General features: G+C 48.6%; 1 protein-coding gene and 1 pseudogene across 4 annotated transcripts; one reads left to right on the top strand and one right to left on the bottom strand.

Annotated features, from left to right (window-relative positions):
• Positions 1-21,203: 21,203 nt before the first annotated feature.
• LOC311602039 (germ cell-less protein-like 2) lies at positions 21,204-22,754 on the bottom strand (annotated as a pseudogene). The gene has a single exon. The product of its transcript is annotated as a germ cell-less protein-like 2 (transcript).
• A 9,220-nt stretch (positions 22,755-31,974) lies between these two features.
• LOC311601618 (germ cell-less protein-like 2) lies at positions 31,975-65,878 on the top strand. Of its 3 annotated transcripts, none has more exons than XM_084789172.1 (3): positions 31,975-32,144; positions 41,621-41,702; positions 63,974-65,878. In XM_084789172.1, exons 2-3 carry the CDS (start codon positions 41,691-41,693, stop codon positions 65,573-65,575), a joined length of 1,614 nt encoding a protein of 537 aa, XP_084645298.1. In that variant the 5' UTR covers positions 31,975-32,144; positions 41,621-41,690; the 3' UTR covers positions 65,576-65,878. The 3 variants fall into 3 exon arrangements, with proteins under 3 accessions (XP_084645298.1, XP_084645299.1, XP_084645297.1); XM_084789171.1 differs by lacking the exon at positions 31,975-32,144 and adding an exon at positions 41,055-41,136; XM_084789173.1 differs by lacking the exon at positions 41,621-41,702.
• Positions 65,879-70,650: the final 4,772 nt, after the last annotated feature.

Genomic DNA, 70,650 nt, shown 5'->3' with positions numbered 1-70,650 from the left:
AACTAAAATGTTACCTTGTTCATGGTGTCTCTTCACAGCAATAGAAACCTTTACTAAGACATTTCTCTAGGCGCCCCTCCTTCATGAGCACAATTTTCATCATCTCAAAACTTTTAATTCCATAAACATACAAACATCATCTTGCATTGTCTCATATCCAATGAGAAGCATGGGGAAGAAAAGAGCTGGCCAATCTTTTTTTTATATATTTATTTATTTATTTATTTATCTATCTATTTATTTATTTATATAGTATACAGTGTTCTGCCTGCACATACTCCTGTAGGCCAGAAGAGGGCACAAGATCTCATTATAGATAGTTGTGAACTACCATGCGGTTGCTGGGAATTGAACTCGGGACCTTTGGAAGAGCAGACAGTGCTCTTAACCTCTGAGCCATCTCTCCAGCCCCTGAGCTGGCCAATTTTAATGACCCTGGATGGAAAAATGATAGGAGCGTATATACCAAAGTATATAAAACTATGAGCCTATGATATTGCCTGATATTCAGACAGTATCTGAGAAACCAGAATGCCATCTAAGTAGTGCTTTTCCAGAAAGTAAAATAATGGCTTGCCCATCTTTCCTAAACTTAGTGAAGAAATTTAAAAGGCCTGTGACTTCTGACTTCTTTTTCTTCCCCTAATCCTTTAACAATTCATCCTATCACATGGTACTCTAACTTCTAAAAGAAGGCATCAGTGCTACAGTCCCCCTAACCACCAATTTAGCTAATGCTAGTTGAGTTGCTAAGTTGTGCATTGGTGTTTCAGCAGACAACATTGGGCTGGCTTGAACTTGAGCAACAAAGAAAAAGACAGGAGATTCTTGCCCTGCAAACATATTTTCCCAAGAACAAGTCAGATATGGGGCCAGAGAACTACAACTCTAACTTGACATAGGTGATTCCTGCCTGTTGTCCCACTAAGAGCACTGAGACAGTAGTCTCTGTTTGGAAGTTAGGTAGGAAAGGAGTTTCCTGTGTCACTTAGATTTGGGACCCAGAATGGGCAGATAATAGAAAGGTGGACTACAAGGTGTCAAGTTTGGTGTCTAGCTAGTGATAAAGATAGACTGAAGGAGAAGTGATGAGTTTTTACATCACCGTACAGTCATGCTCTGAAAAGCTGGTCTACAGATCAAGCGATGCAATTGCAAATCCCTGGTATATGCCCCTCATTAATTCAGACAGTTGGCTAAAGATTAATGCTGTTACCCCCAAATACTTTAGTCTTGTGTGGACAAACTATTAAAGAATTAAAGCCAGAAGAGAATGTTTCCTTTGTCACATCCAAGTTCCTTAGTTTTTTCTAGAAGTGTATATGGGTTGTGCTTTGAATTTGAAACATTCCCCGTGAGTTTACATGTTTGAACACATGGTCCCCAGCTTTAGATGGTTGCTGAAGCTTTGAGAGATGAAGCTGTAAGAAGTGGTTCATGCCATGCATTCCTTCTGGCTTCATTTATTTCCTTTCTTAATAAAAGAGAGGAAATGTATTTATTTGTGTGTGGGAAGGACACTTGTGGGACCATGGGATTGAAATCAGGTTGACAAGCTTCGTGGCAAAGACCTTTACCTGTTGTGTCAATTGGCCAGCATGGGTCTTCTGTCTGTTCCTAGCTGCTGAACATAAAACATCACCAACTACCTTTCCCCTGTGCCATGGTATTTTTTAAAGAATAATTTCTACAATCGATGGTACTTCTTAGAACATACTCTGATAACACATTGATTTAAATACACGTTCTCTTTTTGAAAAGCTCAACATGTTCTTGTTTTAGCTGTTAGATAGGATAGCTGTATTTTCAGAAGAAAGAATTCATGCTTAATCTTGTTCGGTTCCCTGAACATTTTGCCATAGGATCCAAGCAAGGTCCCAAGGATGAGTGATTAACTAGTAATGTTGATGGTGCTGAAAGAGGGGAAACTCCAGAAAGCATGTTGGTGTGTTATTCACCTAAGGAATGCCTTCTCAGCTAGCTTTGGTGGCCTTGGCATCATATCATTGCTGCTTTCAATCCCAGATTTGTGCCATAGCAGCTACTACTCTCTGTATCCTTCCTGATGAGCTGGATATCATTGTTTTTCATCTTGATGCATGGGAATTGAATTCTGAGATCCAAGCAGTTTTGAGCATTGGATAAGAGAATGTATATGGGGGGCTGGAGAGATGGTTCAGTGGTTAAGAGTACTGTCCAATCTTATAGAGGTCTTGAGTTCAATTTCCAGCAGACTCTTAGTGGCTCACAGCTATCTATAATATGATCTGATGCCCTCTTCTGGCGTGCAAGTGTACATGCAGATAGAGCACTAATATACATTAAATAAATAAAGAAACCTTAAAAAAGGAGGGAATGCATATGAAATATGTAGTGGTGTGGTATTCTTTTGTTTTTCTTAATCATGCCAATCAAGAAAATCAAATGAATAAATTAACATATTCAATTTAAGTAAATTTAAGTAAAAATAAAATATTTTGAATATCATCGTACTTACTTTGTAATCATCTTTATTGTCATGATTTTCCATTTTCATTGTGACTTAGATTATTTAAAATGATTTTTAAACTTCAATATCATTCAAATTTAAGGAAAATATATTACAGTGGTATAAAGAGTTGAAAATGTTTTTTTGTTAGTTTTTGAGACAGAGTCTCACACTGTAGCCTACGCTAGCTTGAATCTATGTAACTCAGTAAGGACTCAAACTTTCAGAAATCCTCCTGTGTCAGCATCCTGAGTGCCACAATTACATGTATGAGCAAAACAGTGACTGAGTCCCAACAAATATGAACCTACATTTCATTTGTTGTGCTTCCTATAGTGAAAAATGGCACTAAAAATGAGTTCAAATTCCCAATACCTTATCGGCTTAGTCATGATGTTTATTATACTAATTCCATATTGGAAAAGAGGGGTTTTTTTTGTTTTGTCAGTGTAAAAGATCAATTATTTCAACACATAAACACACAAATGTGACTTTAAACAATGAGTCAGAAGGAAGTCTGACTATCATAACAGGAAGATGAGCACTAAGAAGTATAGAATTAATTTCAATGATAGATTGAAAAGGAGTGGATAAAGAGGGGGAGGGGAAAACCAGGACAGTCATCTTGTAAAGGCAAGGAGCCCTGCTCTTGTATGACCAGGGCACTACAGTGCAACAGAAAAGATACAACTCTTTGTGGGCATAGAGACATTCACTGATGCTCACAGTTTCATCAATCCCTGGCAAAGTCTGTCAAAAAATCTGAGAATGTAAACTCTCACATAAAAAATATAATTGACCTGCTGATTCAGTAGTTTCTTCCTCAAAAAAGTATTTGTTATTAAAAGTTCATTGTGTATCACACAGACTTTGGGAAGCTTTAAGTAAATGACCCAATCGATGCCTCCCTGAGGCTAGATAAGAGAGTAATAAGTTGATCTAGATTCATCATGAAACAAATCAACTCAAGTATGGAGGTTCTGGAGCATCCTAAACACAGGGTGTTAGGGTGAAGGCTGCAGTTGCCCTCTAAGTGATGGAAAAGTCGAATTCATGGTGGAATTATCCTTTACTGAGGGATCCACCATAAGATAAACATTTCCTAAGTTCAACTGTTCCACTTGGACTTGAAGGAGAATCAGTGCAAAGCTCCAAAGTATTTCTTGTCCACCTGGAAGATACCAATTATTTTCACACCACCACTGCCATGGACATAAATACAGGCATTGTAAGTAGGGGGAAAGTGAAGCACATGTCCCATGCCAGCAGAGAAGCAAATTTTAAATATATTTTATTAATGTATTCATATTACATCTCAATGGTTATCCCATCCCTTGTATCCTCCCATTACTCCCTCCCTTCTGCTTTCCCCCTACTCCCCTCCCCTATGACTGTGACTGAGGGGGATTTCCTCACTCTGTATATGCTCATAGGGTATCAAGTCTCTTCTTAGTAGCCTGCTGTCCTTCCTCTGAGTGCCACCAGGCCTCCCCATCCAGGGGACATGGTCAAATATGAGGCATGAGAGTTAGTGTGAGAGTCAGTCCCCACTCTCCACTCAACTGTGGAGAATGCTCTGTCCACTGGCTAGATCTGGGTAGGGGTTCGAAGTTTACTGCATGTATTGTCCTTGGCTGGTGCCATAGTTTGCTCAGGACCCCTGGGCCCAGGTCTACCCTTCATAATGTTCTTCTTGTAGGTTTCCTGGACCCTCTGGATCCTTCTATTTCCCCATTCTCCCATGCTTTTCTCACCTACAGTCCCAATAGGATGTCCTCCCCTCTGTCCCACTTTCCTAGTAAGTGAAGACTTTTCATGGTTCGTGCCCCTTGGGCTAGTGTCCAGATATAAGTGAGTATATACCATTTGACTCTTTCTGCTTCTGGGTTAGAGAAGCAATTTTGAGATTTTATGTAGCACTTTATAGGAACAATCTCCTGCTTACAGATGAGGTAGGTGTTTTTTTGTTTTTTGTTTTTTGTTTTTGTTTGTTTGTTTTTTGTCCTAGATGTAAGCTGAATGAAAGGCATATGTCAGCAAGCATAGTGTACGTATGGTATCCTGGCAAAGGTAAAAATGTCTGGCATTAATGAGAGACAGATCTGTCTGCGAGTACCGGTTTTATCACTTCACACTCAAGGAAGCAAATACACAATCTTCTCTCAGCTTACACTCACTGTGCTTCAGTATCCCTCTTCCCTTCAAGTTGCACTGTGAGTGCCAGTGGATGTTGGCGACATCACTGTGTGCTGGGGATGTCTGCAGCTGTGTCTGGACAGAGCCATCTCTGTGTATTTTTCTTGTGCATACCTGACCCAGGCCTCAAAGCCCTTCCTGCTCCAAGAGAAGTGGAGTTTCTTCCGGTGATATTTCTGTGTATCCCAGAGATCCACAGAGCCATTCCAGTGTCAACAGTGATGAGGACACCCCCAGTAGTAGGTAAGTCTTCCTCCTTTGGGACTTTTGCCAAAAGGAATTCCCCTGAGGTTTTGTGCTGCATGTAGACAGACTGTGCCTCACTCTCTATAAAAAATCAAATTCCATACAATGAGTCGAAGACATAGGCTGCCCACCCTGGAGGGATAGATGCCTACCTTGGTGGAGTGACTACAAGAAGGTAAACAGCCACATTATAACCTGCAGCTCTGCCCCCATGGGCCTGTAGCTGTGAGTAGCTTGCCTGGCCTGCCCACCAGAGTATGATCTGTGGAGACAAGGGAGTAGATTTATTATCATTGATTCCTCTTTGTAGTCCCAGCACCAGTGAGAGTGACCAGCACATAGGGAGCATACGATAAATACTTCTCCAGTAAATAAATGAGAGCATCTGTGAGTTTTATACAATTCTCCAGAAGAGGTACAGGCTTAGTGTAGGTCCAAAAGAATCACAGTGTTACTCAACTTCAAGTGAGGAGGGCGAGGTCGGCTCCACCTGAGGAACACATGAATCAAGGACTGAGGAAGGTAGCAGATGACACCAAGAAACAGTGTACTCTAAACTCCAGGGAGTCAGGAATGAAGGAAAGCTGCGGAACAGTTATGCATATATACTGGTGAGTCCCCGCTATCTTAGCTTAAAAGGCCAAGTAAAACAGGGCTTTTCATAAAGCAGAAAGGAAAGCCCACCATCTGTCCTGAAGACACTGGCTTTGTTCAGACATTAGAGATCGCCCATCTCCTAGTAAGAGACAGTGCCAACAACAGAGTGTGGAAGCCACAGCTTAAGGCAGAGAGAGGAGGCATGCCAGGAAAATCCTCTATTCTTGGTACTCATCATTCTACTGGCACATCCATTTAAAGTGCTGTTTTTAAAAGGTTCCTGCTATGTGTGGTGAGATAGCTTAGTGGGTAAAGGACTCTAAGGCTCCAGTGTACTTTGGATTTCAGCCTCTCCTGCCAGCCACAAAAGCCCAAGTGTAGTGAATGTCCCGGAAGCAGGGCAGTCGTGGGGGCTCTCTCCTCCATGGTCACTCACTGCCTGAAATTTCCAGAGGACTCTCACTGACAGGCCCAGCTGAGCTCCTACCTCACTGCAGACTTCTGCTGGAGCCATGTGGATTCCCTGGGGACTCTCAGGATGCGGACCTAGAGTAGGTGTCAAAGATTTTTATCCCCACCACATTCCTGCAAAGACATGACATAGCTGCAGCTACATCCTGTGTGAACCCTCTAGAGACTATTCTGGTCCCTGTGTTATTACTCAGAGGTTTAAGAAAGATGCAGACACAGGACATTCTCCACAGTTGTGTGAAGAGCAGGGACTGACTCTGACACGAACTCTGGTGCCCCATATTTGACCACTTCCCCTTAGTGGGGAGGCCTGGTGGCAGTCAGAGAAAGGATAAGCAGTCTACCAAGATGAGACCATATAGTGGGGGAGGAGGTCCTTCTGAGTCATAGACCTAGGGGAGGGGACTAGGGTGAAAGTGGGATGGAGAAAGGAACGAGAAGAGACAAGCAAGGGGATAACAACTGAGATATTATCTGAATAAATTTTAAAAAGAGCTAAAAATTAAAAAGAAAAAAGAAAGGTGCAGACAAAGGGCTGCAGCCTCCAGGATACACAATGCCTATGTCTGTGCTGCCACCTGGTGGCCATGCCATTGAAATGACAGATAGAAGCCATAGGCAGAAGTATAGCATTTTCAGGATATTTTTTCTCCCTTGTTTTGGTAGTGGTAGGGACATTACCTGGGCCTTATGCATGACTGGCAAGCTCTGAAATCCCCTATACAGGAAAAGTCATCTTTAGGGTGGGGTCCTCCTTTCCCCTTGGAAATAAGGAAATCTTTTGGCTCAGGGTATATTAAAACCCATGTCATGTGACATGCCCCTTGGGCTAATATGCAGATATAAGTGAGTATATACCATTTGAGTCTTTCTGCTTCTGGGTTAACTCACTCATTATGGTCATTTCTAGCTCAATCCATTTATCCACAAATTTCGGGAATTCCTTGTTTTTAATAGCTGAATAGTATTGCATAGTGTGAATGTACCACAGTTTCTTTATCCATTACCAGGTAACTGGGACAGTGGGGAGGACATCCTATTGGGACTCTAGATGAGACAAGCATGGGAGAATGGCAAAGTAGAAGGATCCAGAGGGTCCTAGAAACCTACAAGTAGAACATTATGATAGGCAGATTTGGGCCGAGGAGTCCTGCTCAAACTGAGGCACCAGCCAAGGACAATACAGGCTGTAAACTTTAAACCCCTACCCAGATCTAGCCAATGGTCAGAACATTCTCCACAGTAGAGTGGAGAGTTGGATATGACTTTCTCACGTACTCTGGTGCCTCATATTTGACCATTTTCCCTGGAGGGGGAGACCTGGTGGCACTCAAAGGAAGGACAGCAGGTTACCAAGAAGAGACTTGATACCCTATGAGCATATACAGGGGGAGGAAATCACCCTCAGGAACTGTCATAGGGGAGGGGAATAAGGGGAAAATGAGGAGGGAAGAATGGGAGGATACAAGGGATGGGATAACCATTGAGATGTAACAAGAACAAATTAATAAAATAATATATATCTTGGAAAAAACAGAAAAAAAAACCCATGTCCTTTCTATGAACTAGTCTTTTGACCACAAGTCAGATGTAGCCTCTTGGAGAAATGTTTTGAAGAGAAATGAGCTCTTCCTTCCCATGGGTGGTCTTTGAATAGTGTGTATGCCTGTAGACTAGCCTGAACTTTCCATAAGGTATGTGGGGAGTGGAAGAAGCCCCAGGTGAATGTGTGTTGTTGACATGAGTACAGCCATATCAAGAGCCCCATTGCCTTAGACCAATGAGAACTGGTGAAACCTCCCTTGGGTTGGGCTCAGAGAGATGGTAGAACCTTCTTAAAAGGTCTAACTGTGAATGTTGACAATGTAAGCAGAGACTGCCTATCTCAGTTTCTTTCTCTAGGATGATTGCAGCCTGAGGTCCCTTACAGAGACCCCCTACAGAGACTGGCCAAGCCTGCCTCCTTCCTCAGCTGTGTAACATAAACCCACCTCACCTCCTGAATTCAGATCTATAGAATAAATGTGCTGATTTTTCACACTGCTGTTGCAGTGGGTGTTCTCCTTCAGAGCAAGCACAGGCAACTGCTCTCAGCTTTTTGTACGTGACTATGTGTCTGTCAGTCCTCGTTACATCATTGTCCCAGGTATGTCAGTCTCTGAGCCCTGCAGGGTGTGTCAATGTGAATTTCTTTGGGGTGTGATGGCTGCTTCATAGTGGCAGAACTAAAGGTTGAAAGAATGAAAATAAGAAGGCAGGTAGCTCACCTTTACTCGGAACCCCCACATCTTCCCTTGGGTTACTATAAAAATATTCACAAAAAGCATATCTTGTACAAAAAAAAAGTTTGCTCTACATTGACCTGGAAACTGTAGGTCCAGGATCAGAGTAAAGCGTAGCTGTGTTCTGGTGAAGGTTCTCTGATGGTTCTCCTCTGCTAGCTTAGTGTATCACCACATGGCAGAATGCAGAGAGGAAGGCGGGCTCTCTTTCTTGTGACCTTTGTAAGTACACATGCTATTTATGAACATTCTTATCATTCCATAGAATTGTAATTAACTCTGAAGGGTCTACTATTTATTGCTTAGTTTGTTTGTTTAGACAGTGTCTCACTATGGAGCTTTGCTTGTTGGGAGCTCACTATGCAGACAAGGCTGGCTGCCTTGAATTCACAAAGACCCACTATGGAGTCCAGGTATTAGGGAAAGGGACACCACACCCCTTGGCTCTACCTTCTAATACCATTTCATCAGTGAGTTGGGCATCAATACTGGATTTTGAGAGATCACAAATACTCTGTCTGTAATACATCTCCTTCACGTGGAACAGAACTGTCTCAGAAACTGGCATCTGGAATCTGGGGAAAGCATCACTTTGTGCCTCTGATATAGCAGTGCTTGAAGGAGCTCACTGTTATCAGGAGCCTGGTATTGATTTTTTGTTCACCCTCAATGCCTCTCCTTGTGGTGGGAGTGCTGGTGACCAATGAGAGACAGACACCTGAGGAAGGTAGGCAATACCAAGAAGCACTGGAAGCCAAGAAACTGCTTGAGGAGGACAGCTGGAGGGAACACCATGTGACTAGCCACTGCTGTGAGTGAAAAGCAAGTGCTGGGAGGCGGATGTCCTTTCAGATACAGTGGTACTGACCACATACATCCCAAGCTCATTCCAGCTTCACTGGCTCTGCCATTCTTGTTGAGGTGAGCTTCCTGCTGATCCCTGACAGACTAGAGAGTGTTCAGGAAATCATGCATCCTATTGTTCAGTAGCCAGAACGCTGGCAACTGCAGAGCTGTCACCATGGCTACCAGGAGATTATTTTCTATTAGGAGAACAGTGACTCATGTATGAGCAGTGCATTCTGTAGATGTCAGTGGGAACATCATGCTTCATACAGGAACTCTGACAGTCAAGATTTGCCTTTAGGGTCTGGACATTGCGTTCTCACTAACAGGCTGTCAGTGACTGAGGTGCACAGACCAGTGAGATGTGCAGTAGACTGCAAGCACAGCTGTATACATACGAGTGGTGGACCCCAGGGAGATCTCAGGCTCTGGGGCACTAGCTATGTCTTTGGCACATTAGGAACCCAGTGCTGGGACTGGATCACAGCCCCCTCCTAACAGACTGCAGGGAAACGCTTGCTGTTCCTCCTTTGGTCAGGGGTTGAGAAGTCAGTGGTGGTGGGTGCAACAGAGGAAAGGCACACTCTACATTCTGGATAAGCTTTTCCAGTGGGGCTTGCAGGAGGAAGTGGAGGTTTCTGGAAGTGAGGACACTGGTTAGGGCCACTGCAGAAAATGCATAAAACAAAAACAACTCAAAGACACAGATGCAATCAGAAAGCCCACTGGAGCATGGGCGACTGACTGCTCACCAAATGGGGGAAACTGGAGCACACTACAAAGCCTGTATGTAGCTCAGAGGCTTAGGAAGTGTCTTTTCCAAGTGACTCAGTTGTTCTAAGCACCTTCCAGGTGCTGGTCTGGTATCAGAGATTTCTTTGCTGACAGGCATGTCTGAGAGTGACTCATGCTGTCTTTATAGTTCAATCTTGGCAACAAGGGGCCTAGTCAATCTGATCAGTTTCAGGAACTTGCTAAATCTATTTTGGATTGTTTACCTTCTGGTTTAAGGAGCTCCCCTGTAGGACGGAATGTTTCAATTTCTGAGGAAACGGTAATATAAAGAGAGCAGAGATGTGTTTGGGTTAAGGCATGTACCAAAGATTAAGAGCCACACAGAAGACAGAAGGGCAGGCATACAGTGTGCTAACATATATGGCTTCAGAGACTTTTAGGAAGTGTTTAAATCTTAGGCACAAGACAGAAAGGGAAATTTGGAGCAGGATGTGCATCAGGAGCAAGGTTGGAAAAAGCACCGAATCCTTCGGTTTTTTTATTCTGACACTTCCTAAGGAGATTCCTAGGTCAGTGAAGGACATGGATCCAGAGACCAAGAGAAGGGCAGGGATACTTGGCAAGCAGCTGATGATGAGCCAGTGTCTGCCACTAATGGGGTGCTTTTCCTACAGAGTAATTTGAGGGTTGAAAGTATAAGACTGAGACCTCCAGAAAGATCTCTAGTCTATTCCCAGTGTCCCCACTGAGACACGGAGTCCATTGTCAATGCAAACGCATAGGAATTTATTGAGCAGACATGATGGGGTCTGCCAAGTTCTTTCGAGTTGGAGACCCTGAGAAGCAGAGGCCTGGGCTTTTAAAACCCTTTATAGAAGCAGAACTTATCAGAGAAACTTGATTGGTTAATAGACTAGCATTGGGACTTTTCTAGTTGGAGAGGGGTAAGTACATTTCTGGGGTAGGGGAAATTTTTTTTTTGAAATTTTTAAACACAAGCTGCAACACAAACTGGTTGTCTTTGGGTCAATCTGGACTCTTTATTATCCTTAAACACAAACCAGCTGCTAGCTGTCCTTGGGAAAAGCTGGAGACTTAATGGGTGTCCTTAAGGGAGAACTGGGTATGACAGCTTCTACATTCCCCCAGACTTTGACCTTAATGAGGGTCCTTAAGGAGGTGGGGCTGGTTCCTTCAGAAGAGCTGTTCTTTCTTGAGTGTGGGGTACTGTGGTTTACATGCAGTCAGAGGCACTGTGTGTAAAATGTATGGATTTGGAATTATACTTCAATGAAAATAACCAAAAACGACAGCATCATCTCAAAGCACACATTTATTGCTACAATCAATAAAATGTATAGGTAGTCTTTGTATAGAGAGTAATACAAGTCAGGTGCAATTGTGTATGACTGTAATCCCAGCACTCGGGGGCGGGGGGTGGGAGGCGGAGGTAGAAGCAGGAAGATCTCTGTGAGTTTGAGGCCAGCTTGTTCTACAGAGTGAGTTCAGGACAGCCAAGGCGACACACAGAAACCCTATATTGAAAAGAGCAACAACAACAAAAAACAAAAAAGCACAAAAGGATAGTCTGGAAGTGATCCAAGATGGTGGTGTCCAGCGTGCATGGTTTCTGAGTGGCAGAACTGAAGTGACTGTGGAGTGAGCAAGAGGCCATGTTGCGAACTCCAAAACAGCAGTGTCTGTGCCCAAGGGTACTGGAATGAGCAGTTCCAGCCTCTGGTTACCTGGCTATTCCTGCTGTTCTGGAGAAAGCTCCCAGGTTCTGGGGATACTTGGTTCCACCCTCTGCCCACCTGGATATTTCTACCTTCTGGAGGAAAGCTCCCAGGTTCCTGGGGCACAGGGTTCCAGACTCTGGCCATCTGACTCCCAGGATCCAGGGAAACCATCTGAGCCCCTAATCCACAGCTCTACCTATCTCCCTGGCAGACCTCAAGAGCATAGAGGATCTTGCTGCAAAATGGTGGTACTCAGTGCACATGTTGTCTCGGCAGCTTGAGCTCATAGAGCACTGACAGAGGGAGTGGAGGGACTGCTGACTCCAGGAGTTACCCCAGCAATCAGAGGGCTCCTGGGTTCCTGAGGGAACTAGCTGTTCCCTTGAGAACACACAGGCTAGACACCCCCCAACACACACACATACTCCAATCCATTGCCTATGGGGCTAATGGGGACACAGGCACCTAAGGAATCCATAAGGCTACCCACCATTCCAAGGAGAGCTGCTCTAGGAACATCCAGCCTCATGCCCAGGGCTCTTCCCACACCCTCAAGAAATCTAGCAGGAACCAGGAACAACCAACCAATGGTAAAGACAACCAGATTGGTAAGGGCCAGTGTAAGAATACAATCAACAAAAATCAGTGCAATATAGCAGCACCAGAACCCAGTTATCACACTGCAGGCATACCTGGATATTCTAAAGCAACTGAAACACGAGGAAATGACCATAAATATAAGTTTATGAAGATGATAGTGGCTTTTAAAGAGGAAACGAATAAATTCCATAAATAAACAGATGACAATACAACCAAACAGACAGAGGCCCTTAAAGAGGAAATGAATAAATCACTTAAACAAATTCAGGAAAATACAAACAAACAGCTGAAGGAAATTGTAAGAAAATGTAAGAAAACACAGTTGAGGAAATCCTGGAGATGGAAAACTTAAGGAAGAAAGCAGGACCGGCAGAGGTAAGCATCCTCAGCAAAATACAAGAGATTGAGCAAAGAATCTCAGGTGTAGAAGATACAATCAAAGAAACTGATACATCTGTCAAAGAAAATGTTAAATCTAAAAATCTCCTGACACAGAGCATCCAAGAAATTAAGGATATGAGAAAAAGAAGAAACTTAAGAATAATGGGAATAAAAGGTTCACAGCTCCAAGGCCCAGAAAATATTTTCAACAAAATCACAGAAGAAAATTTCAACAACGTAAAGAAAGTGACACCTCTAAACATGCCAGAGGCTAACAGAACACAAAATAGATTGGACTGGAAAAGAAAATCCTCCTGCCACATAAAAATGAAAACACTAAGTGTACAGAACAAGCAAAGAATATTAAAAGACGCAAGGGGAAAGGTTAAGTAACATATAAGGGCAGACCTATCAGAATCACACATGACTTCTCAACAGAGACTCTAAGTGCCAGAAGGGCCTGGACAGATAACTTGCAAACCATAAGAGACCATAGATGTCAGCCCAGACTACTATACCCAGAAAAACTTTCTATCACCACAGATGGAGAAAACAAGCTATTCCATGACAAAACCAAATTTAAACAATATCTATGCAAAAACCCAGCCCTACAGAAGGTACTAGAAGGACAACCCCAAACAGAGGAGGTAAATACACCCAAGAAAACACAGGAAATAATAACTCCACTGCAGCAAAACCAAAAGAAGAGAAACACATAAACACAGTACAACCACCAACATCAAAATAACAGGAGTTAGCAAGCATTGCTGATTTATATCTATCAACATCAATGGACTTAATTCCCCAATGAAAAGACACAGACTAACAGAAGGAAAAAGTAATGAAACTAACAGACGTCATCAATCAAATGGATCTAACATATATCTACAGAACTAAGAGGAATGTCAAGTCACGGCAGTTCTGGCAAGGGATTATATCCAAAGATCTTCTAGATCTGTGTGATCTGGATGGAATACAAACACACCTTTAATCCAGGAGACAGAGGCAAACAGATCTGAGTTCAAAGCCAGCCTGGCATAGAGTAAGTACCAGTGAAAATGAGGGCACAGCAAACCCAAACCTATGAGACACAATGAAAGCAGTGCTAAAAGGAAAGTTCATAGTACTATGTGCCTTCATAAAGAAAGTAATGAGATCTTATACTAGCGAATTAACAGCACAGAGAAGAGGAGAAGGAGTGCTGAGAGAAATGAGGGTGGGGATCTGATGTGGGGAGAGCAGGGGTGGGACAGGAGGAAACATGTAGAAAGAAGAGAAACCTTGGCCGGGGGCATCTCTGAAACAGGCTAGAAATCCACAACATGATAGGCTCCAGGGAGGATATGTGGGTTACTCTAGCTGAGTTCCCTACTATCAGCAGACACGGAGACTGAAGAGGACACCCTCTAACCAGACAAGACTCCCAGTAGAAGGAGAAAAGTACCAATCTACCCACAAAAACTTAATTATCCTATGTGTGAGGCGATGACTTCTAGGTCCAATTAAAGGTCTTTTGCTGGAGGCTAAGATCTCAGCATAGGGTGAGGTAATTCCAAGAATTCCCTGCACTTGCACAAGTTCCTTATCAGGAAAAGGTTGGGCCTGTGATCTTCCCTGAGGTCTATGTGATGCTCCTTACAAGATCTTGGGTTACCAGATCAGGTGGAGTGAGAACCTGCTGAGAAAAGGGAGTCCACCTTCATAGGCCAAGCACAAAATGTCTATCCAGAAAAGTCAGACTTCGACCTTATCCAGCAGAGTCCCACATATCTCCATTTCTTTGTGACCTTGCATTTACTGGCAGAATATTTCTCTATGAGGGACCCCAGAGCCACCATACTAGGCAGTAACCTTGAACTAACTTTTACCAAGGATGCCACAGGCACAAGCCTTGGCTGGGAATCAGGGACCACACAGCCACCACACATACCAGGGACCCAGAATAGACAACAGCAAGAAAATAGCACAATACACACCTAACAAGACTGGACATGCACACCAAGAAACATTTCAAACATCATGACTCCATATACCTAGATAGACAGAAACAATCAAGACAAATGCTGCTTCAAAAAGTCACCAACCCTGTTGTAATAGTCCATGAGAAGAACAAGGGGAATGGGAAGACAACAACTGAGATGGAATCTGAATAAATTACTTAAATAAAAAAGACAGGAATTTCAAAATACCAATTATGAATAGGTTGAAGGATCTTAAAGAGCATTTGAATAATGCCTTACTGAAGATCATGAGAACACAGAGTTGGATGAAGTAATAACAATTATTCAAGAAATGAAAACAGAATTTACCAAAGAAATAGAGTCAGAAAAGGGTGAAAGAGAGAGAGAGAATGGAATGAGAAGATAAAAGTGAGGGGATAACAATTGAGATGCAATTTCAATAAATTAATAAAATAAATTTAAAAAAGAAATAGAGTCACTACTAAAAATAGATAAATAAAAATCACAAAACCTCAAGGAATTCTGGGACAGTGTAAAGAGACCAAATCTATGATACTTATTGAGAAAGAAAAATAAACATGTCAGAGGCACAAAAAATGTTTTTAATGAAATTATTGAAGACAATTTCCCCATTCTAAAGAAATAGATGAGTATCAAGATACAAGATGCACACAGAACAGCATATAGATAGAACCAGAAAAGAAACTTCCCATGACACATAATAAGCAATTATTAAATGTACAGAATGAAGAAAGTATATTAAAAGCTGCAAGGGGTAAAAGCAAGTCACACATAAAGGAAGATCCATTAGAATAACGCCGGGGTGCTGGAGATGGCTCAGTGGTTAAGAGCACCAGCTGTGCTTCCAAAAGACCCAGGTTCAAATCCCCGTACTCACATGGCAGTTCACAAATATCTGTAATTCCAGTTCCAGGGATCTGATATCCTCACACAGACATACATGGAGGCAGAACACTAATATATAATAAATAAATAAATAAATAAATAAATAAATAAATAAATATTTTAAAGAAAAAGAAACCTTAAAAAAAAGGCAGGCTAGGTGTGGTAGCACACACCTGTAATCTCAGTACTCCAGAGGCAAAGCCAGGTGGATCTCTGTGAGTCCGAGACCAGCCTGGTCTGCAAAGTGAGTCCAGGACAGCCAAGGCTACACAGAGAAACCCTGTCTCAAAAAAGCAGGGGGGAAAAAGACTATAGAATAACACCTGACTTTTAAATAGAGACTCTACACGCCAGAAGCATCTGGATGGATACTCTATATGCCACCCCAGACTATTTTACCCAACATAATTTTAATACAATGAGGGAGAAAAATATTTCATAATTAAAAACAAATTTTTATCAAATTTTATCTACCAATCCAGCTCTACAAAAGGGACTAGAAGAAACAAAACAAAAAAAACCCAAAAGACAGCACATTGCCAACACCATCCTAAAGAGAGAAAATCACAGCTATTCCACTAAAACCAGGGACAAGAGAAGGCTGTGCATACTTATTCAATATAGTACTTGAAGTCTTAGCTAGAGCAATAAGAAAAGTGAAGGAGACCAAGGTAATACAAACAGGAAAAAAATCAAAGTAGCCCTATTTGCAGATGGTATAATTTTGTACATAAAAGGGTGTAAGACTCCATCAGGAAATTTCTACAGTTGATAAACATCTGTAGCAAAGCAGCAGTATACAAAATTAACACACACACATAGGTGCACACGTATGCACACATATACATGCACATGCACACATGCACACACGTAAACAGTAGCCTTCATATATACAGATGACAAGCACATTGAAAAAAATCAGGGAAACAGTATCTTTTACAACGGTCTCAAAAAATATCTTGGGGCAATTTTATCAAAGCAAGTGAATAAAGTGTAATAAAATGCTTACGTCATTGAAAAAGATATCAGAAAAAAGATTTCCCATGCTCAGATGCTGGTAGTATTAATATAGTGAAAATGGCCATTGTAACAAAATGAATCTATTGAGTCAATGCAATCTCCATCAAAGTCCCAATATAATTCTATACAGATATTGAAAAAACAATTCTCAGCTTCACATGGGGAAAAAACCCAGGATAGCAAAAATAATCCTGAATTTTAAAAGAACTTCTGGAGGTCTTGCCATTCCCAATTTCAACTTAGACTATAAAACTGTAGTAATAAAAACCAGCATGATATTGGCACAAAACCAGACAAGGTAATCAATGGAATCTAGTTGGAGACCCAGAAATAAATCCAGACCCTTGATTTTTTACTAGGAAGCCAAAAACAAACATTGAAGAGAAGACAGCATCTCCATCAACGGATGCTGGTCACACTAGATGGCTGCATATAGAATGCAAATTGACTCATACTTATCACCCTGCACAAAATGGATCAAGGACCTCAGGATAAGGCCGAATCTGATAGAAGAGGAAGTGTGGAGTAACCATGAACTCACCAGCACAGGAAAAGACATTCTGTGTAGGACACGCACAGACACTAAGAACAACAATTAATAAATGGGACTCAAGAAAACTAAGACCTTCTGTATGGCAAAGGACACCATGATCCGGACAAAGCAAACAGCCTCAGAAGAGGAAAAAAACTTTACCAATCACACATCTGATAGAAGGTGTCTAGAATATATAAAGAACTAAAATATTAATGAGCATCAAGAAAACAAATAACCCAATTAAAAACTGGGGAGTGTAAAACAGAGAGTTCTCAAAAGATAAAACCCAAATGGCTGAAAAACATTTAAAAATATTCAACATCCATAACCATGAGGGAAGTGGAAATTAAAACCACTTTGAGAAGTCACCTTACTCCAGTCAGATTGGCCGAGAAATACATCAAACGATAGCAGCTCATACTGGTGAGAATGTGCAGGAGGGAGAGCACGTATTCGTTGTAGCAAACTGCTACAACGTGTATGGAAAACCCTGTAGGCATTCCCCAGAAAGCTGAAAGTCGATCCACCACAACATCCAGCTGTACCACTCTTAAACATATACCCAAATGACTGACTCTACATCTTACTACAGAGACCCTTGCTCATCCATGTTCTTTATGGTTCTATTCATAGTAGCCCAAATTTGGAAATAACCTAATGACCAGCAAGGAATGAATGGAAATTGAAAATGTGGTACATACATGCAATGGAAAATTATTCAGCTATTAAGAAAACTACAATTATGAAATTCTCAGGTAAATGAATTTAACTATAAATAGTCATCCCGAGTGAGATAACCCAGATGCAGAAAGATAAATATTGCCTATTTTCTCTTATATATGGATGTTAGCTTTTAAGTTTAGATATGTGCTTTTCAACCCAAATAGCTGTACAGATTAGGTAATAATGGACCAGAGGTGAGGAGAAGATCTTCCAAAGAAGGGAAAAGATAATGTTGTATGGAGACAAGGGAAAAGTAGACTCAAAGGATTAAACTCGGAGAGGGGTGGGAAGGCAGTGTAAATGAGGGTCTTTGGGGAGAGACTCAAAGGCCTTTTGAAAAACCATATGGGGGCTGAGGCAATGGCGCAGAGGTTAAGAGCACTGGCTGCTCTTGCAAAGGTCCTAAGTTCAGTTCCCCGCAACCACATGTTGTCTCAAAACCATCTATAATGAGATCTGGTGGCCTCTTCTGGAGTGAAGGCATAACTTTGTACACATAATAAAGTTGCATACCTTATAAGAACATTAAAAGAAAAGCCATATGGAAGTCTACCACTATAGACGCCTCTTAAGATATATACATTGTCTTATTTTGGGTTTTTAATTTGTTTTGTTCTGGTTTTGGTTTTATGTGTAGTGAGATACATAGAGACAGAGAGAGGGTAAAAGAGAAAGAGAGAGATATCATGAATTTATTTATTTAAAATTTATTTACTTTATACCCTGATAGTAGCCCCATCCATCTGCACCTTCCAGTCCCGTCCTCTCTCCCTCTCCTCCATCCCCTCTCCCCTATTCCTCAGAAAAGGGGGTCCCTGCTACCCACATATCCCAGCTCATCACTTTGTCTCAGGACTGAGCAAGCATGTCCTCTCTCCCTGTAACCTGGCAAGGCAGTCCCACCAGGGGAAAAGCTGGCAAGCGAGTCCATGTCAGGATAACATGACTTTAAATGAGAAGAGAATTGAGGAGGATCTGGGAGGAGTCAGAAGAGGGGAAAGAATATGATTGTAGAATGTCATTGGAAAGACTTTATTAAAATTAAATAAATTTTTAAGTGAATTAAATTATATTGTTTGTCGGAAAATGGGTGCAGCCTGTGATTACCATTTTAAGTAAACTGGGATAGAACCAAAAAAATATTAGCTTTTCTTTCACTTATGAAACATACACGTTATATAGAGATATAAAACATTTTATATGACACATATATGACATGAAAGCAGAAAAAGGAAAGGGGGAAAGAGGATAGCAGGAGGAAGAATGGAGAAGCTGGAAGAGGTTTGAGGAGTGAACAGTTTAGTTTGGTGGCATACTTAGAGACAGTCTATGAAACCTAACAATATGTGTCATAAATATCCACCAATTAAAAATAAAGTGAGGTATGCTAATTATGCTGAGGTAGGAAGACTTTCCAGGTGTAGGTGGGCGGTAACATAGCACTTAAGACATGCTGATAGTGGCTGCCATGTGACCAGCTGCTTCAAGTTTCTGTTGGTTTTGAAGTCTTTGAAGCTGAGCTATGACTTACCTGACATGGTGGATTGTGTCCTTGAATTGTGACCCAAACCATTTGTCTCCCAAGTTGCTTCGGGTGAAGATTTCTATCACAGCAGCAGAAAAAGACACTAGGACAAAAATCGGTGCTGAGAAGTGGGGCCAGTGCTGTTATAAAGCTAAGTGACTCATTGGCCTCCCCCTGGAACTGTTTTGGGCTGAAATGTGCAATGGTTTGGTACTTTGGGCTTAAAAAGCCTTAACATGCTGAAAGAAGAGTTTAAGGGGCCAATCTGGTCGAAGCTTGGAAGACAAGAATTCTGAGAGACGCCTATGCCAGTCACTACTTCAGCATGGTTGCTAGAGAAGTCCTCGGACCTGGTTGATGAGCAGTTGAGAACTGCAAGGGAAAAGGAAGCCCGCAGTAGAAAGGTCAGCCTTACACTCTACCTCATGTGCATACAGACTAGACACTGGACTCAGTAGATTACATCTAAAAACAAATGCAGTTGGGAGCAGGGTGTCAGAAGATGAACCCAGAAGGTGGGGAAAGACGCAGGGAGGATGGATGTGATAAAAACAAAATTTATTTGTGCGTGAAATAAAAATAAGGAAGACAAGTCAAACAAACAAACAAAAGTGTTGGAACTATTCCTGGGGACATTTAAAGTTGGACTAACTGCGTTTTATAGCATAAAGTGGTAGTGAGCTGCATGGATAATTACGTGAGAGTCCAGGCTTCTGGGCAGGCCTGTGGGAGATTATCCTGCTTAGGCAAATTCAAGTGGGAAGCCTCTTCTCCTGTGGGTGGCACTATTCCCTGACTGAGAGCCTGAAGCTTATGATGGAGAAACTTGGCTGAGCACGTGCACAGCGCTCATCTCTTTCTACTGTAGATGTGATGTGACCAGCTGCTTCAAGCTTCTGCCATGCACACTGAGCCCTTGAAGAGTGAGGAAAAAGAAACGGTTCCCCTACAATTGTGTTCATAAGTGACTTTTTTAATTCACAGCACAGGTAAAGAAGCTAAGGCAGAGAAAGTGAACAGGATACTATGAAATAATTTATATGTTGATAGCTAGATAACAGGTATAGCAGTTGCGCACGCCTCTAATCCCAGCACTCAGGGAGGCAGAGGCAGGCTGATCCCTGAGTTCGAGGCCAGCCTGGTCTACAATGCAAGTTCAGGACAGGCAAGGCTGCACAGAGAGACCTTGTCTCACAAAAAAAAAAAGAAAGAAAGAAAAGAAAGAAAGAAACAAAGATAATAGGCATCAAAAAGTTCTATTTTTCATTTCCCAGCTTGTTTATCCATTTCAAAAACTGCATTTTTGTTATTTACAGCTACATAAATACTTGAATATATGTATGTAAACACATATACTTCTATGTACATGTATTACATATATAATTCACTTGCTTATATATCGTATGACATGGTAGTTAATTATAAGATATTTATATCTATTTGTGTGCAACTATAGTTAGAGATAATCAGCAGCAAAAATTATCCAAATCGTACAAAACTGAACTCTCTGGGAAACCAATTCTAAAACACCAATGACCCTATGTTACATGACATGGAGAAGCTTGACGTTATTTGAAAGCATACATTAGCAGTGCCTAATCTCAATTATTCTTTCTTAACCAATGACTTACATAATATTATCATAAAGGCATGGATCACAACAGTTCTGGCAATGGAGAGGTTTTTATTTTGTTTCAACCTTGGCTAGGATCAAATCTACTTCACAAGTTCATAGAGAAGATTTTCCCTGAAAAGATACTCTCTTATTTCCGCTGGAAGCTTGACTCTTGCTGGTAAGTGAAAAATCAAAAGACTAGCTTCTTTTGATTTGATTTGACAAATACTTTGTAGGAGGTCAAAGTTTTCTTCATCATTACATGGAAATAAGTTGAAGATGGAAAAATTCATTTTTGATGGTACTACACTAGTCATAATTTTCATTTTGTTGGTCATCTTAACTATTCATCCTGAGGCCTTCCAATTAAACGTTTTTAAATGATTTCCAAATCCTCATACGGTCTAATACTTGGCAAGGTCTTCGGCAGTTGGTAATATGAAGAGGAAATTGCAGAATATGTATAAAGGGAAAGTTAGTGCTGTGTCACCCAACCTCATTACAACATGCTCCTTGTCATCAAGGGTAAGGGTTTTATAACCAGTTGTTTTCCTAAAAGTGATTCCCCCATCGGAGTCAAAATGCACCAGAGTTATCCTGAATACTACATTTCTTCTATGATTTAGACAGCGAGAGCCATCACACCACAGATGCCTTTGCTTGAAAATTATGCAGTAACTAGTAAAGTTGACAAGTAAAGGAAAGCTAAATTTGCAGGCTGACCACTTCCAAGAGTATTTACCGTCTTTCCTGATCCTTTTACCGCATCTCATACTGCATCTTTCAAGTTCTTCTTCATTGATGGTTTGTGGTCCAATTTCCTTCTCTGGTTGTGCGTGAAACAAAGCCAGCCACTGTTGTTTACACACAGAGGACAGCCATGCTGAAGGGATTAGACGATCTCGCTCGAGAACACGTGTGGGGGGCAGGTCATAGATGATGTGCTGAAGCCTCAGCTGTTTAAAGACCGGCTGGAACATCAGCCCTTCCTCACTTTCAAGAAAAGTCATGCTAACCAAAAGTTCCGTGTTCTGGGAAAGCCAGCTGTTGGTACAGTCTACAAGCTGTTCCATGGAACCTTTCCAGCTTGGATGAAGACAAAGGAACATCCATTCTTTAATTCTGCTGTACACATTGCTCTCCTTTCCCATCACTAGTAAATCGGAAGACGATACAAGTAGGTACACAAGCTTTACATCCAGCTCCTTGCATGTGTCATGAAATTGTGAAGAAGCCATTCAAAGCACCTTGTTTTTACATCTTTCAACCCGTGTGTTTCTGCCGCTGCGTAATACGAACACACAGTTTTCATACCGATGGTTTTCTTCATGGTCTCGTTACATTGCTGAATCACGCGCTCTACCTGGAGCAGGCAGGCTGCTGCCAACACATGGGGAACTTGAAGAGGTGTTAATGGCAAGTCTCGGTCCAGGTACAAGGAACCGAACACAAAGCGTGAAGATCTTCTATCGATACTCTGGTCCTTAATTCTCAGTTCTATAACGTCGTTCGATTCTTTCCATGTACCTTTGAGGATATTCGCAAAGTAGCCTGATTGACATAAAAATACTTTGTGTAAGCGCCATATTTTCCCTAGAGCACGGATTTTAATGTCACTATCCTCCCCTTTCCAAAATAAGGTCTGGTAGGCATGCCTGGATGCAATCTTGACTCTTTTTATGCAAAAACTACCAAGAACTTTAAGTAGATTCAGTCCTTGGTTTTCAGATTCACCGATGTCAACGCTTGGTCCCACACAGTCGCAACTGCTCAGTTTGCGCTTGCGGCTCCTTGACGCGAAACTGGGTCCTGGTGTAGCTTCTGGTGGCTCTGGATCTACCAAACTGGAATCCTGGCATCTCAAGATCCGACTGTTTAAAAGCCCCATTGATGAAACCTCCGGGAACCTCTAAAAGACCCTTGCAGAGGCTTCTCTCTCATGGCCTAACTGGAGTCTGGCGCTACTGCCTTGACTCGCTGGGTTTCTCTAAGTCAGAGACAATGTTACAGAGAAGGCAGGCCATTATCCATTGTCTATGTCTGCCCTGACCTGTGGCCCCGCCCCCTGATAGCAGGCCCCTTGAGAACTATGCAGTGTAACCTAGAATGCTTACTTCCTCCCTCCCTCTCCCTCCCTGTTCTTGTCCCTCCCTCCTTCCCTCCCTCTCTCCCTCCACCTCCCTCCTCTCTCTCTCCCTTTCTTCCCTCCTGTTCTCCTTTCCTTCTCTTATTTCTAACTTATCTCCTACTTTGTCCCCGTCCCTTTCCTCTCCCCCCCCCTTTCTCCACTGTTTCCTAATGGGTCACACTTGTTGCTTAAGCTGATTTCTGTCATCCAAATAAAGAACTCTACTGCCTCAGCCTTGTAAGCTGAATTTTCTTTTCTATGATGACAGCCAAGCCAAAGCCACATCGATGAAAGATAAAGGCTGTATATATTACAACTCCCACCCCTGGAGTGTGACGGAGCACTCGACCGTCAGTAGGATTGAATATAATCATTGACCAACAACTTTTAACAATGGAAAACATTGTTATTGCTTATTTTATTAGTCATTTTTTATTTCAATAAAAGACAAGTATTAATTTCATGTATGTAGTTGTAGGTAGGCATATGTCAAAACTTCCTGTGTATGCTTTGCATATTCATATATAGATTAAAAATATATTTACTAGAGGTTCCTTATAAATCTAGTTTGGTTAATGTATTTGTGTATGCATGATATATGTTTTTATTTTAATGATTTGAATTTACTTATTCAGTTTCTGTTTGACTACTTACTGTAAATAAATTGCAATTCTTTTCTTAGATGTATGTATTTATTATGTATATGGTGTTCTGCCCGCCTGTACACTTGCACACCAGAAGACGACACCAGATCTCACTAGAGATGGTTGTGAGTGAGTCAACATGTAATTGCTAGGAATTGAACTCAGGACCTCTGGAGGAATCACCAGTGCTCTTAACCGCTGAGCCATCTCTCCAGCCCCTAAATTACAAGAGTGGTACAGCTGGATTTGGGGGTAGATCAGTTCCCATTTTCCTGTGGAACCACTCCACAGAGTTCCTTAGTAGTTGTATAAGTTTTCACAAATGAAACACAGGCAAAATATAGAGAGAATCATTTCAGGCTTAGGAGATGAGTGACCATAGTAGAAAAAAATGTGGAAAGAAATAGAAAAGCATTTTTATTAAAACAGAAATTACCAGTGAGAGTACACATAACAACAACAAAGTCAGTTACTTGCTTACCACAACTAACACGTGCATTTCAATAATAACTTTAAATATCAATGGCCTCAGTTCTCCAATTCAAAAACACAGACTGACTGAGGGGCATCAATAAATGGAAACTACCCACCAGCTGCCTGCAAGAAACATATCTCAGTTTTGTAGACAGGCACAGCTATTTTTCTTTTCCTTCCTCCCTTCCTTTCCTTTCTTTTTGGTTTTTCAAGACAGGATTTCTCTGTACAGTCTGGGCTGTCCTGGAACTCAGTCTGTAGACCAGGCTGGCCTCAAACTCACAGAGATCCACCTGCTTCTGTCTCCTGAGTCCTGGGATTAAAGGTGTGCGGCACCATGTTCAGCAATAGGCACGGCTTTAGAATCAAAGGATAGTTTAAACTATCCCAGTCAAATGACAAAAGGAAGTAACAAGGTACCCCATCCAAATATGTGAAAAAAATAGACTTCAAAATGAAGCTAATTTAAAATAACAAAATGAAAACTTCATTCTAGCCAAGAGGGCAGTTAACCAAGAAAGCATTACTATCCTAAACTTATATGCTTCAGACTCTGGGGTGCTCAATGTTATATTGTAAAAATTTACTAGAATTATAGACTGATTAACATTAATTCATTCAGAATTAATTTTAATACCCACCTTCTCTAATAGATCATCTGAAGGAGAAATAGAGAAATACAATATTAACTGACATCAACATCAGTAGGATTTTACAGCTATCTACTGACTATTCTAACCAAACACCAAAGAACACACAATCTACTCAGCAGTACATTAAAGGTTTTCTAAAATACAACCCATTAGGGGACACAAAATAAATCTTTACAGATTCAATGAGAATGGAATCAATTTTTGTATTTAGGCAGTGGCCTTGTGACTGCTGGTACCTGCAGGTGGGCCAGTGGGCATTTGTGTTCAGGAGCTTCCAAAGGGCTAAGTGGAGCAGTGTGCATGTGAGTGCACATGTCTCCACATGCCAGGATTGTCATGATCATGTGAGTGCAGCTATGAGCCAAGACCAGCTGTGTGCAGTGGGCATATTAGTGCAGATTCATGAAAAACCCTGGCGGTCACTGGGCATGTGAGTACAGCTGCCTGCAGAGACCAGAGAGAAGCAGTGACCATATCTTTGTAGGTGCCTGCAGGGGAGAAAGAGGGTACTTTGTATGTTAGTGCAGAGCAAAATAGGCTGTGGTCATGAGAGTGCAGGAACAAGCCAAGACCAGAGCTAGGTGGTAAACATGTTGGTGTAAATTTCTGCACAGTCCAGGCAGCCATTGGTTGTGCAAATGCAGCTATCTGGAGAGGACAGAGAGGTGCAGTTGGCAGGTGATTGTATGTGTGTGCCGACGCAAGGGGACCAGTGGTCATGTGAGTGCTGTTGACTACAGGGTACAGAAGAGGGCATGTGTGTGTGTGTGTGTGCAGTGTAGTGTGATTGCCTACAGAGGCCAGTGAGGGGCAGTGGGCACGTGTGTTCACATGGCTGCAGAAGACAAGGTTTCAGTTGACATGTAGGGGCAGATTCCGCGATAGAACAGGGCTCCAATAGGCACAGAATTATAGATTCCTGCAGAGGTCAGGGAGCAGAGGTTTGTATGTGAATTCACGTTCCTGTTGAGGACAGGACAGCAATTAGTCCAGGAGTGTATGGACCTCCAGGTGTCAGATGTGGGAGATTGGACTGTGAGGTCAGGTGCTGAAAAGAGCTGAAATTTAGCTGGTGAGCACACATTCCTATAGAAGAAAAATGTGGGCTGTGAGCATATGAGTCTAGGTGCCTGCAGAGGTCAGATGGTGATGGTGGGTATATGGGTGCAGGTCCCTAAGGAGGACAGATTGGGACATTGTGCATGTGATTGTAGGGACCTGCTGGGGCCAGGGTAAGCAGTGTGCATGTGAGTGTTTGCTTATACAGAGTACAGGATGGCATGGGCACATGAGTTTAGTTGTCTGCAGAAGACAGATGACATCAGTGGTCATGAGAGTGCAGGTGCCCTCTGAGGATGGAAAAGTTCAGTGTGCATGTGAGTGCAGGGGCCTTCAGAGGACAGAGAGGGGCAGTGGGCCTGTGATGTCAGGTGTCCTCAGAGGACAGAAGAGTGCAGTGTGCGTGTGAGCATGGGTTCCTACAGAGGACAGGGTAGCAGTGGCCTTGTGACTGCAGGTGCCTGCTGAAGACACACAAGGATAATGACATACGAATAGAGTTGACTGCTGAGGCAGAAAGGAGAAGTGACCATGTCAGAGAAGATGCCTGTAGATAGATGCATGAGAGAGGCAGTGAGTATATGAGTACAGGTCCCTGGAGAGGCAGATTTTGGCAGTTTGAGATTTCAGGTGCCTTCAGAGCCTAAGGTTTCAGTGGAGAGGTAGGTATAGATGCCTGCAGTCGCCAGACATGCGTATTAGGCATGAGAGTGTAGGTTCCTGAGGAGGGGAAGGAAGACAGTGGGCATGAGCATGCAGGTTCCTGCTGACGCCAGCAGGATATGGCAGATTTGAGGGCAGAAGCTTTCAGAGGGCTAAGTGGAGCAGGGGGTACTTGAGTGCACATGCCTGAAGATGCCATGGGGCAGTGTGCCCATGAGTCCAAGTGCCTGCAGAGGCCAGGGCGTCAGGAGGCCTGTAGATGTAGATTGTTGGAGAAGTCAGAGAGGGGAAGTGGGCCTGTGAGTTCATGTTCCTGTTGGGGACAGGAAAGCAGTTTTCCCATGATTGCAGAGGCCTGAAGACCTCAGATGTGGGAAGTTGGACTGTGAGTGCTGGTGCCCGTAAGTGCATGTGCCTGCACAAGACCCATGGGGGAAGTGGGCAATGAGTGAACGTCCCGGAGTACAGGACAGCCGTAAGCATGTGAACGCAAGTGCTGTCAGAAGACACATAGGGGCAGCAGGCATGTGAATAGAAGGGCCTCCAGAGGCCAGAGAGAGGCAGTGGGTATGTGAGCACAGGTGCCTGCTGAGGACAGAGGAGAGGAGCGGGGATGTGAGTGTGTGTACCCAGAGAGAGCAGAGTGTGCCATTGGATATGTGCATGTAAGGTACATGCAGAGCCAGGGTACTCAGTGGCCAAGAATGCACAGGTGCCTTCTAAGAGCCAAGAATGCAATGGGCATGTACGTACAGATTCCCATAGAGTGCAGAGGTAGGGCACTGGGCATGAGAGTGCATGTGCCTAAGGAGTCAAAATGGAGGCAGTAGGCATGTGACTGCTGGTACCTGCAGATGCCAGAGGGCCGGTGGGCATTTGTGTTCAGGAGCCTACAAAAGGCTAAGTGGAGCAGTGGGCACGTGAGTGTACATGTCTGCAGATGCCAGGATGTCCATGGGCATGTAATTGCAGCTATGGTCCAAGACCAGCTATGGGCAGTAGGCATGTTCTTGCAGATTTCTGTACAAGCCAAGCAGCGATTGGCCAGGTGAACACAGGTATCTGGGGAGGCCAGAGAGATGCAGTGGACACATGAGTGAGGTGCCTGCAGAGGTCCCCAGTGTGAGGTTGGGCCAGAAACAGGAAGGGCACATGAGACTGCAGTTACCTGCTGAGGTCACCAGGGAGAGTAGTGGGCATGTTAGCTCAAGCACCTGCAGAGAGCAGTGTGGTGTAGTGGTCACATGAGTGCAGGTGCCTGCTGATGACATTGGGGCATGGCCATTTGAGTCTAGGAGCATTTAGAGGGCTACGAGGAGTAAAGGGCACGTTAGTGTATGTGCCTGCAGATGCCAGGAGATCTATATGCATCTTAGTGTGGCTGAGCACAAAGACCAGATGTGGTTGATGCACATGTCAGTGCAAATTGCTAAATAATCCACACAGCTATTAGGTATCAATGCAGGTGTCTATAGAGGCCAAAGAGGTGTAATGGGCATGCATGTGGGTGTAGGGTTGTAGGGTGCAGAGGACATAGTGGGGCACTGAGTATGGAATGTATGTGCCTGTAGAATGTATTGGCCAGAGAGGCCAGAGAGGCCAGAGAGGCCAGAGAGGTGCAATGGGCACATGAGTTTGTGTTAGTACAGATGACATAGCAGGGCATCGGGTATGAGCCTCCAGAATGCTGGTGTCCAGAGAGGCCACAGAAGGACATGTGAGTGTAGGTGAGTGCAGAGGCCACAGGGGAACAGTGGGTATGTGAGTGTGTGTGCCTACAGAGGCAAGGGGGCCAATTGTAATGTGTGTGCAGTTGACTGCATGGTATAGAAGATGACAAGTGCATGTGCCTGCAGATGCCTGCAGAAGCCAGAGAGAGGTAATGGGCATGTGTGTGCAGGTGCCTGCAGGGGACAGAGAGAGGTAATAGGCATGTGTGTGCAAGTGCCTGCAGGGGACAGAGAGGGGTTGTTTGCATGTGAGAGCCAGTTTCTCCAGAGTTCAGAGTAGGGCAGTGGGCCTATAAGTCCATGCGCCCTCACGGCCCAGAGGATCAGTGGGCATGTAAGTGCAGATTCCTGCAGACACTTGAAGGGAAGGGAACATGTGAGTTCAGGTCCCTGCAGATGACAGAATAGCAGTGGCTCATGGGTGCAGATGTCAGCAGCTGTCAGGAGTGGGAGGGCCAGCCTGTGAGTGCAGGTTCATAGAGAGATCAGAGAGTAGAATGTGCATGTGAGTGCAGTTGCCTGATGAGGCCAGAGGGTGCAGAGAGCATGTGAGTGCAGGAGCCTTCAGAGGACAGAGGGAGAAGTGGGTTGTGATGCTAGGAGTCCTCAAAGACAGAACAATGCAGAGAGCATGTGCAGGCAGGTGCCTATCAAGGCCAAATTGGACCAGTGGGCATGTGGAACAGGTATCTAGATGGCAGATTCGACCACTGTGTATGTTACTGTAAGTACGTGCAGAGGCCAGGAACGGCAGTGTGCATGTGAGTGGAGGTTCCTGCAGAGGACAGGATAGCAGTGGGCATATGAATGCAGGGTCCTGCAGAACACAGTGCAGAGGGGATAAAAGTGCAGATGCCTTCAGAGACCATAGATGGGCAGTGGTTATGTGAGTGCAGGTGTCAGCACAGGGCAGAAAGGACATTATGCATGTGAGAGCCTGTGCCTGCAGGTGTCAGATGGGGGCAGTGTGTTTGTTAGTACAGGTGTCTGCTGAGGCCAGATGGGAGCAGTGGGCATGTGAGAGCATGTCCACGCAGAGAGCAGAGTGGGCCATTGGGTATGAGAGTGTAGGTGCCTGCAGTGACCAAAGAGGTTAGTGGCCATATCTGCATGGGCTTAGAGAGGACAGACTCCTGCAGAGGCCAGAGGTGGGCATTGGGCATGGGAGTGCAGGTCCCTGCAGTGGTCAAAAGGGATTTGTTTGCCTGTGACAGAAGATGCCTCCAGAGGACAAATTGGGGCAGAGTGCATGTGAGTATAAGGGCCTACAGAGGTCATGTAGTAACAGTGGGCATGTGGGCACAGGTAGCTAAGGAGGACAGAGTAGGGCAGTGTGCATGGGACTGGAGGGACATGCAGGGGCCACGGTAAGCAGTGAGCATGTGAGTGGAGGCTCCTGCAGAGGACAGGATAGCAATCGGCATCTTAATGCAGTTGCCTGCAGAAGACAGATGTATGCAGCGGGCTTGTAACTGTAGGTGCCTGTTGAGGCCAGAGTGTAGGATTTGGCATGTGAGTGCAAGTCAGAGTAGAGGCCAGAGAGAGGCAGTGGGCATTGGAGTACAGGTGCCTGCAGTGGTCAAAAAGCAGCAGTGGACATGTGAGTAGAGTCACCTGATGAGTCCTGAGAAGGGCAGTGCCCATGAGATGCAGGTGGCTGGAGAGAGCAGAGTGAGGCATTGGTCACGTGAGAATAGGGCCTGCAGAGGCTTGAGGAGTCAGTGGGCATTGAGTACAGCTGCCTGCAGAAAACAGGAGTGTGGGGGGCATGTTCTTTCAGCTGACTACAGACATCAGTGTCAGGAATTGGACACAGAATGCAGGTGCCTGCAGAGGCCGGTGGAGGGGGTAGTGGGCATGTGAACAAAGTTGCCAGCAGAGGTCATGGGACCAGTGCAGTGGGCATGGGAGCAGAGTTGGCAACAGATTCCAGATAGAGGTGGCGGGCAGGGGAGTATAGCTCCCTATAGAGGCCAGAGAACAGAATTGGGTCTTGTGAGTGCAGCTGTCTGCAGAGGCCAGAGAAGAGCCATTGGTATGTGTGTCCAGATGCCTGCAGACACCAGGGTATTATGCAGACACACATAGGTATAGGTGCCTGCAGCGGGCAGAGGTGGGAAGTGGCCTTGTGACTTCAACTTCCTGCTGAGGACAGGATAGCAGTGGGCCCATGGGTGTAGGAGCTCGCTGAGGTTAGAAATGGGAGGTTGTCCTGTGAGAGCAGGTGCCTACAGACACTGGAGAGGGGAAGTGTGCATGGGAGTGTGGCTGTGTGCAGAGGCTGTGTGAGTGTGAGTGCTGGTTACTGCAGAGGGCAGGCTGTCAATGAGCATAGGAGTCCAGGTGGCTGCACAAGACAGAAGGGGAGTGGGCCTGTGAGTGCAGGTGCCTATGGAGGATGGCGGTGCCTCCAGAGGTCAGATGGTGACAGCGGGCATGTGGGCACAGGTACCTATGGAGGACAGATTGGGGCAGTGTGCATGGGACTGGAGGGACTTTCACAGGCTAAGATAAGTAGTGGGCACATGAGTGTAGGCTCCTGCGGATGACAGGATAGCAATGGGCACATGAATGCAGTTGTCTGCAGAGGGAAAGTGAGTGCAGGTGCATGCAAAGGTCATGAGCACAGGGGTTTTGTGAGTGCCAGTGTCTGCCGAGGTCAGAAAAAGCAGTGGGCGTGGGAGTGTAGCTACTGTGGAGGCCAGAGAAGGGCAGTGGCCATAGGAGTCCAGGTGCCTGCAGTGTAGAGGACAGGGCATGGGCATGTGAGTGCAGAATTTCACAGGGTGTCAGAGAGGGGCAGTGCGCATGTGTGTCCAGGTGCCTGCAGAGGACAGGGTTTCAGTTGACACATAGTTGCAGAGTCCAACATAGACTCCCCTATCCAACACACATGTAGGTCTAGATGCCTGTAGAGGTCAGGTATGGGAGGTGAGCGTGTGAGTTCGCATTCCTGCTGAGGACAGAAGTTTGCCATGGAGTGTAGCAGCCTCCAGATGTCAGATGTGGGAGACTGGACTGTGAGTTCAGGTGCTGAAAAGAGCTGAAATTGGGCTGGTGAGCGCCCATTCCTAGAGAAGAAAAATGTGGGCAGTGAGCATGCGTCTAGGTGCCGACAGAGGTCAGATGGTCATGGTGGATATATGGGTACAGGTACCTAAGGAGGACAGATTGGGACATTGTGCATGTGATTGTAGGGACATGTAGAGGCCAGGGTAAACAGTGGGCACATGAGTGTAGGCTCCAGCAGAGGACAAGATAGGAATGGGCACATGAATGCAGTTGCCTGCAGAAGACATGTGGCGACATTGGAAATGAGCATTGCAGGTACCCTCAGAGGACAACAGACTGAAGTGGGCTTGTGAGTGCAGGTGCCTCCTGAGGTGAGAGTGGGCAGTGGGCCTTTGAGGGTAGGTGCCTACAAAGGTCATATGGTGGCAGTGGACATGTTAAAATCTAGAGAGCATGTTCAATCATTGTGTATGTTATTGGCAGTACAGGCAGAGGCCAGGGGGCGGTGTGTATGTGAGTGCAGGTCCCTGCAGAGGACAGGATAGCAGGGAGCATGTGAGAGCAGGTCCCTGTAGAGGTCAGAAGTAAGAGGTTGACATGTGAGTGCAGATGCCTACAGAGGTAAGAGCAGGCAAATCTGAATATGGGTACAGTTGCCTGCTGAGGCCAGGATGTTGCATTTGGTATGTGAATACAGGTGTCTCTAGAGGGCAGAGAGGTGCAGCAGGAAAGTGAGTGCAGGTGCCTGCTGTGGCCAGAAGGGGCAGTGTGTATGTGAGAATATGTAGAGCAGAAAGTGGAACAGTGGCATCGGAGTGCAGGTACCTAAGGGGCCATGGTGGTCAGCGGCCATATGAGCACACTTGCCTGCAGACTAGGAGTTCAGTGGACATGTGAGTGCAGATGCCTGTAGAGGTAAGTGTGGGGCAGTGTGCATGTGAGTGTGGGTTCCTGCAGAGGCTAGGGCAGGCAGTAGGCTTGTGAGTGTTTGTTCATGCAGAGGACAGGATGGCAGTGGGCACCTGAGTGCAGTTGACTGCAGAAGACAGATGATATCACTGGGCATGACAGTGAAGTGCACTTTGAGGATTGAAAAGTCCAATGGGCATGTGAGTGCAGGTGCCTTCAGAGGATAGAGAGGGCCAGGGGCCTGTGATGCCAGCTGTCCTCAGAGGACAGAAGAATGCAGTGTGACTTTGAGTGCAGATTTCTGCAGAGAAGAGACTAGCAGTGGGCATGTGAGTAGAGTTCACAGCAGAGGCCAGATTGTGGCAGTTTGACTGAGAGTCCAGTATCCTGCAGAGCCCATGGTGTCAGTGGACAGGTAGAAGGTGATGCCTGCAGTAGCCAGAGGTTGCCATTGGACATGAGAGTGCAGGTTCCTGTAGAAGGGAAGGAGACAGTGGGCATGAGAGTGCAGGTGCCTGTAGAGGGGAAGGAGACAGTGGGCATGAGAGTGCAGGTGCCTGTAGAGGGGAAGGAGACAGTGGGCATGAGAGTGCAGGTGCCTGTAGAGGGGAAGGAGACAGTGGGCATGAGAGTGCAGGTGCCTGTAGAGGGGAAGGAGACAGTGGGCATGAGAGTGCAGGTGCCTGTAGAGGGGAAGGAGACAGTGGGCATGAGAGTGCAGGTGCCTGTAGAGGGGAAGGAGACAGTGGGCATGAGAGTGCAGGTGCCTGTAGAAGGGAAGGAGACAGTGGGCATGAGAGTGCAGGTGCCTGTAGAGGGGAAGGAGACAGTGGGCATGAGAGTGCAGGTGCCTGTAGAGGGGAAGGGGCCTTCAGAGGACTAAGTGGAGCAAGAGTACTGGAATTCACTTGCCTGTAGATGCCATCAAGACAGTGAGCATGTGAGTGGAGTTGCTATCATATGCCAGAAGGGCAGTGTACATATGAGTGTAGCTAGCAACAAGAGGTGTGCAGTGGACAAGTAGTGCAGACTTTTGCAGAGGCTAGACCCTCATTAGGTATATGAATAACGGTGTCTGGGGAGGCCAGAGAGGGCCAATGGACACGTGAGTGTGGAGAGTACAAAGGACATAGGAGGAAAGTGGTGCTGGAGTGTATGTACATGCATAGGCAATGGGGCCAGTGGATTATGGGGAAGAGAAGAAGAAAGGCGCATGTGAGTGCAGGTGCCTGCAGTGCCCAGGGTGTCAGTAGATATGTCAGTGCTCCTGCCTGGCCAGGCCAGATGGTGAAGGGAGCACGTGAGTGCAGGTTCCTGCAGAGGACAGAGGGGCAGTGTGACAGTCATCCTAGGTGTCCTCAAAAACAGAAGAATGCAGTTGACACATGAGTGCAGGTGTGTACAGAAGACTGTTGGAGGCAGTGACATGTGGATTCAGATGCTTGCTAAGGCCAGATGATGGCAGAGGGCATGGGGGCCCAAGTACCTAGAGGGCAGATTCAACCACTGTGTATGTTACTGTAGGTACAGGCAGAGGCCAGGAAAGGCAGTGTGTATGTGAGTTGACGTTGTTGCAGAGGACAGGATAGCAGGGAGCATGTGAGTGCAGGTGCCTACAGAAGACATATGGTGGCAGTTGGCATATAAGTGCAGAAAACTCCAGAGGCCAAGGCGGGCAGTGTATTTGTGAGTGCAGGTGCCAGCACAGGGCACAGAGGGACATTGTGTATATGAGATCCTGTGCCTGCAGATGCCAAATAAGGACAGTGGGTTTGTTAGTATAGATGTCTAGTGAGGCCAGATGGGATCAGTGCGCATGTGAGAGCATGTCCATGCAGAGAAGAGAGTGTGCCATTGGGTAAGTGGGTGTAGGTGCCTGCAGTGGTCAAAGAGGTTAATAGCTATGTTTCCATAGGCGCCTTTCAGAGGTTAAGAGTGCAGTGCCTATGTGAGTGCAGATTGCTACAGAGGCCAGAGATGGGCATTGGGCATGAGAGTGCAGGTCCCTGCAGCGGTTAGAAGGGATTGTTTTGCCTGTGACAGAAGATGCCTCCAGAAGACAAACTAGGCAGAAGTATGTGAGTACAGGTACCTACAGACATCAGATGGTGACAATGGGCATGTATGCATAGGTGCCTAAGAAGGACGGATTAGGGCATTATACATGGGACTGTGGGTACATGCACAGGCCAGGGTAAGCAGTGGGCACATGAGTGTAGGCTCTTGTAGAGGACAGGACAGCAATGGGCACATTGAATGTAGTTGTCTGCAGAAGACAGATGGGGCAGTGGTCATGAGAGTGCAGGTGCTTCCTGAGGCCAGAGCTGGACAGTGAGCATGTAAATGCAGGTGCCTGCAAATGCCAGAGAGAGGCAGGGATTTTGTGGACGTAGTTGTCTGCAGTGGCCATATGTGTGCAGTGGGCATGTGAGTTAATGACATGCAGAGAGCAGAGTGGGGCAGTGGACATCTGAGTGTAGATGTCTATAGAGGCCATGGGCGGGCATTGTGCAGGAAAGAGCAGGTTGCTGCAGAGGCAAAACGGAGGCAGTGGGCATGTGACTGCTGGTGACTAGAGATGCCAAGGCACAGTGGGCTTTTGGGTGCAGGAGCCTTCAGAGGGCTACACAGAGCAGTGGGCATGTGAACGCACGTGACTGCAGATGCCAGGAGGGCAGTATGAACGTGAGTGTAGTTTCAAGAAGGTGTCATGAGAGCAAGGTGCATGGCACGTAAGTGTAGGTAAGGGAAAAGACCAGCTGTGGGCAGTGGGCATGTTAATGCAGACTCCTGCACAGGCCAGGCAGTCTCTGGGCGTGTGAGTGCAGGTGACTGCAGAGGCCAGAGAGATGCAGTGGGCATATGAGGGCAGGTGCCTGCAGAGGTCCCCAGTGTGAGGGTGGGCTGTGTGAACAGGTGCCTCAAGAGGCCAGAAATAGGAAATGCGCATGTGAATACAGTTACCTGCGGAGGCCAGAGGAATGTAGTAGGCCTCTGAGTCCAAGGACCTGCAGGGAGCATAGTGGGGCAGTGGGAACATGAGTGTAGGCGACTGCAGAGGACAGATGGCTGCTCTGTGCCTGTCTGTGCATGAGTCTGCATAGGGTACTGGGCCTGTGAGGGCAAGTACATGTAGACAGCAGAGTGGGGCAGTGTAGGTGCCTGCAGAGGTCATAGTAGGGAATCGGGCATGAGAGTGCAGGTGCCTGTAGATGGAAATGGAGGTGGTGACATGTGACTACAGGGGCCTGCTGATGACAGTGGGAGTGTCCATTTGAGTGCAGAATGAGGAAGAGAGGGTATCTGTGGCACCTACACCCCCGCGGTACTGAGTCAAGGGTGAAAGAGTGAGGATTTAACACACACACACACATACACACACACACACACACACACACACACACACACACACACACACACACACACACAATAACACAGCGGGTCCTTCATGCTAAGAAAGCAGCAGCAGCGGCAGCAGAAATTTTTATTCTGTGTTCCAAGAGCCTTCTTATAGGCAGCAAAACAGGAATGCCACTCACAAGTGAAATCCCTCAAGAGGAGTAAAAGTCTCCAGGAGGGGAGGGGCGCGTTCTCAGAGCAGTAAACATGACTAGCTAACCAGCATAAACACAGACACGGAAGCTGCTAGAAACAGGACATGAAACAGCAAGACAGGCAGGCAGCCCAGTCAGGCCTGGTTCCTACAGGTATGTGAGTGTGCATGTGTGCAGATGCCAGGAGGGCAGTAGGTGAGTGAAGCTGAGCAGCAACACCAGAACAGGCTAAGCCATCATTGGGTATATGAATGCAGCTGTCCAGAGAGGCCAGAGAAGGGCTATGGGTATGTGAGTATTGGCAGGTGCAGAGTACATAGCAGGGCATTGAGTATGGAGTGCATGCACGTGCAGAGTGCTGGTGTCTGGAAAGGCCAGAGAGGAGTAATGTGCATGTGAGTGTAGGTGAGTGCAGAGGCCATAGGGGAACAGTGGGTATGTGAGAGCGTGTGCCTACAGAGGCCAGGGGTCATGTGTGTGCAGTTGACTGCAGGGTATAGAAGAAGCCAAGTGCATGTGAGTGCAGATGCATTCAGAACCCAAAGAGAGGCAATCAGCATGTGTGTGCAGGTGCCTGCCAGGGACATGCAGGCATAGTTTTCATGTGAGAGCCTATGTTTGCAGAGTCCAGAGAAGGGCAGAGGGCCTGTGAGCCCAAAAACCTGCCGTATCCAGGGTGTCAGTGGACATGTTATTGCAGATGCCCACAGAGTCCAGTGGGTGAAGGGAGCGTATGAGTTCAGGTCCCTGCAGAAGACAGAATAGCAGTGGCTCATGTGTGCTGTGTCGGCAGCTGTCAGGAGTGGGAGGCTGGCCTGTGAGTGCAGGTTCATACAGAGGCCAGAGAGTGGAATGTGCATGTGAGTGCAGTTGCCTGCTGAGGCCACATGGAGCAGAGGGCATGTGAGTACAGGTCCTTCCAGAGAACACAGGAGCAGTGAGCCTGTGATGCTAAGGTGTCCTGAAAGACAGAAGTGTACAGTGGGCATGTGAGTACAGGTGCTTCCAAAGTCCAGATAGGGGCATTGGGCATTTGAGCGCAGGTTCCTACCAAAAACAGCTGGAGGCAGTGGCTCGTGGGAGAAGGTGCCTGCAAAGGCCAGATGTGGACAGTGAACATGTGGGTGCAGGTGCCTAGAGGGCAGGTTCGATCATTGTGTAGGTTACTGTAGGTGCATGCAGAGGTCAGTCAAGGCAGTGTGCATGTGAGTGAATGTTTCTGCAGAGAACAAGACAGCAGGGAGCATGTACCTGCAGGGGCCTCAGAAAACATAGAATGGCAGTGGGCAGATGAGTGCAGATGTTTCAGAGGCCCGAGGTGGGCAGTGAATAAGTGAGTATAGGTGCCAGCACAGGGCCTAGAGGGACATTGTGCACACAAGAGCCTGTGCCTGCAGATGTCAGATGGGGCAGTGGGTTTGTTATTATAGGTGTCCGTGAGGCCAATGGAGCACTGGGCATGTGAGAGCATGTCCATGCAGAGAGCAGAGTGGGCCATTGGGTATGTAAGTGTAGGGGCCTGCAGTGTCCAGGGTGGTTAGTGGACATAGTTTCATGGGTGCCTTTCAGAGGCCAAGAGTCCAGTGGGCATGTGAGTGCAGATCCTTGCAGAGTCCTGAGGCGGGCATTTGGCATGGGAGTACAGGTGTCAGTAAGGGAAACGGGGAGGCAGCGGGCATGTGACTGCTACTGATTATAGGAGGGCAGAGTGCATGTGAGTGTAGGTAGTCACCCAGACCAGAGGTGGGCATGGGACATGTTAAGTGCAGATTCCTGCACAGGGCAGGCCGTCACTGGGTATGTGTGTGCATGTGTCTAGAGAGGCCAGTGAGGTGCAATTGGCAAAAGAGTGTAGCTGAGGGCAGAGGCCATAGCGGGGCAGTGGGTATATGAGTGCTGCAGGGCAGTAGTTGTAAGAGGACACATGATTGTGGGGTATAGAGGAAGGCATGGGTATGTGAGTGCAAGTGCCTGGAGAGAGCAGGGAGATACAGTGGGCATTTGTTTGCAGGTGCCTACAGGGGGAAAGTGGGTTGATTATATGTGTCTGTAGAGCCAAAGGGTGGCTGTGGGCATGGATGTGCAGGTACATGTGAAGACCAGATCTGGGCAGCCCACATGTTAGTGCAGAATCCTGCAGAGGCCAGGCAGCCATTGGGTTGTGAATACAGGAGGGCAGAGAGGTGCAGTGGAAAAGTGAGTGCAGCTCACTGCTGTGGCCACAGGAGGGGGCAGTGTGTATGTGAGTACATGTACCTACAGAGAGCAGAGTGGGACAGTGGCATCAGAGTGCAGGTGCTTAAGGGGCCATGGTGGTCAGTGGTCATATGAGCACATGTGCCTGCAGACTAGTTCACTGGACATGTGAGTGCAGGTGCATGTAGAGGCAAGTGTGGGGCAGTGTGCATGTGAGTGTGGGTTCTGCAGAGGCTAGGGCAGGCAGTAGGCATGTGAGTGTTTGTTCATGCAGAGGACAGGATGGCAGTGGGCACATGAGTGCAGTTGACTGCAGAAGACAGATGGCATCTGTGGGCATACAGTGCAGTGTGCTCTGAGGATGAAAGAGTTCAGTGGGCATGTGAGTGCAGGGGCCTTCAGAGGACAGAGAGGGCCAGTGGGCCTGTGATGCCAGGTGTCCTTAGACAATAGAAGAGTGCAGTGTGCATGTAAGCATGGGTTCCTGCAGAGGACGGGATAGCAGTGGGCATGTGAATGCAGATGACTGAAGAAGATATACGGGGGCATTGACATGTGAATAGAGCTGCCTGCTGAGGCCTGAAGGGTGAAGTGCCCATGTCAGAGAAGATGCCTGCAGATGCATGAGAGAGGCAGTGATGGTGTGAGTACAGTTCTCTGCAGAAGTCAGATTGTGGCAGCTTGACTGAGAGTCCAGGTGCCTGCACAGCCCAAGTTGTGAACGGGAGGTCGGTGCAAATGCCTCCAGTAGGCAAAGGGAGGCATTGGACACTAGAGTGTAGGTACCTGTAGAGGGGAAGGGAGACAGTAGGCATGAGAGGGCATGGCCCGCTGATGCCAGAAGATCATGGCAGCTTTGAATGCAGCAGCCTTCAGAGGGCTAAGTGGAGCAGGGGTACTTGAGTGCCCATGCCTGCAGATGCCATGAAGGCAGAGGGTACATGAGTCCAGGTGCCTGAGTGGCCAGGGTGTCTGGAGACCTGTAGATGTAGACGCTTGCAAAGGTCAGAGGGGGGAGAGGGTCATGTGAGCTCATGTTCCTGCTGAGGACAGGATACCAGTTTGCCCAGGAGTATATGTTCCTACAGATGTCCAATATGTGAGGTTGGACAGTGAGTGCTTGTGCCAACAAGAGCTGGCAGTGAACAAGTGAGTGCATGTTCCTGCACAAGACCTGTGGAGGAAGTGGGCAGTAAAGGAAATCCTTGCCAAGGACAGGACAGCCATGAGCATGAGAACACAGGTGCCTTCAGGAGACATATGGTGGCAGCAGGCATGTGAATAGAAGGGTCTCCAGCGGCCAGAGAGAGGCAGTGGGTATGTGAGACAGGAGCCTGCTGAGGCCAGAGGCGAGGAACACAAATGTGAGTGCATGTGCTTGCAGAGAGCAGAGTGGGCCATTAGATATGTGTGTGTAACTGCCTCCTGTGGTCAGGGTCCTCAGTGGCCACATTTGCACAAGTACCTCTAAAAGCCAAGAATGCACTGGGCATGTGAATGAAGATTCCAGTAGAGACAAAAAGGGGCAGTGAGCGTGAGAGCGCATGTGCCTAAGGAGGCCAGTAGGAAGTAGTAAGCATGCTACCGCTGGTACCTGCAGAGGGCGTCAGTGGACATTTGTGTTCAAATGGCTACATGGAGCAGTAGGGTATGTTAGTGTCCATGTCTGCAGATGCGAGGATGGCCGAAGGCATGTGAGTGCACGTGCCTGCTGAGGTTCCCAGTGTGAGGTTGGGCTGTGAGACAAGGTCCCCACAAGGGCCAGACACAGGAAGTGTGCATGTGACTACAGTGGGTATGTGAGTGGATGTGCCCGCAAAGGCAAGGGGGCCAGTGGTCATGTGTGTGCAGTTGACTGCAGAGAACAGGAGAAGAAGAGTGCATATGAGTGCAGAGGCCTGCAGAGGCCAGAGAGAGGACGTGGACGTGTGTGTGCAGGTGCCTGCAAGGGCACAGAGCAGGGTGGTTTTCATTTGTAAGCAGGTGCCTGAGGAGGCCAGAGAGGGCCAGTGGGCCTCCTGTGAATCCAGGTGCCTGCAGAGGCGAGGTTGTCAGGAGACCTGTAGGTAGGTGTAGATGCTTTCAGGGGTCAGAAAGGGGAGGGGGACAGTGAGTTCACACTCCCACTGAGAACAAGAGAGCAGTTTGCCCATTATTGTTTGTGCCTAAGAGGTCAGATACGATAGGTTGGACTGTGAGTGCTGGTGCCAACAAGGGCTGGCAGTGAACACGTGAGTGCATGTTCCAGCACAAGATACACGGAAGTTCTGGCCAGTGAGTGAAGGTCCCTGGAGAAGACAGGACAGCCATGAGCATGGGAATGCAGGTGTGTGCAGAAGACACATGGGGACAGCAGGCATGTGAATAGAAGTGCCTCCAGAGGACAGAGAGAGAGGCAGTTGGTGTGTGAGCACAGGTGCATTCTGAGGTCAGATGGTAGCCCGTGGCACGTGAGAGCATGTGCATGCAGAGAGCAGAGTGAGCCGTTGGGTATATGTGCATTATAAGTGCCTGCAGAGGTCAGGATACTCAGTGGCCACATTTGCACGGGTGCCATCTAAGGGCCAAGAATGCAGTGGGCATATGAATGATGCAGATGCCTTCAGAGGCCAGAGAGGGGCAGTGAGCATGGGTGCCCCAGTGCCCACAGAGGAAAGGGATTCAGTTGACCTGTAGATGCAGAGTCCAGCATAGACCAGGGATCCAATTCACATGTAGGTGTAGATGCCTGCAGAGGTCAGAGAGGGGAGGTGGGCATGTGAGTTCGCACTTTTATTGAAGACAGGATAATAGTTTGCCTTCGAGTGTAGGGGCCTCCTGAGGTTAAAGTAGGAGGTGGACTGTAGGTGAAGGTGCCAACAAGGGCTGGCAGTGAGCACAGCAGTGCAGGTGCCTGCACAAGACCCATGGGGGCCTTGGGTATGTGAGTGCATGTCCTGCAGAAATCAGAAGTGGGAGGTTGGCCTGTGAGTGCAGGGGCCTACAGAGGTCAGGAGGGGAAGTGGGACTGTGAGTACAGTTGTCATCTGAGGTCATAATGTGGCATTTGGTATGTGAATACAGGTGTCAGTGGCTATATGATTCAGGTGCCAGCACAGGGCAGAGCGGGACATTGTGCATATGAGAGCCTGTGCCTGCAGATGCCAGATAGGGGCAGTGGGTTTCTTAGTACAGGTGTCTGATGAGACCACACTGCATCTATGGGTATGTGAGTGCATGTCCATGCAGAGAGCAGAGTGGGCCATTGGGTATGTAAGTGTAGGTGCCTGCAGTGGCCAGGGTAGTTAGTGGACATGTTTGCACAGGTGTCCTTCAGAGGCCAAGAGTACAGTGGCTATGTGAGTGCAGAGTCCAGATGTAGGCATTGGACATGAGAGTGCAGGTGTCAGTGAGGCAAAGGGGAGACAGTGGACAAGTGACTGGTACCGATGGAACGAGGGCAGTGTCCATGTGAATGTAGCCAAGACCAGGAGTGGGCAGTGGGCATGTTTGTTTTGTTTTCTTTTTGGAGGCAGGGTTTCTCTGTTTAGCCTTGGCTGTCCTGGGCTTATTTTGTAGACCAGGCAGCCTGCCTCTGCCTCCCAAGTGCTGGGTTTAAAGGCGTGCGCCACTACACCTGGCTTGAGCAGTGGGCCTGTTAGCGCAGATTCCTGTTGAGGCCAGGCAGTCACTGGGTATGTGAGTGCGGGTGTCTGTAGAGGACAGAGAGAAACAGCGGACATTTCTTTTCAGGTGTCTGCGGAGAAGTTCGAGGTCAGAAAGGTTTGGTTTGCCTGTGACATACGATGCCTCCAGAAGACAAATGGCACAGAAGGTATGTGAGTCTAGGTGCCTCAAAGAGGTCAGCTGGTGATGGTGGGCATGTGGGTACGGGTACCTAAGGAGGATGGATAGAGGCAGTGGGCATGTGACTGGAGGGCCATGCAGAGTCATGGTAATCAGAGGGTGTGTGAGTGTCGGCTCCTGCAGAGGACAGGAGAGCAATGGGCACATGAATACAGCTGGTCATAGAATACAGAAGGGTCCGTGGGCCTGAGAGTGCGGGTTCTCTCGAAGGATGGGAGAGTTGAATGGGATGTGAGTGCAGGGTCTGCAGATGCCAGAGAAGGCAGTGAGGCCAGAGGAGGCCAGGTGAGTGCAGGTACCCACATGGGTCAGATGGTGGGAGTGTGTGTATGAATACATGGACCCACCAAAGGCAGCGTGGGGCACGATGTATGTGAGCGTAGGTACATGCAGAAGCCAGAGCAGGCAGTGGACCCTGAATATATGTTCCTGCAGAGAACAGATCACCCATGAGCATATGAATGCCGGTGGCTGTGGAAGACATGTGGTGGCAGTAGGCATGGGAATAGAAGTGCCCCCAGAGCCAGAAAAAAGGCAGTGCGTGTGTGAGCACAGGGGCTTGTGGAGGGTAGAGGCAGGGAGCAGTCAGAATGTCAGTGTGTATAGATGCAGAGAGCAGTGTGGGAAATTGGGTATGTACGTGCAGGTGCCTGCTGTGGCCAGTGTGGTTAGTGGCCACATTTGGGCAAGCACATTCTTTTTGTTTGTTTGTTTGTTGTTTGTTTTTCAAGACAGGGTTTCTCTGTATTAGCCTTGTCTTTCCTGGACTCGCTTTGTAAACCAGGCTGGCCTCGAACTCACAGCGATCCGCCTACCTCTGCCTCCCTAATGCTGAGATTAAAGGTGTGCACCACCATGCCAGACTTGCACAGGTACCTTCCAAGGGCCAAGATTTCAGTGGGGATGTGAGTGCAGATTCATGCAGGGGCCAGAAGGGGACAGTGGGCATGAGAGTGCAGGTGTCAGCACAGGGCAGAAAGGACATTATGCATGTGAGAGCCTGGGCCTGCAGATGTCAGATGGGGCAGTGTGTTTGTTAGTACAGGTGTCTGCTGAGGCCAGATGGGAGCAGTGGGCATGTGAGAGCATGTCCACGCAGAGACTGGAGTGGGCCATTGTGTGAGTGTAGGTGCCATTGGATATGTGAGTGTAGGTGTCTGCATTGGCCAGCCTGGTTAGTGGACATGTTTGCACAGGTGCCTTTCATAGGCCAAGAGTGCAGTGGCTCTGTGAGTGCAGATTCCTGCAGAGGCCAGAGGTGGGCATTGGGCCTGAGAGTGCAGGTCCATTCCGTGGTCAGTAGGCATTGGTTTGCCTGTGACAGAAGATGTCCCCAGAAGACAAATGAGGGCATATGAGTATAGGTACCTATAGAGGTCAGATGGTGACAATGGGCATGTGGGTACAGGTACCTAAGTAGGACAGATGGGGCAGTGTGCATGGGGCTGTTTGTACCTGCAGAGGTCATGGTAAGCAATGCACACTTGAGTGTAGACTCCTGCAGAAGACAGGGTATCAATGATCACCTGAATGCAGTTGCCTGCAGAAGACAGACTGGGACATTGTGCATGTGATTGTAGGGACATGCTAAGGCCAGAGTAAAGCCTTGGGTATGTGAGTGCAGGCAAGTGTGTAGGCCAGAGAGAGGCAGTGGGCATTGGAGTCCAGGTGCCTGAAGTGGTCAAAAAGCAGCAGTGGACATGTGAGTAGAGTTGCATGATGAGACCTGAGAAGGGCAGTGCCCATGAGATGCAGGGAGCTGGAGAGAGCACAGTGGGGCAGTGGGCACGTGAGAGTAGGGGCCTGCAGAGGCCAGAGGAGTCAGTGGGCATTGAACACAGCTGCCTGCAGAGGACAGGCGTGCAGTGGGCGTGTTCTTTCAGATAACTGCAGAGACCAGAGTGAGGAATTGGGAATAGAATGCAGGTGCCTGCAGAGGCCATGGGTCCAGTACAGTGGGCATGGGAGCACAGGTGCCTGCAGAGGCCAGATAGAGGCAGTGGGCATGTAAGTATAGCTCCCTGCAGAGGCCAGAGAAGAGCATTTCTCCTTGTGAGTGCAGCTGCCTGAAGAGCCCAGAGAAGAGCTGTCAGTATGTGACTTTAAGTGCCTTCAGACAATAGAGTGTCAGTGTACAAGTAGGTATAGGTGCCTGCAGCGGTCAGAGGTGGGAAGTGGCCTTGTGACTTCAACTTCCTGCTGAGGACAGGATAGCAGTGGGCCCATGGGTGTAGGAGCTCGCTGAGGTTAGAAGTGGGAGGTTGTCCTGTGAGAGCAGATGCCTACAGACACTGGAGAGGGGAAGTGTGCATGGGAGTGTGGCTGTGTGCAGAGGCTGTGTGAGTGTGAGTGCTGGTTACTGCAGAGGGCAGGCTGTCAATGAGCATAGGAGTCCAGGTGGCTGCACAAGACAGAAGGGGAGTAGACCTGTGAGTACAGGTGCCTATGGAGGATGGCGGTGTCTGCAGAGGTCAGATGGTGACAGCGGGCATGTGGGCACAGGTACCTATGGAGGACAGAGTAGGGCAGTGTGCATGGGACTGGAGGGACTTTCACAGGCTAAGATAAGTAGTGGGCACATGAGTGTAGGCTCCTGCGGATGACAGGATAGCAATGGGCACATGAATGCAGTTGTCTGCAGAGGGAAAGTGAGTGCAGGTGCATGCAGAGGTCATGAGCACAGGGGTTTTGTGAGTGCCAGTGTCTGCTGAGGTCAGAAAAAGCAGTGGGCATGGGAGTGTAGCTACTGTGGAGGCCAGAGAAGGGCAGTGGCCATAGGAGTCCAGGGGCCTGCAGTGTAGAGGACAGGGCATGGGCATGTGAGTGCAGAATCTCACAGGGTGTCAGAGAGGGGCAGTGCGCATGTGTGTCCAGGTGCCTGCAGAGGACAGGGTTTCAGTTGACACATAGTTGCAGAGTCCAACATAGAATCCCCTATCCAATATACATGGTCTAGACGCCTGTAGAGGTCAGGTATGGGAGGTGAGCGTGTGAGTTCGCATTCCTGCTGAGGACAGAAGTTTGCCATGGAGTGTAGGGGCCTCCAGATGTCAGATGTGAGTGCAAGTGCCAACAAGGTCAGTGAGCACATGAGTGCATGTGCCTGCACAGGATACATGGAGGCAGTGGACATGTGAGTGCAGGTCTCTGCATGGGTCTCTCAGTGGGAGGTTGGTATGTGAGGGCAGATGACTACAGAGGTCAGGGCAAGTAAGTGGGAATGTGACTACAGTGGCATTCTGCATGTGAATACAGGTGTCTATACAGGGCAGAGAGGTGCAGTGAGAAATGAGTGCAGCTGCATGCTGTGGCCAGAGGGGGGCAGTGTGTATGTGAGTACATGTACCTGCAGAGAGCAGAGAGAGCCATTGGGTATGTGACTGTAGGTTTTTCAGCGGCCAGGGAGGTTAGCATAGGTGCCTTTCAGAGGCCAAGAGTGAAGTAGATACGAGTACAGATTTATGCAGATGTCAGGGAGTGGAAGTGGGAATGTGAGTACAGTTGCCAGCTGAGGGCAGAATGTGACATTTGTTATGAGACTACATGGCACATAAGTGGGAATGTGGTACAGTGGCATTTTGGATGTGAGTCACAGAGGTGCAGTGAAAAATTGAGTGCAGCTGCCTGCTGTGGCCAGAGGGGGGCAGTGTGCATGTGAGCACATGTCCCTGTAGAGAGCAGAGTGGGACAGTGGCATCAGAGTGCAGGTGCCTAAGCAGCCATGGTGGTCAGTGGCCATATGAGCACACGTGACTGCAGACTAGGAGTTCAGTGGACATGTGAGTGCAGATGCCTGAAGAGGAGCCAAGTATTGTTTTTTAAATTATCTGTATTATTTGTAGGCCTGGCTAGCAAGCAATCAAGACCCAGACACTTGTTATAGTTTAAAATAGCCTCAGTTAACCTGTGGCAGGGCAGATAGCAATCCTCTAAACTACCTCCCATAGTGGGGCAGGTATAGGATCCCTGCCTCAGTCCCATGCCATCTGCTTCTATTAACGTCTAGCAAGCTACCTCCCATCCATAATCCCAAATGCTTGCTCATGTTCTTCATCTGGGCCAGATTCTCCATCCACGTCGGCCATGTGTTCTCCTTCATCTAACCCATGGCGGCCTTCCTCTCTTTACTTCAGTTCTCTCTCTTTTTTTCTCCTGGCAGTCCTTCTTCTTCCCAGAATTCCTCTCCCCTAGCCTCACCTATCTCCTTTGCCCTGCCCAGGTGGGATGGCTTTTTATTAAGCAAAAGGTGGGTCAGACAGCAAGCAGTACTTAGCATAAAAATACATCAGACCATCCACCAACAGCCAAATGTGGGGCAGTGGGCATGTGAGTGTGGGTTCCTGCAGAAGCTAAGGAAAGCAGTAGGCACGTGAGTGTTTGCTGCTCCTGCAGAGGACAGGATGGCAGTGGGCAAATTTGTGTAGCTACCTGCAGAGGACAGAATGGGACAATGGGCATGACAGTGCAGTGTGCTCTGAGGACAGAAGAGTTCAATGGGCACATGAGAGTGCAGGTGCCATCAGAGGACAGTTAGGGGCATTGTGCAAGAGACTGTAGGTGCCTGGGGAAGGGAAGGGAGACAATGGGCATGAGATACAGACTCCTGGTAATGCCAGCTGGTCATGGCATATTTGAATGGAGCAGCCTTCAGAGTGCTAAGTGGAGCAGGGTGTTCTTGAGTGCATGTGCCTGTAGATACCATGATGGCAGTGGGCATGTGAGTGCAGGTGACAACAGAAGCCAGGAGAAGAGTGGGCGTGTGAGTGCTGGTGCTTGCATTGCATAGAGCACTATAACCTGCCAATGAGTGCGGGTGCCTGAGGAGGCCAGAAAGGTCCAGGGGGCCTGTAATTCCAGGTGCCTGCAGAGTCCAGGATGTCAGGAGGCCTATAGATGTAGATGCCTGCAGAGGGCAGAGTGCAGAGGGAGAGGCAGAGGCCAGAGGGCAGAGACAGAGTGAGAGGCATAGGGAGGGAACAGAAGGCAAAGGCAGAGGGCAGATATGCTGAGGCAGAGGGCAGAGTGCGGAAGAAGAGGCAGATGGCAGAGGGCAGAGGTAGAAGGCAGAGGAAGAGGGCAGATGTAAAAGGCAGAGTCAGGGGGCAGAACGAAGAGGCAGAGAGAGGGCAGAAGGCAGAGGCAGAAGCAGAGGGCAAAGGGCAGAGGTAGAGGGCAGAGGCACAGGCACAGGCAAAGGTAGAAGCAGAGGCAGATGGCAGCAGAAGAGGCAGAGGCAGAGGGCAGAGGGCAGAGGCAGAGGCAGAAGCAGAGGAAAGATGACATAGGCAGAGGCAAGAGCAGGGTCTGGGGGCAGGAACAGATACAGAGGCAGAGGCAGAGGGCAGAGGGCAGAGGAAGAGGGCTGAAATGCTGAGGCAGAGAACAGAGGGTAGAGGCAGAGACCAGAGGCAGAGGGGAGAGGCAGAGGCCTGAGGAAAGAGGCCTTAGGGCAGTGACCTGAGGCCTAGGGGCAGAGGCCAAAGGCCAGAGGGCAGAGGCCTGAGCTCTGAGGGCAGAGACAGATTTAGAGCCAGAGGCTATAGGCAGAAGGCACAAGCAGAAACAGAGGCAGAGGCAGAGGGCAGAGGCAGAGGGAGAGGCAGAGGGAGAGGCAGAGGCAGAGGCCAGAGGCTGAGGCCAGAGGCTGAGGCCAGAGGCAGAGGCCGAGGCCAGAGGTCGAGGCAGAGGCCGAGGCAGAGGCCGAGGCAGAGGCAGAGGCAGAGGCTGAGGCAAGAGGCAGAGGCCAGAGGCCAGAGGCAGAGGCAGAGGCCAGAGGCAGAGGCCAGAGGCCAGAGGCGGAGGTCAGAGGCAGAGGCGGAGGTGGAGGTCAGAGGCAGAGGCAGAGGCCAGAGGCCAGAGGCCAGAGGCCAGAGGCCAGAGGCAGAGGCAGAGGCAGAGAGCACAAGCAGAAGCAGAGGCAGTGGCAGAGACAGAAGTACAGGCAAAGGCAGAGGGTAGTGGAAGAGGCAGAGGGCAGAGACAGAGGCAGAGGCAGAGGCAGAGATGCACAGACAGAGGACAGAGTGCAAAGTCAGAAGCAGAGGCAGAGGGCCAGGAAGAGGGAGAGAAGAGAAAGCAGAGGCTAAGACAGAGGGCAGAGATGCTGAGGCAGAGGTCAGAGGTCAGAGGGCAGAGGGCAGAGGGAGAGGCAGAGGCAGAGGCAGAGGGCAGAGGTAGAAGGCAGAGGCAGATGCAGAGGCAGAGAGCAGAGGGAAGAGGGCAGAAGCAGAAGCAGAACCAGAAGGCAGATTTAGAGGCAGATGCAGAGGGCAGAGACAGAAGCAGATGAAGAGGACAGACACACTGGAGGCAGAGGGCAGAGGGAGGGGGAGAGGCAGAGACAGAGGGACAGGAAGAGGGCAGAAGGCAGGCACAGATTGCAATGGTCAAAGGGCAGAGCGCAAAGGCAGAGTGTAGAAGGAAGAAGCAAAGGGTATGAGGCAGATGGCCAGGCAGAAGGAAGAAGAAGAGGGCAGAGAGAGATGGCAGAGGGAGAGAACAGGGTCAGAGGTAGAGGTTAGAGGGGAGAGGCAGAGGGCAAAGGGCTGATGGTAGGAGCAGAGGGCAGAAGAAAATGGAGAGATGAAAAGGCAAAGGGGTGAGGCCTGCGGGCAGAGGTCTGAGAAGAGAGGCCTGAGGTCTGGTTCCAGAGGCCTGAAAGCATTGCCCTTAAGGAAGAGGCTGGGGCCAGAAGGCAGAGGCCTGAGGGCAGAGGCCTGAGGCCTGAGGGCAGAGGCCTGAGGACAGAAGATGTAGGCCTAACTGAAAAGAACTAAGGGCAGAGGCTTGACACTGCCTGAGGTCAGAGGCCTGAGAAGAGAGGCCTGAGGCCAGAGGGTAGAGGACTGATGTCTAAGGTCAGAGAACTGAGGCCAGAGGCCTGAGGGCATTGGCCTTATGGCAGAGGCCAGAGGCCTGAGGGCAGAGGCTGGAGGGAAGAAGCTTGCGGGCAGAGGCCTGAGGACAGAGGATGTAGGCCTAACTGAAAAGGCCTATGGGCAGAGGCTTGACCCTGCCTTAGGTCAGAGGCCTGAGAAGAGAGGCCTGAGGCCAATGGCAGAGGCCTGAGTAAACAGGAGGAGACATGAGTGCAGAGGCCAGAGGGCAGAAGCCAAGGCCAACAGGCAAAGGGCTGAAGCCAGAGACCGGAAGGAATTTGCATGGGGGCAGAGGCCTGATGGCAGAGGCCTGATCCCTGTGAGCAGAGGCCTGTAGGCAGAGGCAGAAGGGAGAGGCAGAGGCCTGAGGAAAGAGGCCTTATGACAGTGACCTGAGGCCTGAGGCAGAGTACTGATGGCAGAGGGTAGAGGACAGAGGTCAGAGGTCAGAGGCCTGAGCTCTGAGGGCAGAGGCAGATTTAGAGGCAGAGGCAGAGGCTAGAGGCAGAAGCAGAAACAGAGGGCAGTGGCAGAGTCAGAGGGAGAGGGAGAGGGAAGAGAGAGAGGCAGAGGGCAGAGGTAGACACAGTGGCTATGGCAGAGAGTAGAAGCAGGGAACTGGTGGCAGAAGGCAGATGCAGAGGGTAGAGGACAGAAGCAGAGGTAGAGATGCACATGCAGAGGGCAGAAGCAGAGTCAGAGGCAGAGCCGGAGGGCAAAGGCAGAGGGAGAAGGAGAAGCAGAGGAAGAGGACAGAAGGCAGAGGGTAGAGGTGCAGAGGCAGAAGGGAGGGATAGAGGGCAGGGGCAGAGGGCAGAGGGTAGAGGGAGAGGGCAGAGGCAGAGGGCAAAGGGCAGAGGGCAGAGGCAGAGGGCAAAGGGCAGAGGGCAGAGGGCAGAGGCAGAGGCTACAGGCATAAGCTGAGGCCACAGGCAGAAGGTAGAAGTGGAAGCAGAAGCAGAGGGCAAAGGGTAGAGGGCAGAGGCAGAGGGGCATAGGCACAGGAAAGAGCCAGAAGGGAAGAGGCAGAGGCAGAGGCAGAGGGCAGAGGAAGAGAAGAGGCAGGGACAAAGGCATAGGCAGAAGCAGAGGCAGAAGGCAGGGGCAGATTGCAGTGGTCAAAGGGCAGAGCACAAAGGCAGAGTATAGAAGTCAGAAGCAAAGGCTATGGGGCAGATGCCCAGGCAGAAAGAAGAAGAGGACAGAGAGAGATGGCAGAGGGAGAGAGCAGGGTCAGAGGTAGAGGTTAGAGGGCAGAGGCAGAGGGCAAAGGGCTGATGGTAGGAGCAGAGGACAGAAGAAAATGGAGAGATCAGAGGGCAAAGGGTGTGAGGCCTGAGGGCAGAGGCCTGAGGCCTGAGGGAAGAGGTCTGAGAAGAGAGGGCTAAGGCCTGATGGCAGAGGCGTGAGAGGACCTACAGAGGACCACAGAGGCCTGTGGTCACAGACAGAGACAGAGGGCAGAGGCAAAAGCCTGAGGCCCGAGGGCAGTGACCAGAGGCCTGAGGGCAGAGGCAGTGGCCTGAGGGCAGAGAGCAGTGACCTGAGGCCTGAGGGCAGACACCTGAGCTCTGAGGGCAGAGGCAGATTTAGAGGTAGAGACAGAGAATTTAGGTATAAGCAGAGGCCAGAGGGTAGATTTAGAGCAGAGGCAGAGGGAGAGGGCAGAAGGCAGGGGGCAGATTGCAGTGGTCAAAGAGCAGAGCAGGGTCTGAGGGTAGAGGTCTGATACCTAAGGTCAAAGGCTTGAGGCCTGAGGTAAGAGGCCTGAGGCCAGAGGCCTGAAGGCATTGGCCTGAGAACAGATGCCTGAGGACAGAGGACATAGGCCCAACTAAAAAGGACTAAGGGCAGAGGCTTGACCCTGCCTGAAGTCAGAGGCTTGAGAAGAGAGGCCTGAGGCAGGTGGCAGAGGCCTGAGAGCAGAGGCCTGAGGCCTGAAGGTAGAGGCCTAATGCCTAAGGTCAGAGGCCTGAGGCCTGAGGTCAGAGCACTGATGCCAGAGGCCCGAGGGCATTGGTCTTAGGGCAGAGGCAGGAGGCCAGAGGGCAGAGACCTGAGGCCTGAAGGAATTTGCAAGGGGGAAGAGGCCTAATGGCACAGGCCTGATCCCTGACAGCAGAGGCCTGTAGGCAGAGGCAGAGGAGAGACACAGAGGCTTGAGGAAAGAGGAAAGAGGCCTTAGGGCAGTGACCTGAGTGAGGCCTGTGGGCACAGGCCTGACAGCAGAGTCCTGAGGCCTAAGGGCAGAGGCAGAGTCCTGAGGGTAGAGGACAAAGGTCAGAGGGCAGAGGCAGAGGCCTGTGGGAAGAGGCCTGAGCTCAGAAGTCAGAGGCACATTTAGAGGCAGAGGCAGAGGCAGAGGCAGAGGCTATAGGCAGAAGGCAGAAGCATAGGGCAGAGAGCAGAGGCACAGGCAGAGGTACAGGCAGAGGCAAAGGCAGAGGCAGAAAGAGAGAGCAGAGGCAGAGGGAGAGGGCAGAAGGCAGGGGCATATTGCAGTGTTCAAAGTGCAGAGCACAAAGGCAGAGTGTAGAAGGCAGAAGCAAATGGTATCAGGCAGATGCCCAGGCAGAATTTAGAAGAAGACAGCAGAGAGAGATGGCAGAGGGAGAGAGCAGGGTGAGAGGTAGAGGTTAGAGTGCAGAGGCAGAGGGCAAAATGCTGATGGTAGGAGCAGAGGACAGAAGAAAATGGAGAGATCAAAGGGCAAAGGAGGTAAGGCCTGAGTGCAGAGTCCTTGGAAGAAAGGCCTGAGGCCTGATGGCAGAAGCCTGAGGCCTGAGGACAGAGGCCTGAGGGCAGAGGCCTGAGGCCTGAGGTCATTGGCCTGAGAGCAGAGGCCTGAGGTCTGAGGTCATTGGCTTGAGGGCAGAGGCCTGAGGCCTGTGGTCATTGGCCTGAGGGCAGAGGCCTGAGGCCTGAGGTCAGAGGCCTGAGGACAGAGGTTGTAGGCCTAACTGAAAAGGCCTAAGGGTGGAAGCTTGACCCTGCCTTAAATCAGAGGCCTGAGAAGAGAGGCCTGAAGCTGATGGCAGAGGCCTGAGGAAACAGGCAGAAGACTGAGGAACAAGGCAGAAACATGAGTGCAGAGGCCAGAGGGCAGTGACCAGAGGGCTGAGAGCAGAGGCCATGGCCAGAGGGCAAAGGGCTGAAGACAAATACCTGAAGGAATTTTCCTGGGGACAGAGACCTGATGGCATAGGCCTGATCCCTGAGAGCAGAGGCCAGTAGGAAGAGGCAGAGGGCAGAGGGAGAGGCCTGAGGCTGGAGGCCTGTGGGCAGAAGCCTGAGACCTGAGGGCAGAGACAGAGGGCTGAGAACAGTGGCAAGAGGCCAGAGGGCAGAGACAGAGGCCAGAGGGCAGAGACAGAGGCCTGAGGCCAGAGGGCAGAGGCCTGAGCACTGAGGGCAGAGGTAGATTTAGAGGCAGAGGCAGAGGCTATAAGCATAAGCAGAGGCCAGAGGCAGAAGGCCGAAACAGAAGCAGAGGGCAGAGGCAGAGAGCAGATTTAGAGGCAGAGGTCAAAGGGTAGAGGCAGAAGGGTAGAGGGCAGAGGGCAGAGGGCAGTGGGCAGAAGGCAGAGGCAGAGGGCAAGGGCAGAGGCAGAGGGCAAGGGCAGAGGCAGAGCAAGGAGGCAGAGGCAGAGGACAGAGGGCAGAAGGCAGGCACAGATTGCAGTGGTCAAATAGCAGAGCACAAAGGCACAGTGTATTAGGCAAAGGGTATGAGGCTGATGCCCAAGCAGAGGGTAGAAGAAGAGGGCAGAGAGGGATGGCAGAGGGAGAGAGCAGAGTGAGAGGTAGAGGTTAGAGGGCAGAGGCAGAGGGCAAAGGGCTGATGGTAGGAGCAGGGGACAAAAGAAAATAGAGAGATCAGTGGGAAAAGGGGGTGAGGCCTGAGGGCAGAGGCCTGAGGCCTGAGGACAGAGGCCTGGGACAGAGGACATAGAGGGTAGAGGCCTGTGTATGTTACTGCAGGTGCGTGCAGAGGCCAGGAATGGCAGTGTGTATGTGAGTGGAGGTTCCTGCAGAGGACAGGATAGCAGGGAGCATGTGAGTGCAGGTGCCTACAGAAGACATCTGGTGGCGGTCAGTAATATGGTTTCAGATGCCTTCAGAGGCCTGAGGAGGCAGTGGATATGTGAGTGCAGGGGCCAGCAAAAAGCTTAAAGGGACACTGTGCATATGAGAGCCTGTCTCTGAAAATGCCTGCTGGGGCCAGTGGCTTTGTTAGTACAGGTGTCTGCTGAGGCCATGTGAGAGCATGTCCATGCAGAGAGCAGAGTGGGTCATTGGGTATATGTGTGTGTAGGTGCCTGCTGAGGCCAGGGTGCCCAGTGTCAACATTTGCACAGGTACCATCTAAGGGCCAAGAATGCAGTGGGCAGGTGAGTGCAGATCCCTGCAGAGGCCAGAAGGGGGCAGTGGTCATGACTGTGCATGTGCTTATACAGTCACAATGGAGGCAGTGGGCATGTGACTGCTGGTACCTGCACAGAAAGGCAGTTAGCATGTGTGTTCAGGATCCTTCAAAGGCTACGTGGAGCAGTGGGCATGTGCGTGTACATGCCTGCAGATGGTAGGTAGGCAGCAGGCATGTGAGTGGGGCTGAGCACCAAGACCAGATGTGGTTGGAGGAATTGTAAATGGAAATTGTGGAACATTCCAGGCAGCCATTACAAATATGAGTGCACATATCCAGAGAGGCCAGAGAAGAGCTGTGGGCACATGGGTGTAGGGGATCACAGAGGACAAAGTGGGGCACTGGTTATGGAGTGTATGTGCCTGCAGAGCGCTGTTGTGCAGAGCCACCACAGAGGCGCAATTGACACGTGAGTGTAAGTGAGAACAGAGGACATAGCCGGGCATTGGTTACGGGATGTATTTGCCTGCAGAGTGCTGGTGTCTGGAGAGGCCAGAGATGTGTAATGGGCACATGAGTGTAGGTGAGTGCAGAGGACTTGGGGGACAGTGGGTATGTGAGTGCGTGTGGAAGCAGGAGCCAGAGCCAGACTGAAATGCTCCAAGCCTCTGAACTTGCAAGGCTTGGAAGGGAAGCTGGGTCTAAGACAGTACAGTCCTTAAGGGGAGGTTTTAAGAGTAAACAAGATGATTTTCTGTCTTGAAAAAACTGAAAGACACAGTGACACTGTGCTTCTGGATTCCACGGGAGTTTGTTTATCTTAGCATACAAATAAATTTTTCAACGACAATTGAAGTTTTGTATATTCGCCTTGGGAAAAAATCAGAATTTAAACTACACAATACCCGTATGCCTACACGCAGTGAGTCCCTGGCTTGTTCAGGAATCAGCACTGACAAGTCCACTGCCCAACTCTGGTGTTAGCCCATAGGTGCACTTGTATGCCTAGGGCCATCTTGCCATCTGCAGACAAGTCCACTCACAGGCCCACTGTGAACACACATGTTCGCTGCCCCTCTCTGGCTTCTATGGGCATTGCACCCTAAGACTCTGCTTGGGACAGCCTATTCAGTGAAGGGACCAATGAGAGGCCTTTCAGAGGCCAAGAGTGCAGTGGATATGTGAGTGCAGATTCCTGCAGAGGCCAGAGGTGGGCATTGGGCATGAGAGTGCAGGTGTCAGTAAGGGCAAAGGGGAGACAGTGGGCATGTGTCTTCTGGTGCCTAGAGATGCCAGGGGACAGTGGGCTTTTGAGTGCAGGAGCCTTTAGAGGGCTGTATGGAGCAGTGGGCATGTGAGTGCATGTGTTTGCAGATGCCAGGAGGGCAGGGGGAATATCTGTGGTGATTCCAGATAAAACAGGAGAACAGTGTGCATGTGAATGTAGCTAAATGAGAAGACCAGCTTCTGACAGTGAGGATGTCAGCAGAGAATGCAAAACAGGGCAGCCACTCACTGGTCATATGTGTGCAGGTGTCTAGAGAGGCCAGCGAGGTACAATTGACAAGTGAGTGCATCTGAGTGCAGAGGCTGGGCATCGATATGTGGGTGCAGCAGAGACAAGAGGGCAGTGGCCATAGGAGGGCAGGTGACTGCTGGGTATAGAAGAAGACATGGGCATGTGAGTGCAGGTGCCTGCAGAGGCCAGAGAGATGCTGTGGGCACGTGAATGCGTGTTTCCGCAGGGGAGAAAGGTAGTTTGTGAGTTCAGAGCCAAAGGGAGGATGTAGGCATGGGAGTGCAGGTGCATGCAAAGAGCAGAGCTGGGCAGTAGACATGTTAGTACAGACTCCTGCAGAGGCTAGGCAGCCATTGAGTGCAGGTGTCTCTAGAGGGCAAAGAGGTGCAATGGGGAAGTGAGTGCAGCTCACTGCTGTGGCCAGAGGGGGGCAGTGCGTATGTAAGCACATGTCCCTGTAGAGAGCAGAGTGGGACAGTGGCATCATGGTGGTCAGTGGCCATATGAGCACACGTGCCTGCAGACTAGGAGTTCAGTGGACATGGGGGTGCAGATGCCTGTAGAGGCAAGTGTGGAGCAGTGTGCAAGTCAGTGTGGGTTCCTGCAGAGGCTAGGGCAGGCAGTAGGCATGTGAGTGTTCACGCAGAGGACAGGATGGCAGTGGGCACAGGAGTGCAGTTGACTGCAGAAGACAGATGATGTCATTGGGCATGACAGTGCAGTGTGCTCTGAGGATGGAAGGCTTCAATGGGCATGTGAGTGCAGGACTGCAAGGGGCAGTGGGCCTGTGATGTCAGGAGTCTTCAGAGGACAGAAGAGAGAGTGTGAATAAGAGGGTGGGGTCCTGCAGTGGACAGGACAGCAGTTAGCATGTGAATGCAGGTGCCTGCTGAAGACACAGGAGGGTAGTGACATGGAAATAAAGTTGCCTGCTGATGGCACAGGGTGGAGTGACAGTGTCAGAGAAGATGCCTACATAGACATTTGAGAGGCAGTGAGGATGTGAGTAGAGGTCTCTGCAGAGGCCAGAATGTGGCAGTTTGACTGTGAGTCCAGGTGAGTGAAGATCCCACAGTGTCAGAAGGCAGGTAGATGCAGATGCCGGTGGTAGCCAAAGGTGGGCATGCACATGAAAGTGTGGGTGCTTGTAGCAGGGAAGGTGGACAGTAGGCATGAGAGTGCAGGTGCCTGTAGAGGGGAAGGAGACAGAGGGCATGAGAGTGCAGGTGCCTGTAGAGGGGAAGGAGACAGTGGACATGAGAGTGCAGGTGCCTGCTGCTGTAGCAGCTCATGGCACTTTTGAATGCAGGATCCTTCAGAAGGCTAAATGGACAACAGTGTATAATGCATACAGAGGCCAGAGAGGGGCAGTGGGCATGTGTGTTCACATGCCTGCAGAGGACAGGGTTTCACTTGACATGTTGGGGCAGATTCTTGGAAAGAACATGGTTCCAATAGCACAGAATTGTAGATGCCTGCAGGGGTCAGAGAGCAGAAGTTGGCACGTGAGTTCACATTCCTGCTGAGGACAGGACAGCAGCTAGTCCAGGAGTCTAGGGGCCTCCAGATGGCTGGTTTGGAGATTGGACTGTGAGTTAAGGTGCTGAAGAGAGCTGAAATTTAGCTGATGACCACACATTCCTATAGAAGAAAAAAGTGGGCAGTGAGCAGATGAGTCGAGGTGCCTGCAGACATAAGATGGTGATGGTGGGTATATGGGTGCAGGTCCCTGAGGAGGACAGATTGAAACATTGTGTATGTGATTGTAGGGACCTGCTGAGGCCAGAGTAAAGCACTGGTTTTGTGAGGGCGGGTAAGTGTGTATGCCAGAATCAGACAGGGGCATTGGAATACAGGTGCCTGCAGTGGTCAAAAAGCAGCAGTGTGCATGTGAGTAGAGTTGCCCATGAGACCTGAGAAGGGCAGTGCCCATGAGATGCAGGGAGCTGGAGAGAACACAGTGGGGCAGTGGGCACGTGAGAGTGGGGGCCTGCAGAGGTCAGAGAAGTCAGTGGGTATTGAACACAGCTGCCTGCAGAGGACAGGAGTGCAGTGGGCGTGTTCTTTCAGATAACTGCAGAGACCAGAGTGAGGAATTGGGCATAGAATGCAGCTGCCTGCACAGTTCAGGGGAAGGGGCAGTGGGCATAGGAGCACAGGTGTCTGCAGAGGCCGGGGAATGTGGAAGTGGGTATGGGAGCCCAGGTGCCAGGAGATTCCAGGGCAACATGGCAGTGGGCATGAGAATAGAGGTGCCAGCAGAGGCCAGGCAGAGCCAGTTGCCATGGGAGTGCAGGTCCATATAAAGGCCAGAGAAGAGCAATTGTCCTTGTGAGCGCAGCTGCCTGCAGAGGCCAGAGGAGAGCAATGGGTATGTGTTTCCAGGTGCTTGCATACACCAGGGTCTCCGTGGACATGTAGGTGTAGATGCTTGCAATGGTCAGAGTTGGGAAGTGGGATTCTGACTTCAACTTTCTGCAAAGGCAAGACAGAGGGGGCGGGCTTGGAAATATAGCTCCCTATAGAGGCCACATGAGAGCCATTGTCCTTGTGAGTGCAGCTGCCTGAGAGGCCAGAGGAGAGCAGTGGGTCTATGATTCTAAGTGTGTGCAGACCCCAGAGTGTCAGTGGACACATAAGTGTAGATGCCTTCAATGGGCACAGGTGGGAGGCCAGAGAAGGGCAGTGGGCATGTGTGTCTAGGTGCCTGCAGAGGGCAGGGTTCCTGTTGCCATGTCAGTACAGTTGCCAGGTGAGGCCAGGATGTGGCATTGGTATGTGCCTATAAAGGGCAGAGGTATAGTGGGAAAGTGAGTGCAACTGCCTGCTGTGGCCAGAGGGGGGCAGTGTGTATGTGAACACATGTACCTGCAGAGAGCAGAGTGGGACAGTAGCATCAGAGTGCAGGTGCCTAAGGAGCCATGGTGGTCAGTGGCCATATGCGCACACGTGACTGCAGACGAGGAGTTCAGTGGACATGTGAGTGCAGATGCCTGTAGAGGTAAGTGTAAAGCAGTGTGCATGTGAGTGTGGGTTCTTGCAAAGGCTAGGGCAGTCAGTAGGCATGTGAGAGTTTGCTCATTAGAGGACAGGATGGCAGTGGGCACATGAGTGCTGTTGCCTGCAGGGGACAAGAGGGGCAGTATGCATGTGAGGGCCAGTGTTTGCAGAAGCCAGAGAAGAACACTCAGCCTGAGATCCAAGTGCCTGCAGTGCCCAGGGTATAGGTGGACATGTAAGTGCAGATGTCTGCAGAGCCCAGAAGGGGACGGACGCTTGTGAGTTCAGGCACCTGCAGAGGAAAGAATGGCAGTGGTTTCATGAGTTCATGTCTCAGCAGCTTTCAGCAGTTGTAGGTTGCACTGAGTGCAGGTTTATAGAGTGGCCTGACAATGCAACAGGCATGGGTGTGCTGTTTCCTGATGAGGCCAGAGGAAGCAATGGGCATGTGAGTGCAGGTGCCTCCAGAGGACAGAGAAGCGGTGGGTCAGTGATGCTAGGTTTCCTGAAAGACAGAAAAGTACAGTGGGCACTTGATGGCAGGTGCCTACAAAGGCCAGATGGGGACAGTGGGCATGTGGGTACAGGTGTCAGCAGAAGACAGGGTTTCGGCAGAGTCCAGCATAGAACAGGGTCCCAATTCACATGTAGGTGTAGCTGCCTGCAGAGGTCAGAGAGAGGAGGAGGGCCTGTGAGCCCACATCCCTGCTGAGGACAGGATAGCAGTTTGCCCATGAGCACTTATGGTCTTCCAAAGATTACATGTGAGGGGCTGGGTTGTGGGTGCAAGTGTCATCAAGGGCTGGCAGTTAGCATGTGAGTGCACGTGCCATCAAGGCAGTGGGTATTTGAGTTCAGGTGTCATCAGACACCATCAAGGCAATGTGCATGTGGGTGCAAGTTCATGCATGGCATAGTGGAGGGTAGTTTTGATTAGAGTTCAGGCGCCTGAGGAGGCCACAGAGGGCCAGTGGGCATGTGTGTCCAGCTACCTGCAGAGGCCAGGATGTCAGGAGACCTGTAGATGTAGATGAATGCAGAGGGCCTGTGAGTTCTCGTTCCTGCTGAGGACAGGATACCAGCTTACCCAGGAGTGTGTCAGATGTGTGAGGTTGGACTGTGAGTGCTGGTGCCAACATGGTCTGGCAGTGAGCACATGAGTGCATCTGCTGGCACAAGACCTGTGGAGGACTTGGCCAGTGAGAGAAATCCGTGCAAAGGACACGAAAGCCATGAGTATGTGAATGCAGCTGCCTGAAGAAGATGTACTGGGCCCGCAGGCATGTGAATAGAAATACCTCCAGAGGCCAGGGAAAGGCAGTGGGTATGTGAGCACAGGAGCCTGCAGAGGACAGAGGAGAGCAGCGAGAATGTGAGAACAGGTGCATTCAGAGAGCAGTGGGGCCGTGGTCACATCAATGTAGGTTCCTACAGAGGCCAGAGTAGGGCATTGGGCATGAGAGTGCAGGTGCCAGTACAGGCAAATGGGGGCGATGACATGTGACTGTGGGTGCCTGCTGATGCCAGTGTGAAGGGGCCATTTATGCACAGGAGCCATCAGAGGCCCATGTGGAGCAGTGAGTATGTGAGTGCACGATCCAGCAGATGCCAGGAGCGTAGTGGGAATGAGAATGCAGGTGCCAAAAGATGCCAGGAGAGCAGTGTGCATGTGAGTACAGCTAAGTGAATACACAAGCTGTGGGCAGTGGGCATGTTAGTGCAGATTCCTGCACAGGCCAGGCAGTCACTGGGCATGTGAGTATGTGTGTCTTCAGAGGCCAGAGAGATGCCACGTGCAGTTGTGTACAGGTGACTGCAGAGGAGAAAGCAGGCAGTTTGTATGTGAGTGCAGAGCAAAGGGAGGATGTGGACGGATATGTTGTGAATGTGCTTGCTAAGACCAGAGCTGGGCCATAAACATGTTATTGCACACGCCTGCAGAGGCCAGGCAGCCTTGGGGATGTGAATACAGCTGTCTATAAAGGGCAGAGGGGTGCTGTGGGAAAGTGAGTGCAGTTGCCTGCTGTGACCATCAGGGGGCAGTGTGTATGTGAGCACATGGACCTGCAGATTGCAAGGTAGGAAAGTGGCATGTGAGTGCAGGTGCCTAAGGGGCCATGGTGGTCAGTGGCCATATGTGCACACAGGACCACAGACGAGGAGTTCAGTGGACATGTGAGTGCAGATGCCTGAAGAGGCAAGTGTGGGGCAGTGTGCATGTGAGTGTGGGTTCCTGCAGAGGCTAGGGCAGGCAGTAGGCATGTGAGTGTTTGTTCATGCAGAGGACAGGATAGCAGTGGGCTTATGACTGCAGGTGGGTGCTAAACACACATGAGGGTAGTGACAAGTAAATAGAGTTGCCTGCTGAAGCCAGCAGGGTAGAGTGGCCATGTCAGAGAAGATGCCTTCCGAGGGCTAAGTGGAGTAGGGGGTACGTGAGTTCACTTGTCTGCAGATGGCATGAGGGGGTGGCCATGTGATTGCAGTGGCTGCAGATGCCAGAAGGGCAGTGTGCTTGTGAGTGTAGCTAGCAACAAGAGCAGAGGTGTGCAGTGAGCAAGTTAGTGCAGACTTTTGCCCAGGCAAGGCACTCATTAGGTACATGAGTAACAGTGTCTGGAGAGGATAGAGAAGGCCAATGGACACATGAGTGTGGAGACTACAGAGGACATAGGAGGAAAGTGGTGCTGGAGTGTATGTACATGCATAGGCAGTGGGGCCAGTGGTCACGTGTGTGCAGTTGAGTGTGGGGAAGAGAAGAAGAAAGGCGCATGTGAGTGCAGGTGCCTGCAGTGCCCAGGGTGTCAGTAGATATGTCAGTGCTCCTGCCTGGCCAGGCCAGATGGTGAAGGGAGTGTGTGAGTTCAGGTTCCTGCAGAGGACAGAGGGGCAGTGTGACAGTCATCCTAGGTGTCCTCAAAGACAGAAGAATGCAGTGGACACATGAGTGCAGGTGTGTACAGAAGACTGTTGGAGGCAGTGGCATGTGGATTCAGATGCTTACTAAGGTCACATGGGTCTGAGGGTTTGGGGGCCCAAGCACCTAGAGGACATATGCGACCACTGTGTATGTTACTGCAGGTGCATGAGGAGGCCAGGAAGGCAGAGTGCATGTGAGTGAAGGTTCCTGCACAGGACAGGATAGCAGCAAGCATGTGAGTGCAGGTGCCTGCAGAAGACATATGGGGGCAGTGGTCATATGATTCTTTATACGTTCTTTGGTTGAGGGACATCTCGGTTATTTCCAGATCCTGGCTATAATGTTCTCTGAACATAGTTGAGCATATTCTTGTGGTATATACGGAGAAGCATCTTTTTGGTATATGACCAGCAGTGGTATAGCTAGGTCTTGAGGTAAAGCTAGTCCCAAAATTCCCGAGAAAGTGCCAGATTGATTTCCAAAGTGGTTGTCCAAGATTGCACTCCCACCAGCAATGGAGGAGCGTTTCCTTTTCTCCACATCCTCTCCAGCATGTGCTGTCCCTTGAGTCTTTGATCTTAGCAAATTTAATGGATATAAGATGGAATTTCAGAGTCACATTGGTTTGCATTTCCATCATGACTAAGGACATTGAACATTTCTTTAAGTGTTTCTCAGCCATTAGAGATTCCTCTGTTGAGAATTCTCTGTTTAGCTCTAGATTCCATTTTTATTTAGATTATATGGTTTGCTAGTGTCTAGTTTATTGAGTGCTTCATATATGTTAGATATTAGCTCTCTATCAGGTGTGTGTCTGGTAAAGATCTTTTCTCATTCTGTAGATGGATGCAAATAGATCCGTATTTATCACTGTACACAAAACTCAAGTTGAAGCAGATCAAAGACCTCAACATAAAACAAAATACACTAGATCTTTCTAATTTTTTAGTGTAGACACTTCCTCATAGGACCACTTCCAGTGTGTCTCAAGGGCATTATTATGCTGTGTTTTTGTTTTCACTTAATTTCAGGAATAAATTTATTTCTTGATTTCTTCTTTGACTCATTCACCACTATACAATGAGTTGGTAATCCCAAGTGTTTGTGTATTTACTGCATTGTGGGTTTTCCTCTTTCTTTCTTTTTTTCTTTCTTTCTTTCTTTCTTTTTTCCTGTCAATTTTAACCTTTGTTGCATTTGTTCACATAGAATACAAAAATTGATTCCAATCTCATTGAATCTGTAAAGATTTATTTTGTGTCCCCTGATGGGCTGTATTTTAGAAACACTTCAATGTACTGCTGAGTAGATTGTGTGTTCTTTGGTGTTTCACTAGAATAGTCCGTAGATATCTATAAAATCCTACTGATGTGTTAATGTCAATTAATATTGTATTTCTCTATTTCTTCTTCACACGATCTATTAGAGAAGGTGGGTATTGAAATAAATTCTTAATTAATTGATGTTAATCGGGCTTTAATTCTAGTACATTTTTACAATATAACACTGGGCACCCCTGAGTGTGAAACTATTAAGTTTAGGAGAGTAATGCTTTCCTGGTTAACTGCCCTCTTGGCTAGAATGAAGTTTCCGTTTTGTCATTTTAAATTAGCTTCATTTTGAAGTCTGGGTTTTTTTTTTCACATATTGGGATAGGGGTACCTTGTTACTTCCTTTTGTCATTTGACTGGAATAGTTTAAACTATCCTTTGATTCTAAAGCTGTGCCTATTGCTGAACATGGTGCCGCACACCTTTAATCCCAGGACTCAGGAGACAGAAGCAGGTGGATCTCTGTGAGTTTGAGGCTAGCGCTGGTCTACAGACTAAGTTCCAGGACAGCCCAGACTGCACAGAGAAATCCTGTCTTGAAAAACCAAAAAGGAAGGAGAGGAAGGGAGGAAGGAAAAGAAAAGAATCTGTGCCTGTCTACAAAACTGAGATGTGTTTCTTGCAGGCAGCCAGCGGGTAGATTTCATTTACTGATGCCCTCAGTCTGTGTTTTTGGATTGGAGACGGAGGCCATTGATATTTAAAGTTATTATTAAAATGTACATGTTAGTTGTGGTAAGCAAGTTACTGACTTTGTTATTGTTATGTGTACTCTCACTGATAATTTGTGTTTTAATAAAAATGCTTTCCTATTTCTTTCCACATTTTTTTCTACTGTGCTCACTCATCTTCTAAGCCTGAAATAATGCTTTCTATATTTCCCCTATGTTTCATTTGTGAAAACTTATACAGCTACTAAGGCACTCTGTGGGTTGGTTCCTCAGGAAAATGGGAATTGATCTACCCCCAAATCCAGCTGTACCATTCTTGTAATTTAGGGGCTCTAGGGAAGGCTCAGCAGTTAAGAGCACTGGGGCTTCCTCCAGAGGTCCTGAGTTCATTTCCCAGCAACCACATGGTGACTCACTCACAACCATCTCTTATGAGATCTGGTGCCCTCTTCTGGCCTACAGGAGTACATGCAGGGAGATCACTGCATACACAATAAATAAATAAATCTAAGAAAAGAATTGCAATTTATTTACAGTAAGCTTGTCCCACAGAAACTGAATAAGTAAATTCAAATCATTAAAATAAAAACATAAACAATCATACACATAAACATTAACCCAACTGGATTTATATGGAACCTCTAGTAAATATATTTTTATTCTATATATGAATAAGCATAGTATGCAAAAATTTTTTAATTAATTTTTCAGATTTCATCTAAACTGTTATCCCATCACTTGTATCCTCCCATTCCTCCCTCCCTCCCACTTTCACCCTATTCCCCTCCTCCAGGTCCATGACAGAGGGGGACCTCCTCCCCTTCTATATGGTCATAGGCTATCAAGCCTCATCTTGGTAGCCTGCTTGTCCTTTCTCTGAGTGCCACCAGGCCTCCCCACCAAGGGGAAGTGGTGAATATGGGGCACCAGAGTTCATGTCAGAGTCGTGCATACATGAAATTAATACTTGTCTTTTATTGTAATAAAAATGGCTAATAAAATAAGCAGTAACGATGCTTTCCATTGTTAAAAGTTGTTGGTCAGTGATTATATTCAATCCTACTGACGGTTGAGTGCTCCGTCACACTCCAGGGGTGGGAGTTGTAATATATACAGCCTTTATCTTTCATCGATGTGGCTTTGGCTTGGCTGTCATCATAGAAAATTCAGCTTACAAGGCTGAGGCAGTAGAGTTCTTTATTTGGATGACAGAAATCAGCTTAAGCAACAAGTGTGACCCATTAGGAAACAGTGGAGAAAGGGGGGGGGGAGAGGAAAGGGACGGGGACAAAGGAGGAGATAAGTTAGAAATAAGAGAAGGAAAGGAGAACAGGAGGGAAGAAAGGGAGAGAGAGAGGAGGTAGGTGGAGGGAGAGAGGGAGGGAAGGAGGGAGGGACAGGGAAAGTGAGGGAGAGGGAGGGAAGAAGTAAGCATGCTAGGATACACTGCATAGTTTTCAAGGGGCCTGCTGTCAGGGGGCGGGGCCACAGGTCAGGGCAGACATAGACAATGGATAATGGCCTGCCTTCTCTGTGACATTGTCTCTGTCTTAGAGAAACCCAGCGAGTCTAGGCACTGGTGCCAGACTCCAGCTATGCCATGAGAGAGAAACCTCTGCAAGGGTCTTTGAGAGGTTCCCGGAGGTTTCATCAATGGGGCTTTTAAACAGTCGGATCTTGAGATGCCAGGATTCCAGTTTGGTGGATCCAGAGCCACCAGAAGCTACACCAGGACCCAGTTTCACGTCAAGGAGCCGCAAGCGCAAACTCAGCAGTTGCGAATATTTGGGATCAAGCTTTGACATCTGTGAATCTGAAAACCAGGGACTGAATCTACTTCAAGTAGTTGGCATTTTTTGCATAAAAAGACTCAAGTTTGCATCCAGGCATGCCTACCAAACCTTATTTTTGAAAGGGGAGGATAGTGACATTAAAATCCGTGCTCTAGGGAAAATATGGCTTTTACACAAAGTATTTTTATGTCAATCAGGCTTGTTTGCTAATATTCTCAAAGGTACTTGGAAAGAATTGACCAACAGCATTATAGAACTGAGAATTAAGGACAAGAGTATAGATAGAAGGTCTTTAAACTTTGTGTTCGGTTCCTTGTACCTGGACGAAGACTTGCCATTAACACCTCGTCAAGTTCCTCATGTGTTGGCAGCAGCCTGCCTGCTCCAGGTAGAGCGCGTGATTCAACAATGTAACGAGACCATGAAGAAAACCATCGGTATGAAAACTGTGTGTTCGTATTACGCAGCGGCAGAAACACACGAATTGAAAGATGTAAAAACAAGGTGCTTTGAATGGCTTCTTCACAATTTCATGACACATGCAAGAGTTCAGCTTTACAAGGAGCTGGATGTAAAGCTTGTGTACCTACTTGTATCGTCTTCCGATTTACTAGTGATGGGAAAGGAGATCGATGTGTACAGCAGAGTTAAGGAATGGATGTTCCTTTGTCTTCATCCAAGCTGGAAAGGTTCGGAGGAACAGCTTGTAGATTGTACCAACAGCTGGCTTTCCCAGAACACGGAACGTTTGGGGAGCATGTCTTTTCTTGAAAGCGAGGAAGGCCTGATGTTCCAGCCGGTGTTTAAACAGCTGAGGCTTCAGCACATCATCTATGACCTGCCCCCCACACGCGTTCTCGAGCGAGATCGGCTAATCCCTTCAGCATGGCTGTCCTCTGTGTGTAAACAACAGTGGCTGGCTTTGTTTCACGCACATCAAGACAAGGAAATTGGACCACAAACCATCAATGAAGAAGAACTTGAAAGGTGTAGTATGAGATGCGGTAAAAGGATCAGGAAAGACGGTAAATACTCTTGGAAGTGGTCAGCCTGCAAAATTAGCTTTCCTTTACTTGTCACTTTTACTAGTTACTGCATAATTTTCAAGCAAAGGCATCCGTGGTGTGATGGCTCTCGCTGTCTAAATCATAGAAGAAATGTAGTATTCAGAATAACTCTGGTGCATTTTGACTCCGATGGGAAAATCGATTTTAGGAAAACAACTGGTTATAAAACCCTTACCCTTGATGACAAGGAGCATGTTGTAATGAAGTTGGGTGACACAGCACTAACTTTCCCTTTATACATATTCTGCAATTTCCTCTTCCTACTACCAACTGCCGAAGACCTTGCCAAGTATTAGACTGTATGAGGATTTGGAAATCATTTAAAAACGTTTAATTGGAAGGCCTCATGATGAATAGTTAAGATAACCAACAAAATGACAAAGATAACTAGTCTAGTACCATCAAAAAATAAATTTTCCATCTTCAACTTATTTCCATGTAATAATGAAGAAAACTTTGACCTTCTACAAAATATTTGTCAAATCAAATCAAAAGAAGCTAGTCTTTTGATTTTTCACTTACCAGCAAGAGTCAAGCTTCCAGTGGAAATAAGAGAATATCTTTGCAGGGAAAAATCTTCTCTATGAACTTGTTAAGTAGATTTGACCCTAGCCAAGGTTGAAACAAAATAAAAACCTCGCCATTGCCAGAACTGTAATGAGCCATGCCTTTATGATAATATTATGTAAGTCATTGGTTAAGAAAGAATAATTGAGATTAGTCACTGCTAATGTATGCTTTCAAATAACATCAAGCTTTTCCATGTCCTGTAACATAGGGTTATTGGTGTTTTAGAATTGGTTTTCCAGAGAGTTCAGTTTTGTACGATTTGGTTAATTTTTGCTGCTGATTATCTCTAACTACAGTTGCACACAAATAGATATAAATATCTTATAATTAACTACCATGTTATATGATATAAAAGCAAGTGAATTATATATGTAATATATGTACATAGTATATATGTTTACATACATATATTCATGTATATATATATAACTGTAAATACCAAAAATGCAATTTTTAAATGTATAAACAAACAGAGAAGTGAAAAATAGACCTTTATGATACCTATTATCTTTTTTTTTGAGACAAGGTCTCTCTGTGCAGCCTTGGCTGTCCTGGACTTGTTTTGTCAATCAAGCTGTCCTCGAACTCAGGGATCAGCCTTCCTCTGCCTCTCTAAGTGTTGGGATTAGAGGCGTGCGCCACTGCACCCAACTGTTATACCTGTTATCTAGCTATCAACATATAAATCATTTCATGGCCAAGTGTGTGGGTGTGTCTGCAGACGTCATCATGTCCAGAGCCCTGCAAGTGTAGCTATGGACCAAGACCAGAGATGGGTAGTGAACGTGTTATCGCAGATTCCTGAACAAGGCAAACAGTCATCGGGCATGTGAATACAGGGACTGTGGAGGACAGACAGCTGCAGTGGGCACATGAGTGCAGGTGCCTGCAGAGGTCCCCAGTGTGAGACTGGGCTGTGTGAACAGGAGCTCATAAAGGCCAGAAACAGGAAGGGCACATGTGACTTAAGTTAACTGCTGAGGCCTGAGGGGGGATTAGTGCGGGGGTGTAGTGGGGTGTGTTAGGGTGAGCTTGTAGTGGACCTGTGAGACCAAGACCTGCAGGAGTGGGGCAGTGGTCACATGAGTGTAGGTGCCTGCAGAGGAGAGATGGTTGCTGTGATCCTGTGAGTGTATGTGACAGCACAAGACAAATGATGGGCAGTGTGCCTGTGAGTGCAGGTTCCTCTAGGGGCCAGACAGGCATTGGATATGTGAATGCATGTTCCTGGAGAGGCCAGAGGGGAGCAGTGGTCATGTGATTGCAGGTGCAGACAGAGACCAGAGGGATGTGCCTACATAGGCAAGAAGGGCAGAAGGCATGAGTGAAGGTGCTTGCAGAGGCCAGAGGGAGGCAGTGTGCCTGTGCTGTATGTGCTGTAATAGTGGGGAGCCTGGGGACGGGGGTCAGTGTGAATGCCACTGGAGGTGCCTGCCTAGTCTAGGATGTTTAGTGGCCATGTGAGTGCAGGTGCACACTTAGACCAGTGGTGGGAGGTGGGCATGTGAGTTCATGTTCCTGTGAAGACAGGAGAGCAGTTTGACCAGGAGTGTAGGGGCTTCCAGGAGTCAGATGAAGGAGGTTGGCCTATGAGTGCAGAGGACAGATGGGGCAGTGTGCATCTGAGTACAGTTGCCTGCAGAGAACACAGAGGGGCAGTGAGTATATGAGCATAGGAGCCTCCAGAGGTCATATGTGGTTGGTTGGCCTGTGAGTGCAGGTGCCAACAGGGGTGGCAGCGAGCCACTCCTGTGAGTGCATATTCCAGCAGAAGACAAACAGGCAAGTGGCCCTGTGAGAGCAGATCTCTGCAGAGGTCAGAAGGGCTTTGTTTGCCTGTGACAAAAGATGCCTCCAGAAGACAAATTCATAGGGGCATGTGAATATAGGTGCCTATAGAGGTCAGATGGTGACAGTGGACACGTGTGCACAGATACCTAAGGAGGACAGATTGGGGCAGTGGGCATGTGAGTCTAGGTGCCTATAGAGGTCAGATGGTGACAGTGGACATGTGGGCACAGATACCTAAGGAGGACAGATTGGGGCAGTGGGCATGTGAGTATAGGTGCCTATAGAGGTCAGATGGTGACAGTGGACACGTGGGCACAGATACCTAAGGAGGACAAATTGGGGCAGTGGGCATGTGAGTATAGGTGCCTATAGAGGTCAGATGGTGATGGTGGGCATGTGGGCACAGGTACCTAAGCAGAGTCACCTGATGAGACCTGGAGAAGGGCAGTGCCCATGAGATGCAGGAAGCTGGAGAGAGCAGAGTAGGGCAATGGGCACGTGAGAGTAGGGGCCTGCAGAGGTCAGAGGAGTCAGTGGGCATTGAACACAGCTGCTGCAGAGGACAGGAGTGCAGTGGGTGTGTTCTTTCAGATAACTACAGAGACCAGAGTGAGGAATTGGGCATAGAATGCAGGTGCCTGCAGAGGCTACGGGAGGAGGTAGTGGGCATGGCAACAGAGGTGCCTGCAGAGGCCAGGGGAGGGGGCAGTGGGCATGGGAGCAGAGGTGCCTGCAGAGGCCAGGAGAGGGGGCAGTGGGCATGGGAACAGAGGTGCCTGGAGAGGCCAGGAGAGGGGACAGTGGGCATGGGAACAGAGATGCCTGCAGAGGCCAGGACAGGGGACAGTCGGCATGGGAACAGAGGTGCCTGCAGAGGCCAGGGGAGGGGGCAGTGTGCATGGGAACAGAGGTGCCTGCAGAGTCCAGGGGAGGCGACAGTGGGCATGTGACCGCAGGTGCCTGCAGAAGACAGTTGGAGGCTGTGGCATGTGAGTGCAGGTGCATACATAGGTCAGATGGGTGCAGTAGGCATGTAGGAACAGGTACCTAGAGGGAAGACTTAAGCATTGTGTGTGTTACAGGGGGTATATGAAGAGGGTAGAGAAAAGCAGTGGGCATGGGAGTGTAGCTACGTGTAGAGGCCAGAGAAGGGCAGTGGGCATGTGTGTCCTAATGCCTGCAGGATAGAGGAGAGGGTAGTGGGCATGTGAGTGAAGAGGCCTGCAGCAGCCAGAGGGGGCAGTGGGCATGTGTGCCTTGTGCCTGCAGGATAGAGGAGAGGGTAGTGGGCATGTGAGTGAAGAGGCCTGCAGAGGCCAGAGAAGGACAGTGGGCATGCGTGTCCTAAAGCCTGCAGGATAGAGGAGAGGGTAGTGGGCATGTGAGTGAGGAGGCCTGCAGCGGCCAGAGGGGGCAGTGGGCATGTGTGCCTTGTGCCTGCAGAGGACAGTTGTCAGTTGATCTCTCGGTGCAGAGTCCAGCATAGACCAGGGTTCCAATTCACATGTAGGTGTAGATGCCTGCAGAGGTCAGGTACGGGAGTTGGGCTTGTGAGTCCACATTTCTGCTGAGGAAAGCGTAGTGGTTTGCCCAGGAGTGTAAGGGCCTCCAGAGGTCAGATGTGGGAGGTTGGAGCGTGTGTGCAGGTGCCAACAATTGTTGGATGTAAGCACTTATTCATTAATGCACTTGCATAAGATGCATGGAGGCATTGGACATGTGAGTGCATGTCCTGCAGAGAACAGAAGCCGGAGGTCAGCCTTTGAATGCAAATATCTACAGAATTCAGGAGGGGAAGTGGGAATGTGAGTACAGTTGTCAGCTGAGGTCATAATGTGGCATTTGGTATGTGAATACAGTTTCTATAAAGGGCAGAGAGCTGCGGTAGGAAAGTGAGTGCAGTTACCTGCTGTGCCCAGAGGGGGGCAGTGTGCATGTGAGCACATGTACCTGCAGAGAGCAGAGTGGGGCAGTGGCATCAGAGTGCAGGTGCCTAAGGGGCCATGGTGGTCAGTGGCCATATAAGCACACGTGACTGCAGACGAGGAGTTCAGTGGACATGTGAGTGCAGATGCCTGTAGAGGCAAGTGTGGAGCAGTGTGCAAGTCAGTGTGGGTTCCTGCAGAGGCTAGGGCAGGCAGTAGGATGTGAGTGTTTGCTCATGCAGAGGATAGGATGACAGTGGTCACATGTGTGCAGTTGCCTGCAAAAGACAGGTAGGGGCAATGAACATGAAGTGCAGTGCGCTCTGAGGATGGAAGAGTTCAATGCACACGAGAGTGCAGGAAAACTTCAGAGGACTGAGGAGGGCTGTGGGCATTTGTGTGCAGGTGCCAACACAGGTCAGAGAGGGACATTGTAGTTAGGAGAGTGTGTGCCTACAGAAGTCAGACAGGGGCAGTGTGTTTGTTAGTACAGATGTCGGCTGAGGCCAGATGGAGCAGTGGGCACGTGAGAGCATGTACATGCAGAGAGCAGAGAGGGCCATTGTGTATGTGAGTATAGCGACCTGCAGTGACCAGGGTGGTTAGCAGCCATGTTTGCATTGGTGCTTTTAAGAGGTCAAGAGTCCATTGGGTCTGTGAGTGCAGATCCCTGCAGAGGCCAGAGGTGGGCATTGGGCATGAGAGTGCAGGTGTCAGTAAGGGCAAAGGGGAGACACTGGACATGTGACTGTTACACGTGGCAGGAGGGCAGAGTGCATGTGAGTGTAGCTAACACCAAGACCAGAGGTGAGCAGTAGACATGTTAGTACAGGTTCCTGCACAGGCCAGGCATTCATTGTGTATGTGAAACAGGTGTCTGCGGAGGCCAGAGAGCTGCAGTGGGCACATGAGTGCAGGTGCCTGCAGAAGTCCCCCAGTGGGAGGGTGGGCTGGGTGAACAGGTGCCCACAAAGGCCAGAAATAGGAAGTGCACAAGTAACTAAAGTTACCTGTAAGGACAGAGGTGTGTGTGTGTGTGTGTCTGTGTGTGTGTGTCTGTGTGTGTGTGTGTGTGTGTGTGTGAG

This window comes from Acomys minous (assembly GCF_964271855.1).
Source record: "Acomys minous genome assembly, chromosome: 7".
Classification (NCBI taxonomy): domain Eukaryota; kingdom Metazoa; phylum Chordata; class Mammalia; order Rodentia; family Muridae; genus Acomys; species Acomys minous.
The sequence above is the reverse complement of the archived record's forward strand: the minus strand, read 5'-3'. Positions and strand labels throughout refer to the sequence as shown.

What these genes read in the sequence shown, in the direction of transcription:
- LOC311601618 (XM_084789171.1), top strand. Translation starts at nt 41,105, where the DNA reads ATGTCCATGCAGAGAGCAGAGTGGGCCATTGG. An exon ending in AGAGCAGAGTGGGCCATTGG is followed by an intron (nt 41,137 to 41,620) that starts GTATGTAAGTGT and finishes ATTTCTTTTCAG; the next exon opens with GTGTCTGCGGAGAAGTTCGA. An exon ending in GAAGACAAATGGCACAGAAG is followed by an intron (nt 41,703 to 63,973) that starts GTATGTGAGTCT and finishes TCTCTGTCTTAG; the next exon opens with AGAAACCCAGCGAGTCTAGG.